The sequence below is a fragment of the Coturnix japonica genome, chromosome 29, assembly GCF_054131305.1.
Source record: "Coturnix japonica strain WE chromosome 29, WE-NBRP24, whole genome shotgun sequence".
Lineage (NCBI taxonomy): Eukaryota > Metazoa > Chordata > Aves > Galliformes > Phasianidae > Coturnix > Coturnix japonica.
Genome location: NC_140691.1, coordinates 1,219,545 through 1,291,633, shown reverse-complemented (window position 1 = coordinate 1,291,633; position 72,089 = coordinate 1,219,545). Strand labels below are relative to the sequence as shown.

Sequence of the window (72,089 nt, the reverse complement as noted above, 5' to 3'; positions counted from 1 at the left end):
AGGAAGGATCCCGCTCCGGGCTGCTGTTGTGCCTGGTGGCTCAGGGGAAGCACAGCAAGCTCTGGAATGCAGGGTCTGTGCACAGGAGGTACTATGGAGGGTCCTGTTTCCTCTTCTTATCTGCTGAATGTGGTTCTGGTGGCCTAGTTCCCAAAAGGACAAAGTTCCTAAGTCCCTGGGAACTGGCTGCAGTGGGAGGGGAGCAACCTCTAACCACGGCCACGGAGCTCTATGAGCGGCCCTTACCTGGAGTGACAGTTGTTGTGTGCATGGCCTCTATTACTCTCAGGGGGACAGTCAGTGTGCGAACTCTGCCGTTCCAAAATGCAAGCCAGCGCATAGGTGCTCCGCCTGTCTCTTTAGAAAGGAGGTAAGGGAGTGGGACTGTAAGTAACTGCTTCTCATCAGGAAGATGGTGCAGTTTCTCCACATGTATTTCTAGAAATTCAGTTTCACAAGCCTTTCAGGGAACAGACGGAAATACACCTACCACGTGCTTTGTCCTTCATGATTTTCATTAGCAGAGGGGGCAGTGTCTGCAGATATTTTCCTGTTTCCAGGGCCTCTTTCTGTTTCTCAGGACCTAAACAGAAAGCATTAAGATAACTTTCAGACAAACAAGGTATTAAACTGAACGGTCTTTTCAGTGAAGTCAGTAACGACAACAGCCACCCCTGGGATGCCTGTGGGGTTCCAGCACAACTAAGGATTTAGCACGGCCTTCCCTGGAGGCACTTCTGCAACCAAAGAATGAGAACTTTTCACCACACACTGCAGCTTACCTAAACGCATAACGGCATCACTGAATGGGACCAGGGCATTGTGCGAGGGCAGGGCACACACACACAGGTGTGCATTCTCACTCACACCTGCAGACGCGCCTGGCTGACATTAGGACTGTGAGCTGGCATCTCTCAAAGGAAGTAAAATCTCATGACATGGTATGCTGTAATTTCTCTCTTCCTTAGGGACCTGCAGTGACTGGAAGGGGCTCAGGTGATGACATGGCACTCAGACCTGGGTCAAAAGTTGCAAAGCTGCAGAGAAGCCAGGTGGGCAGTTGGCTGGCACTCAGCAGCTTTCCAGATACTCTCTCCAGGCCATGTAAAACAATCTTCAGAGAAGGCATAGAAGAACATTTGGCCCCTCAAGGTTTTTTTAGTGGGGAGATCTCTGATGTATGGAGACAAAGTCAACGGGATGCTGGGAGCATGCAGCACCCAAGAAACAGTGACTACCCAAGCTTCTCATGGAGAAGAAATCACCAGGCAGTGAAAAGATGAACCCCTCCTGAACTTCCACAACCAAATATGAGCAAAGATCATGAGATGAAGACTGGTGACTTACGTCTGGCATCCACCCCAGGCTCAGGGACGCGACTTTGCTTTCGAAATGCACCAAAGGGGCCTGCAGGCACAAGAGTGATCAGACACAGGTGAGGAGAGCTTCCGCTGTGCACTGGGGTCTGCCTTGTTTTTTTTCCTGCAGTGACCTGTGAGGACTGGCTGCAGGTCAGGGAATGACATGGCCCAAACAGCAAAGGAATAGGAGCAAAGACTGGCAAGGGCCGCCTTCCCACTGAAATGTGACAATTCTCCAAGTAAAGAAATACTAATGACTGATCTGTGTACGACCTTCAAAGCACAAAGAGACTTGAAAGACCTTTGGAGAGCCTTACGTACCCAAATAAGCTATTATAGCACTAATTTTTCGACTTCCAAGGAAACAGACACTCACAACTTACCTCGGAGTTTCCCCTGAGGCACAAAAGCAGTCTCCTTCCAGTCATCTGAGGAAGGAGTACCAATGTCATCATCTAGAAGAAAGAACAGAAGAGGGTTGTTCCCATTGCATGCTGTGATCTTCCTCTCCCTTAGTGACAGGGAAGGGGACAGGGAAGGGGACAGGTAACAGGATGGGAGACTCAGGCCTTGATCGCCAAAGCTATAGAGGGGCCAGGGTGACCTGGAGCCTAGCACTCGGCAGCTTTACAAATGCTCCCTCCTGGCCACATGCAGCACCCCTCTGGGACCGCGTGGAAGAGCATACAAAGAAAAGGTGTCTGAAACACACTGGGCTACAGCTGGGGGTCTCTGTTGGGAACCAGGATTTTTCTATGGGGAGCATCAGGCAGCTGGAGCAGAAATGCTCATGCTTTTCCCAGCACACACCTTCCACGTTCTCCCCTGGGACACCCCCAGGATGAAGAGCATGCTCCACCCAGCCAGCGGCAGAGCCGTGGGAGCACAGGGCTTCCTCATGCCCTTGCCCAGCTCCTGTGGTGCTGCCTGTCCCCCTTTTCCAATACCCCCCCGCCCCCATCGAAGGCAGCCTTAGGGCTATAAGGCACAGAGCCACTGGAACCAGAATCTGGGCTTCTCACTCTCATTTCCGCTTATTTTTTACCCCATCTCTGCCCACCCACCTGCTCCTGCTGCTCGCCCTGGAGCAGCACAAGTCTCCTGACAACACATGGCTATCAGTAGGAGGACGGCAAGGCAGGTGGGGGCCGTGGCCCCTAGTACTCGTGCCATGCTGCTACCACCACTGCTACAGCCACAACGAGTGCTGCTATTGGGGCACAGAACACCTACAGCATGCAGCTGGGCATTGTGATCTTGTGGCACAAGGCAGCAATGTGGCAGGGCATAGTGACCTCACATCCCCAGGCTGCTGGCTGGGCCTCCCCACGGGCTGCTCCTCCTGTGCAGCAGGGCTGCATAGAGTGGGTGCTTGTGGCACCCCTTAGTGGGTGAGTGCCAGGCTGCTGGGGAAGAATTACTGGGAGCGTGTCCCACTGGGTAGATCTGTTCCACCGCAAGGACCAGGCTCCCCCTGGGCTTGTTATGGACGCTGAGGATTCCCAGTCATCTAGAGCAGCAGGAGACCATGGCAGATATTTTCACATTTACACTGTGGAAATATATTATTGTGGAATGGTTTGGGTGGGAAGGGACATTAAAGACCCAGAGACTCTGTCAAAGGATAAAGAAAATCGCTCCAGTGTTGTTTTTACTGCTTTGTGCAAATCAAAAGATTGCATTTTGTCTTTTAATGGCCAAAAAAGCCATTTCTTCAGGGACATTGTATTTGTTGTCACAGACTCTAACAAAAATGCAAACTGAGCTTTATCTGTAGCATCAATACTTTAGTATTTCGTATCTTGTATTTGACAGTTCCCTCCCAGCCAGTTGCCCGTGCCTTTCTCTCAGCCCATGAGAGCACCACTTACTGCCTCTGGGAACTTGGAAACTGGCAGCATGATGGCCAGCACACACACAAGGTGCTCGTGACGCAGCTCCAGACGGCTCTCCTGAGGCCCAGCTTCATTTCACGGCCACTCACGCTCTGCTGCTGGACATTCTGCAACGGAAAAGCCACCGGATGCAAATCCCATCCCTCACAGATGGTATCAGACCCCTGCTCTCATGGCAGTCACCACCGCCCGGCATTGGACAGCGCTTCCACTGCCCTTGCTCCTGCCACAAGACACCAACGTCTGCTTCTAGTTCGGCTCCACCATGGGATCCTGTTTGCAACAGAAAAACACACGGAGGCTGCCAGCCACTGCAACACGCGCTGTGAAACCCCTGGCACTGCTGAGTCCCATGAGCAGAGGAGAGAAGCGTCTGCCTGCCATGGACGGGCTGCGGCGGGATTGAATCCTGCCTTCCAATCGGGACACCCCCAGGGAGAGCCTCCCTGGGGACCCAAAGACTTACGGCAGCGCCAACACAGCAGGCAGAAACGCGACGTGCTCCTGACTGCCCGCACTGTTCAAAGCTCCCTGACTTGCGGAATCAAACTCTATAATCCAGAGATGGGTTATAAAGCAGGTATGTTTTATTCCAGCGCTGGGTGCAAGGGGGATAGCTCCTCCAAACTTGCACACCAACTTGTAAAACCGTGATACAGATATAGGTACACCTCATGCATAGTCAATGATTTCCCGTAATTCTAACATGCATCCCTTAATTCTAATACACATTCTTTATCATGCAGACCCCCTCTTGTTATCGCCCATCTTGTCAGGGAGATGCAAATATCAAAAGAGGAGTTGCAACACCTAATCCCCTTCTCGCCAGGTGTCTCAGGGAGTTCTCACTCCTTAATCTTCATCCTTCCTGCTCTTCCAGACCCACTGTCTCCATTCCTTGTTATTCTAACTAAATCATTTTCTGTAAACTACCTTTAACTATCCCCCTTTTAGCCCCCCTTTATTCTGAATTCCAGCAGAGCATCTGTTTTCTGCTTCCCTGTTCATCCCTCCCTCTCCCTCTCCCTCCCTCCGCCCTATGATGGCAGCCCTTCAAAGCAACCAACACAACCACGCCAAACCGCAGCCCGGACTCGTCCCGCTCACTGCAATTCAGACCCACTCCATCCGTACAAACCTTCATCCACGCCGTTTCTTAACCGGGCCTCGGCGCCACCCAGATCTTACAGCCAGCGAGCGGCCGGCAAACGAATGGCCGTCTTCCTCTTGGTGCCGCACAGCCCAGCACGGCCGGAGCCGCACCACACGATCCGGGCCGGGGCCGGCTCAGGCTCTGCCTCCAGGCTTTTGGGGCCGGCCGGGTGACTCCGCAGCACAGCGAGACCGTGGAGCCACCCGGGAGCCGCCTCTGGGTGCCGGCAGCGCTGCGAGCTCCTCCCCCGACAGCCCCTCCGTGCCCCCGCACCGAGGCCCGACCCCGTTCGCAGCACAAAGCCCGCTCCTCCCGGCCCTGCTCATGGCCACCATGGCCCGGAAGTGCTCTCCGCCGCCTGCAGGAAGCACTTCCTGTCACTGTCACGTGGCTCAGGCCAGGCTGGGGCCTGTTGGGGGGGGGGGCAGCTTCCAGATCTTCTGCCAGTAAACACTTCTGAGCACCCTCTTCTGGAGGAAGATGCTTTCAAATGTCCACAAAGTGATGTTGATTGTCACACAGTAGCACCCATCACTTGCCTCCTCCATAAATCAGTTACAGTCTTGTTGGTGAACCTGAAGACAAAAGGTCAGCGCGCTGGGACAAACAGCCACACACCAGTATCACAGAATCACAGAATGACCCAGGTTGGAAGGGACCTCATGGATCATGAAGAACAAACCCCCCTGCCTGGCAGGGCTACCAAACATACACCTTTACTAGATCAGGTTGCCCAGGGCCCTGTCCAACCTGGCCCTGAACACCCCCAAGGACGGGGCATCCACAACCTCCCTGGGCAGCCCGTTCCAGGGCCTAACCACTCTCCTAGTAAACAACTTTTCCCCTAACATCCAACCTAAATCTTCCCTCTTTCAACTTAAATCAGTTTCCCCTAGTCCTGCTATTATCAGCCCTTTCCAAGAGTTTACTCCCCTCCTGGGAGTAAGTTCCCTTCAGGTACTGAAAGGCTGCAATGAGGTCACCCCGCAACCTTCTCTTCTCCAGGCTGAACAAACCCAACTCCCTCAGCCTGTCCTCATAGGGGAGGTGCTCCAGCCCCCTGATCATCTTTGTGGCCCTCCTCTGGACCCTTTCCAAAATCTCCATGTCTTTTTTGTACTGAGGGCTCCACACCTGGACACGGTACAACAGATGGGGCCTCACAAGAGCAGAGTAGAGAGGGATGATCACCTCCCTATCCCTGCTGACCACCCCTCTCCTGATGGAGCCCAGGATCCCATTTGCTTTCCGGGCTGCCAGAGCGCACTGCTGGCTCATGTTGAGTTTCTCATCCATCAGGACCCCCAGGTCCTTCTCTGCTGAGCTGCTCTCAAGGACCACTCCTCCCAGCCTGTACAGGTGCCTGGGGTTCTTCCAACCTAAGTGCAAAACCTTGCACTTTGCCGTGTTGAACCTCATTAGGTTCACTCAGGCCCACCTTTCAAGCCTGTCAAGGTCCCTCTGAATGGCATTCCTTCAACTGCACCACTCAGCTTAGTGTCATCATGCACACACACCCATGTGGACAAATTCTGTATAATCATCTCCTCACTTTGGTGATAAAATCTCCCCGAAGAAGGATCCTGCAGCTCCACCATGGAACCTTCTAACTGAGGAAGAGGACCTTTGGTGAAGAAAAGAGCACTTGGGCAGTATGAGTCTCCAAGCACATGTGCTTCGTGTCTCCAGGCTGCTGCTGAGACCCAAAGGTGCTGTAAATCCATATAACTACCTTCGCTTTTGCAGTATGACTGAATTAGGCACAGAAATATGGATAAAAGAGGCATTAAAATCAGAGCAGTTGGCCTTCAAGGCACACAGCTTTCAAAATGGCTTGGAGAGCAGAGCAAACTCTTTGCAAGTAACTATTACCACACAGTTCCATTTGGCTAAGTCAAAACATGTGCATTCTATTTGAGTATGATGATCTTTACATGCAGTTTATAACTGTAAAAAGGTATGTTTCAACTTGGGGAGAGGGGAGCTGTGGTGAGAGCCATGGTTTGGAATCCTTCAGGGTCAGCATGCTTATCTGTGAGTCTGAGGGAGACGCCTCCAGGCCAAAGCAGGTGCTACAGAGAGAAAGGTTTGACACAAATGGTTTTATTTGACTGCTAGAGACAAATGAGTAGGAAGAAGCTATGATTTCTTTGCTGACTGCTGGTAAATCAGAACTGCAGACTGTAGGAGAGCTTAAAGGAGCAGTAGTAGGAGTGTGAATGAATGCTCTCTGTTCTGCACTAGGATGGATGTGTGACCAGCATGACATACCAATCTTCCACTCCCAAATCATGCTTTCCTGGAGGGCCTTCAAAACACTCTCACTGAGCCAAAAAAGACACTTTCTGGGCAGGGAAGGTCCCCAGAATGCCCATAGCCCCACCTGAGCACCTGACACTGGCACTCTGTGCCTGCCTCACTGAGCCTCTTTGTATTTTCACCTCTGCCCAGCATCATGTAGAAGGGCTGCCAAGGGCTGTGTGCCTGCATGCTCCCCTTGTGACAGCATTGTGTTGTAGGTGCCAACAAAGGGAAAGCACGGACAGTGCAAAGTAGCTGATAATTGCATTAAATGGGACTGTTTTGGCAGCACTTTGATTGTGTGCTGAACATACTTACACGGATCTTCATTAATTTAGGGGCTGAAGAGAGGCTGCAGCTCATTGCACAACATTCAGAGGTTCCCTCCCACATGCAAACGCATCTTTTGAAAAGCCAAGCCTTGATCTCGTTTGAGGTACCTTAGAAAATGTAACTGCAGTGGATCTGCTGAAGCTGAATTACTTGTGGAGAGAACATATTACATGTCTTCCCTTAGATCTAGTCACTAGTTATCTCACATGTGCTGTTGTATTAGACAGAAAAAGCACAAAATGGTGTACTTCCTCTTGTTCCAAAGGAAGTGACAGTCGTTATTCTTTCCAGCAAATCTAATTGCATCAATTGTTTCTCACACAATACTCACAATTAAGGTTTCCAAAAGAACAGCTAAACTATAAAGCAGAGGGGAGCTGTTATTCACAGGTGTTGGATTAGATCTAATTTATGAGTGTAGCAGAAGCTACTTAGATGCGGGTGCTTAAAGCACATTCCTTCCCCCTATATTCTGAAAGAGTACTTAGACCACTCAAGGATATTTCAATACCCTGAGCTTTTCCTGGAAATGCTTGAATATGGCGTAGGCAAACGAGAGATAAAGGAGAATCTTATAGCACAGGCAGATGACTAATGATGGTGCAAGCCATAAAAAAACACAGGACTACTAACAAGGGAATGGAGATCAGCTGAGTAACCAAAAGAACAGGGTTTCAAATATTCATTTTTACACAAATGCAATTGTGATAGAGTAGGTGCCTTATTCCGAGGGAAGGCAGAAAGTGAGATAGAGTAAAAGCTCTGCACTGTGCTGGTCACAGCACATTCAGCATTTTGCAAGCAGCTCCCAGCTGCATAGAATTGAGCAACACACCCATGAGCAGCCCACAGCACTGGAGGTGCTGCTGCCCTGCTGTCACCTACAGGTTGTGCTTAACAGTACTACTATATGTGAATACTTATGCTGCAGCTCTCTCCAGCTCCTCCAGATCTGAGCAAGACTGGATCAAAGAAGGGTAAGGTGCCCTGTTTTTTGAGGCAGCAAGGTTTTTTATTCATAGGGGAAAAGAGGTGTAGTCCAACATGAACATGTGCCTCTAAAATCTTTGTCAGTCTTCAAGGGAGGGAGCTGGAATTTCATCTGATTAATTTTTCCCCACTCTCAGTTCTCAGGAGGGTCACCGGCTGAGGAACTGGCAAAACTCTTTTCCCATTTTGTTTTCAACCTTTACCTTTTGTCAGCTCACTCTGCATCTTCTAGATCCCAGCCACCCCCAGTTTCCAAACACACCACCTTCTCACCCATCCTCTGCTCATACATGAGGTACCGCCAGCTGATGTTTATTCAGCTCAGAGAACAGCAGCGTATCTAACGGTCTTTAGTTATTAACACAAAAATCTTACCATGTGCTCACACCAAGACAATCTGGTACCATCACCCTTTCAGGTCATGCAGCAAAGCACTTGTTTGACTGCTTTTGAAAGATTCTTTTTCTTGCACTATCCCCTCAATACTCTTCATCTTATCTAGATGAGAACAAGCCACATCTGCTTACATCTCCTTCCAGATGTAACAGCCCTGGCAATCCTAAGGCATACTTCCTGATTGCACTGCTGCAACCAGCATTACACATACAGTATTGCATAATGTAGCCAAGTGTGGGAACAACCACACAGCCACAGGCAAGCTGTCACCTCAAAAGGAAAGTTCCTTCATGTTTTTCATGGCGCTGGGACTGCAGAGTGCATAAGTGAATTCAACATTCTCTGTATTATTACCAGAATTCAACAGGGATGGAACCTTTACAGCACAAATAATTTTGTTTGAGCACAGGCTTTGAAGACTATAAACTATTTGACCATTGCACGAGTTAGAAAATAAATTCTAAGTCTTGAAATATTCTCTACATACTTAGGAGTAAAATGCCCTACATTTTGAGCAGTTCTGTTGGCAACACTGTGAGGTTGCTACCTCTGGCTTTGCACGTGCTCTTGAACCAGGAGGAGGATCTGTGCTCTTGTCCACTTAGAGAGCATTTGTGCTTTTTCTCATGAGTTTCCATTCTTTCCATGCTAAAGAGGGAAGGTGATGTGCCTGTAAACATGTTGTAGTTTAAACCTTCTGGTGCTGCACGCAGGTGCTGTGGGAGGGATTACCTTGTTTGTGGCAGTCTGGGCTGGGGGTGTGTTTGTGTGAAGATCTGCAAGGTGATATTTGATCCTCCCAGACTTCTTATGGGACATGCACGCATGCAAGCAAATATGTAAAAGAAAACCCACTTCAGGTGTGTTGCATTGCTCCAAAGGAGTGTAAGAAAGGAAAACACCAGTTACATAATAGAAGTATTCTCAAGAAGGAATTGTTTAATCACAAACACCTTTCAGTCTTAATAAAACTAAATTAGATCTTCTCTAACAGATCAGCATTTTATCCACAGTTGTTATACACACAAAAAAAGAGAAAAAAGTAGATTATCGTTTTAAAATGTAGCATTGCTATTATAAAAGAAAGGCTGGATGTTCTGCTGGTACAGCTTCTCCCTCACAGTTTAGCATTAAACTGTGTCAGCATCTTCTCTAGCTTCAATGCTAGTGCCATGTTACCTTTAATCCTTAATTTTCCTGACATGAAGGCCATGGTTGGCTTTAGTTTACCTAAAAAGAAGACACAGAATCGTCAGGAAAAGGAAAGGAACTGGAGATTGCGATATCATATAGTAGTTACTTTGCTACCAAGTTCTACTGTAAAAGCATCAGAAAAGAGGTTCAACAGATTGACTGGATGCTTTCTGAAGCTACGCTCTGAAAAGTTCAATAGCTACTGAACAAAGCAGTAGATATTTTTATTATAAAATCATGGACTCACAGAGTGACTTACGTTGGAAGGGAATTTAAAGGCCATGCACTTCCAGCTACAGCTCATCCAATTCCAAGACCACAAAGAGAGGTGAGCCTGTCAGCTCATCCATCAGCAAGATGTTTCCTGCCACCAGTAGCTGCCTCAGTTCTGCCAAACCCGTTTGTTACTCACCAGTGAACATCTTCACAAAGTCGCCACTCGACATGCTCATCACAACATCAGCTGCTGCAGGAGGCTTCCCAAACCCAGCACTCCCACTGCTGGTTTTCAGGTCAAGGTACCAAGTGCCTCCTTCATCACCTGAGTGGAACAGGGAGAACCTGTGGCAGCACCACAAGGACTGATGTGCCCTGCCCTTTGCTACCCCCGCCTGCTTTTCTCTCCCATCTTCGTGCTAGACATGCTGGAGGTGCTGTGCCAGAAGCTGCCCCGCGCTCTCTGTGCAGACAAGGTCAGCCCCAGCAGATGCCCCACAGTGCCACAGTGTCAGGGGACAAGGCAGTGGCTGCTGGTGGAGCTGGAGGCAGCAGGGGTTTGGAACAGAACTACCATGCTGACCCTGTGCAGCACGGCCAGCAGGGTGACACAGCAGAAATGAAACACCAGGAAAACACACCACAGTCCCCAAAAGAGCAGCACATGCTGCTGATGCAGAAAGCATCTCCCTGTGACAACAGCAGCAGGGTAAATCCCACATGTGCTGAAGTTGGCTCTGAAAGGCAGCATCTTATAGAGCACACTCAAAGATGTCCCTGTTCCTAGACCAGTTATAAAAGACAAGTATTTACATGTGAAAATACAGACTGACTCTTGCTAGAAAAGTGAGCATTTGAGAATTTTACAAGTGATGGTCTTACCTGACAATTCAAACTGAAAGACGCCCTGCGTGGATTTCACTATTTCTTTATTGAGTTCTCCCTGAATAACTCTGAATGTTTCTGCAACAGGCCCCGCTGAAGCTGATTCTTTATTAAGCTTGGCTCCACCTGATGCCTGTGAAGCACCTAAAAGAAACAGATGGATTCTCTGTAAAATGCTGGAACGCTCTATCTCACTTATCTTTCTAAGAATATATATGTTTTCAGCAGTTCTTCTGCAAAAGCTTCTCAGGTGTGAATCAATTCACTACTTTAATCAGCAACTTTCTACACTGCAGTGAATGTGCTCATTTAACATTAAGAAAGAGCATTTGCAATTTATAAGGCATGTAATGCTTAGCAGCCTCTAAAAGCCATGCAGAAGGTCAGTGTATCAGGAAATAATTATTCTACTCAGTGAATTGCTACTGTGTTGGAGATCTGGGCAGTTGGCAGTATCAGTTCCTGGCAGAAAAGTCTAAGTGCGCACTCACAAATAGTATTTTCAAGGGAACTGGGCTCTTTTCAAACTTAGCCTCTTTCTTTCCTATATTTGTTTTGGCACTCCTATAAAACATATCCAGAATTCCTATTTGCCCTCCAATAGAAACATCACTATTCTGAAAAAGTGAACCTGATGCTTTTGTAAAAAAACAACTTCTCTATTTCATCTTGTAGACATTCACATCATGTACGACTGTGAGAACTTCATGTAGGAATAGAAGCTTCTCAAGTTCTCACACTGCAAGAAAGATGTAACACTCCTGCAAAATATGCTGATTGCTTGTGATTTTTTTACAGCAATATTTACTCATAATCTTCATACCACTTAACTCTGGTGGTAAAAAGCAAAAAGGTTGTTCAAAACAAGGTGCTGATTATGAACTGGGAAAGTTGCAGACACTAAAGTCACTTCCATAAATCAAACAGCCCAAATACAAGAGATTTTGCCACATAGATTGAATGTAGTCCAAAAGTAACTTGAAATAGAGGAGGCATTCATTATCATCACAAATAATCGACATGTACATGCAGAGGTTGCCCTTCCACGGCCTTCTGATTATGTGGCTGTCATGTCAGTTTCAGCATCCAAGAAGAAGTCAGGCATCAGGGGGTGACCTAAAGGGGAGTTGAACAATAACAGTAAGCCCAAGTAAGGGTGAACAGCACAAACAGGAATCCATTCTGAAGGCAACAGCACCTCAATTTACCAGTAAATGAACTACAGGTTGAAAGAAGACGAGGTGACATGTTTAGGTTCTGGTACATTTAAAATCAGACCCAGAAGCCTCTTACAAATTCAGTCAGAAACATCTGAAGATGAAGAAACACTATCTCACTATTTGGTAAATAGTAATACATGCGCTTGTGGTGCAGGTCTATTTTCTTTTTGCTAATGGGTTTAAAATATATATATATATATATATATATATATATTTATATAGGCATTGATTATTAGAGCCTCAGTGGACTATTATGTGCTTTCCCAGAATCCACATTCTCAAACGTGAGGCAAAGCATCTTTTGACTGAGTCAAAGGAATATATCCATATTCCCCATATGGCCTTCCTTCCTTCGCAAACTTCTCATTTTAAAGATCTCTTTTACCTGGTGCAATTGCATAGACATCAAAATCCTTAACGCCTTCTTCTCTCAGTAGAACTTCATCAATAATGAAGTTTCCAGTGAAAGTTTTCGGCTTTGTTAAAATGCAATATGCAGCATCTGCAATTATGTCAGTTTTTCTGCACTGCTTCTCTATTCCGGATCCTCCCAGCATATCCATAGCAGCTGTATGTATGGCTGGAAAATTCAGAGGACAGGAAATTACAAGTTTAACACTAATGACATCACATACTCATCTCTTTGGCAAATGCATAAACTTTATTCTCCTCTCACATGAAAGTAATCATGAGAAGACTAAACTGTGAAATACCATCAACCAGCGAAGAATGGTCAACCAGCAAACAATCTTCAAAGTGTAAAGATTCCCTTACTTGAAAAGTATTAAAGGAACCAAAAGAGGAATAAAGGGAAGAACTCCTTGTAATATTCATATTATTCAATGCTTCTATCAATACTTTCCACACAAAGACTTCCTCTGGCTTTATTCAGGACATGAAAAACTAACAGGACAACTATCTTTCTCAAAGTGAATGTGCATCAGCAATTAACATTTTCTGCAGCCATTACCATACTGAAAATCTCAATTTTAGCCCCACAATAACTTGTGAGATAACAAAGTGACTCTAAGTTAAAGATGAGAAACCCAATAGCACAAACTCAAACTTTTCCTGGCTTATGCTCCTCTACTTTCACATTACAGCCGATTATTATTGTTCTAAATATAGCAAAACTATGGGCAAAGACTGATATGAAAAACCATCTACTGTCCTGCAATCTGCACATCCTTCCATCTATTTCATACAAAGTGCTGCTGGTTTTCCATTAATTCATACATACAGCATCTTCCACTTTGACCCTGCAGTACCTCTACTACTCATTCACACTCTTACATCCTTTTGGCAGGCTACCTCTTTCACTTTTAGTTAAATCGAGAGCTCATAACATCTCACTATCAGCATATTTTCTTGTTTCAAGGAGCTGGATGAACCAATAGAACCATACTAGCACAGTGTCAATCTCCAGCACTGAAGCTGATCACATATATATGATGTTCTTTAAATTAAAAACTTTGTAATTGTAATGTAGATACTACAGAAGTCACCACTCTCACTCTCTAAAGTAGTTAACTTTTGTTTTGGCAGATAAACCTTTCAAAACAACATTTTTCTTCCTAGACTGAACATTACAAACTTTTATACTTCAGAACATGAACAGTTTTCATCAAGGAAACACCGATACATACAAATTTTGAAAGCTCACTTGCTGCTTCTAATGCTTTCAAGACACTGGTCTCTTTGTTCAGCAGCTACCAAACCTTCAACAGCAGCCCTGGTCCTCACTGACCCATGGACAATAAACTGGAGCTAGTATAAGATGGGCACACCAAGTTATTTTTCTGCTATGCGGCCCTTCAGTGTGCTGTGACTTGCAAGAAGTGTTGGATGGTTGTGTGAAGAAGCAATTGATTTCCCACTCAGCCAAAACTTTTTTTTTTTTTACATCTACAGAGGTACATATCTTGTCAGCTTCATCTATTTCCTGGCAATCTAACTAGCTGGGGATTCTAAATATTGACATAAATGTCCAATACTACTCAGGGATGGTGTGCAAACCAAAGTTTGAGTCATGTTGAAATGACAAAGACAAGACAGGAGAAAAAGCAGAATGTGCTCAGGCTGAAGGCAAGTTTAAGTGAAAACAGGAAGGCAACAGTGAGAACTAGGAAAGAAAGCCAATACCCACACAACATCTTTGATCACAAAAAAATACACAGAAGTGCTCGGTGTTCTGAATCAGTCCTAAATAAGACCACCTGTATAGGACAAAACACAACAATTCAAAATAATCACCTGTTTTAGGCCATAAAGCATTGACAGCAACTTCTCCTTTAAATTCTTCTGCCATTCCCAAGACACACATGGACATGCCATATTTACAAATTGTGTAGGCTACAAAAAGCACACAAAAATCCCATATTTAGTAGGATACATATTTAGTCTACACATAGAATTTTACTTTTGAAGGATGTAAGTCACGGAAAAATCAACTTTCTGGGGTCAAAGCATCATCTTCCTAGAGTACAGAAACTCTCCCAGCTCCTACCACCCCCTTCAGATACAAACTGACCCTTTTACATGAGTATTGAATTGGGGAGGGAAAAAAAAAAGGAAAAAAGCACGTTGTAAATCCTTTTTGTATACTCTGAGAAGGGGATGTTGCAGAGAAGGAACATGGACCTGCAAGAGGAGTTTAACCATGTTCCAAGTGTTGAAGTTTAAAAGATAATCCACAGGTTTAAGATGAGCAACATATGTTCTAGCCCAAAGACGCAACTGGGGCCTCCTTCACTCCTCAAAGATAATTTCTATTTAAAAAGACAGCAATGAGCTTTATCGCTATCAAATCAAATGTGGAAGCATAGAGAAAAAAAGATTTTGCCTTCCTATCTCTATTGGGAATAGAAAACATGGTGTAGTATTAAGAAATCCTATGAAAAACTCTTAACTCTTACCTGCAGAACCTTCTTGGAAATATAAGCCTTTCACCACCACTGAAGACTTTTTGTACAATAATCCAAGGCTGCCCACAACAGAACTGCTGCATTCTCCAAAAGCAGAAAAGGAGTGACTTCTAAAAACAACAAAACCAACCAATTCTAACGTTTTGATACTCAGTGCAGCTCTCTGTAATTTAATTCTTTTGGCCCTCTGAACACAGAGGACCAGTAGCTCAACACGCTGTAAAGGCAAAGTCCAGGATCACAATCCCAATGCAGGGTGCCAAAGACAAGAGCCAAAAATCAGATTTTCAAAAATGACCATGATTTTCCTTAAGGCTTTCACAGTAAAACTCAGTTTGCAAGTAACTGCATTTAACCCAATAAATCCCCACAAGTCTGTCCAACCAACCAGCAGGCTGACACAGCTGTGCAAACGACTTGTGACTGAGCCCCTGTGTACAAAGGTGTCACACAGAGTGGAAGCACCAGTGAGATAAAAAGGAACTGGGAATATTGCATGAGCATATCAGCACAGTGTGAGGAGAACCAAAGTTCACCTGCAGCTGAGACTTGCAAGGGAAGCCAGTGGCAACTTGTTTATCTGCTATAATGTGGGTAGGAAGAGCATGAACAAGGGAAAGGCGTTGCTGAGTGGCATGGGTGATTCAGTGAGAGCAGACACTGGTAGTGCCTTGCTTAGGAACATGGTTTACCAGGACATGAGAAACTAGCCATAGATGAGAGGTAATCTTAGAACTTGGAAGGTTGGAAAAGACAATATAGTCCAACCTTCAACCCATCCCCACTATGGCCACTAAACCATGTCCTTCAGTGCCACATCTAAACCCTTCCTGAACATCACCAGGGATGGTGACTTCACCACTTCCCTGGGCAGCATGTTCCAATGCATCATCAATCTCAGTAGGTAAAATCAAGCCTGGTGAACCTGATTGACTTCTGTGATAGAATGAAAGGATTTGAGGCCAAAGTGATAACAGCTGACACCATTCACATTAGCAAGGCTTTCATTACCATCTCTCAAAATACTTTTGTATCCAAGTAAATACATAATAGTCTGGATGGTTGAACAGCCTAAGGGGTAAGAGAAATGTTAACTGGACAGGTTCAGGGAGTTAGAATCATGCAGGTGGGCTCCTTTTGCAGCAGGCACGGCCGCAACCAGGGCAGCCCACAGGCTGCACCGTGGGCGCTTTCTGCACTCGTACAGGATCTCATGACTACTGCTTGCAACACACGGGAACGAATAAGGTCAACGTATGTCCCCGTTCATTAGCAGCGCAGAAATAACGCCGCAGCAGTCACTCAATTCAGATTCCACAGCACACCCACAGCCGCACTTTGCCCTCCGGACGTGCACACAGCTCGGCCCGTGAGCAAACAGCACCGAACGGGACTCCGGGTCTGACCCAGCCGCTCCGGGGCCACCGTGCCCGGCCGCGGCCTCCACCCCGCATCCCATCGCCCTCAAGGGGCTGCGGAGCACGCGTCTGTCCCTCCGCCCGGCCCCGGCCCCAGCCCCGGCCCCAGCTCTGCCCCGGCAGCTCCTGTGGCTCAGAGCTCGCGGCCCCGCTGAAGGAAGGAGGAAAGCCCAGGTCGCCTTACCCAGTGTTGGGCAGCATGGCGGCACGGCCATGGGGTGGCTGTCGGCTCGGCACGGGACGCGCTCCCCGCTCACACCGCCCTCTGCGCAGCCGCGGCCCGGGGAGCCGGGCGGAGCCAGGGCCGAGCGGGGCGGGATGAGGGGCGGGTGATGGAAGTATCGGGATGAGTTCCCTGCGGGAGTACACCTCGTTCAACCAAGCCAAAGCCTTGCACGTTTTCACTGACAAAATTAAAATCGCATCTGAGATCTCGCCCTCAAGGAAAGGACTGAATGACCAAACTGAAGTGACAACTGAAACGATTTATTATTGAAACAACCTGTCCTTATAACTATCGGTCTATCCACTACCACCTCGGGCCACTATGCGGGCGCCGACATGACCCCACTGCAGGGCGCTCACTCGTCATCTTCATCACTGTCATCTTCATCGGTGCACAGCCAGCAGCCTTCCTCTACCCAGACAGAGCTGGTGAAAGATGGGCGCTGCGGGTCCTCCCAAGGCTCCCACTCCTCTGGCATCACCGTGACTTCATGCTGAATGTTCACCGTGAGCGATAAGGAGTGGAAAAGCAGGCCGGCCTCAGGAGCACGCTGCTCTTGCTCTCTTGGGCGCCAGGGAAGTTCCTGCAGTGCTGGGTTGCGTGGCAAGCTGTCTCCCATGTAAGATGAAGCGGTGAACGACAAGGAAGTAGAAATGTCTCCAGGGCTCCAGCCGCTGTTTGGTGGCAGCAGGGACGGGTCCAGAGGCTGGTTCATTCCCCAAGCTGCTGCAGCACGCATTGGCCGGCTGTGAGAGGCTCGAGCTCGGCGTCGGCTGCGGTTTCTCCTTCGGCGCTTGGGAGGCCGGGGTCCCCTGGCTGCAACCGCCTGGGTGCCGGCTGCCGGACCCGCTGCCTGCAGGCAGCCCCTGCGGGAACAGGAGCAGCAGCAGCAGCAGGAGCAGCAGCAGGGGCCCATCTCGGCTCTCCTTCTCCGGGCAGATCTCGGCCTGCGCTGCTCGAGGAGCCGAGAGCTCTCTCCTCTGAAGTCTGGGTTCCAGTTGACGAGAGGCTGCAAAAGGCAAAGGAGAAGAGTCAGTTGTTATCACCTTGCGCTTGAAAGACAGCAAGGTACAGGAGATTTTCAATTGCTAAAGACGGACATGGGAGTGAGCAGCATCACGAGCCGATCCTTGACCACCTCTTGCAGGGTGGGAGCGTCTTTGCTCAGTCCAATTGAAGTTTGTCCTTGCAGACATTTCTGTGACAAAGCGGTTTTCGCTGTGCCACTCGGCAAGTGAAATCCTTCTGAACACCGTGGGGGTTCTGATGGGGTGTCATTGTGATGGCACGTGTTTGTGATGGGGGCTTCGGCCACTCCCAACATGGAGTCACAATGATCACCCCAAGGTGATGCCCAGCCCTTTTCACCAGAGCTGTGCTCTGTCCTTTCATCCCCATCTTGTCTCAATGCAGTGCTGCTTATAAATCAGATTATAAATCAGATATAATTCCATGGGCTTTTCTGAACTCTCATGATCTGCAAACAAGAAGAGAGCAAGAGTTTCTACTGCTTTGTCCAGTATTTAATGAAATGTTCATCTCTGATCTGTGGTTTCATCTCAGTTTAAAGCTGGTTCTTTTTTTGCCTGTTTAAATGTACAAAGTATTTGTTGAGCGAGGGTCAAATCGCAGCTTTTACAATGTTGAGTTCTGGCCATGTTTTGGATCTGTGATATCCACATTTACTGCCATTCAAAACATTCCTCAGTTCCCTTCAGCAAAACTTTGGAACAGAGCAATTAAACATGAGGCAAAGTGACAAAAAGCAAAACATAAAACACATACATAAAAATGTTATTCAACAAGTAAAGTAACTGTTATGGGTAAGCCCTCAGCTGTACCTTCAGAAATGGCCTGGAAAAGCACATTCTTTTTCAGTCAGTCAGCCTCCTTGATGATGATTCTCTTTCTTCTTATTTAGAGACTTAAAGCCATCCCTGTCTTTCCTCACATGGCTTCCTAACATTGCATCTGTGTTAGGAAAGCTGGGATTTAAATGTGATGCAGTATTTGAAATGAGGCTGGAAAAGGTGCTGCCTTCAAACCTTGGGAGGAAAGCATTACTAACAGAATATTGGCCTCTCATACCACGCATCTACAAAATGCCCGTCCTCATTTTGACTTGACATGGTGTAAGCATGAATAAGATGTGGATCTCTAAGAGAAGATGTAACTAAATCCTGCTGCAATGCCCAGCAAGGAGAACATTTTTTCTGTAATGACTGTGTATAATGACTCAAAGAGAAGACATATAACAGTATTTCTTTATGTTTTGTGAATAATACTTCTTTTGGTTTTCACCTTTTCTGCAGATAGCAAACTGCCCTCTGTTCCTGTGAGATGTATGCCACCTAACTGAACGTGATTTTGCTGGAGATGCATCCAGAGCAGAACAAAGCTGTCTCTGGCTGCCCCCTGTGTTTTCCCCTCTCCATTAAAGCAGTAGTTCATCCTGTGGGATGAAAGCTTACTGTGCTGCCCTGGGGGATAGTGATTGTGAATGGCAACTGTGTCAGGGCTGTGTCTGGCTGCTTGTGTGGTTGTACACATGTTTAGAGGGGAGAGAGGACAGGACTGTCATATCCATATATAAGCCATTATGGATTCGAGCCCAATGGAACAAGAAATTCAGTAGCAATAGACAAGGAAAAACAGAAAGATGGTATCTTTGTTTTCTGATGATGTGTTTTTGCTATACTGCTTATCCCGGGATGAGCATGTGTCCTAGAGGCAGCATCATGGGAACATAGACAGGTATCCCACCACCTTCCACTCAGGTCCTCAGTGCTGTGCTGTGGGATATTGTGGGAGCTGATGGTGCTGACTATGAGGGGTACTTGATCCTTGCATTACAAACTTTCATGTGGTGCCATTCTTGGACTTTATGCTCTAAACAGACAAGGCTGAACAATGTGCCAGTCTGCTCTGCACTGGAAGGACAAACCCCACAGTGGGTCCTAAAATTCTTCTGGACATTTGCATTCCACAGGATTTTTACATGAGTGTAGAAATGCTCTGCTTATAAATCCGTTCCTCAGGTCACAGCTTTTGTAAAAAAGAAGTGACTAAACAAACTTGTTGCCCTGTTATCAGAAACTGAAGAAAAACTTCAGATTCTTTTACTGGCCGTTCCAGTTAATAAGAAAACCAGCTCTAAGGCCTGTGTAAAATACAGGCGCTATCTGCATGGTGCTGAAGGTAATGAACGACGCTGATCGCTAACTGTACCAAGAAGAAAAGGTAAGCTCAGCCTTCAAGTCCCCACGGGCTCTGTTTCGATGACCTCTTTCATTTCATCAGCTCCACTGGCACGTTTCTTTCCCAGCCTGAGTAGGGAAAAATCCAGCTATGTGTGTGTGCCAGCAGAGGGAGCGCTCAGCACACGAGATTGAATCACGGAATATCCCGATTTGGAAGGGGCTCTCAAGGATCATAGAACCACAGAATAGTTGGGTTGGAAGGGACCTCAGGGCCCACCCAACCCCTGCCATGGGAGCGCTGCTACCCAGCAGGTCAGGTTAGAACAGGGCCATCCAACCTGGCTGACCCCTTTACTTTAACCCTTTGAGGCTGATCTGTCAGCCCATGGTTCACCCATATTTTGCCTGGATTTTATTTATTGTGGTGGTGGCCCAAATGTGGTTTGACTCCCCGCCCCCAGTTTCTTTTAAGGCTAGGGCCCCTACTTGTTCTTAGGCTTGTGGCTGGATTCTCTGACACACACTGAGAGAGCTTTACATGCATTTACTACATATTTCCTACATTTAAAGTCAATGATTGACGGGATTAACAGACTACAAGCTGTGAAAGCTGAAAGGAATGAGGGTTTATTTAAAGCAATCAGTAGATAAAGCTTATCTTTGTTATAGGTAACATTCCTTTTCCATCAGTAACTCAGTGGTGCAAATGTAAGCTGAAAAGTAGAGAAACAAAATCTGTCCCTCTCAAAGAACTAGCATAGATTTCTCACAACTTATAAGCCAATATGATAAACTGAAAAGGCTAGATTTTTTATTTCTCTACTCATTGGTGTTTCTGCACATCTCATTATTTAAAGGGACTCTTCCTTGCTCAAGTATGATGGTCTTCTGAGTTCCCAACCTGAAGTCATGGCTGTGTGGTACCCTCCTGCACCAGCTCTGCTTTGGGGTCTGGCAGTTCCTTCTGTAACTGCCTCCTGCCATTCCCACCTGGAGATTATGCTAAAGAATGGAGAGGGAACTTTGCAAATGAGTGAGGACAGTAGCACAGCACCTCCTGAGAAAGGCTTACTTCCACAGACTTTTATTGGTGGGCTGCACACATCAGCTTGATGTTACCTTAAGGAAATGAGAAAGTGAAGAGAAGGGACAACTGCACAGTAGACAGCCAAGAAACAAAGCCATGTAGTCCCCAGAGGATTTTCTTCTCCAGTGTCAGCAAGTAGTAAGGATGAGGAAGGTGACAATAACTCTTCTTGTCAGACTTTTCCCTCTGTTAGCAAGGGAAAATGAGGAAGAAAAGTGTATGCATTTCCTCCATAGCAGAATAAAGCTTAAGCAAGGCAACCTCTGTGCAGGAAAACAAAAAAAATCTTCTCTTGTATTTCCTTAATGTGAACAGTACCTTCTAGCTTTCCCCCTTACTTTCTCCCACTGATAGGAACCACATGGCATGAGCACTAGGTTGTGGAACACACCTTTTTCATCAATGGATGAAGTTTCATCAGGGTGGAGGATAACTGCCACATCATTATTTCCAGTTGTAATCTTTGTCCTAAGGGTGTGTTAGCATGTGTGGGATATGGTACTGGGAGACTACAGAGCACAAAGTTCTGGATCTTTTTTCCCTATAAATATGAACTGTACTCCATAAAAACGCTTTGTCCAGAAGGTTGTTGTCAGCTATTTCTTCATAAGCTGAGAGCTTGCTTTTTTATTATTATTAATTTTTGTTTTTATTTATTTATTTATTTATTTGGGGGGGCGGGGGGGGGGAGGGGGAAAGAAAGCATTAATGTGATATGGGGGAATGCAGAGATTCAGACTTTGGAGTAAAAGGAGAATACTGAAGGCCACATCTATTCACCAAAAACCACATCTCTCAGAACTCCAAGATTACCAGGCCCAAAATGGAGGGAATAAAAGATTAATGCTGTTGCCTCATTCAAAACTGGGAAGAGACAAGCCCAGATGGCTCGTTTTCTTATTTTCTTTGCCTGAGGAATAAGTGTTACACTGCTGTTGACTGTTAAACACATCCTAACTAAGCAATGTCCTATGTTTGTGTTTATCATTTTGATTGCTGTCATTTTCCTTTCTTTGTAGAAAGGGAGAGACCCAAACAGAGTGAGGTTTTCTCCATAGGAAATGAACCCTGCTCCAAGAATTCTGCAGCCTGAACAGATGTGACGCACAAGACAAGTTTGTCAGCCTATTACAAATGGGCAGTTGCCTGAAGGACTGCAAATGGCCCTGGGATTTCTGTGACAGAACTGAAAATCAGCCCCTCAGCAGCCCAGCTTTGTCACCACAGACTTTCAGCCCTTCCCTCTGCCTTTCTGTGGGTGCAGCAACTGGCTAAGCCTGAGCTCTCTAAAGCATCTTATAGAACAGTACATCTGCGCTCACAGGTCAGCAGTAGGAGGGCAGAAGTGGAAGGACTGTGGGTCTGCCATAGCATCTGTGCATCACTCATTGATAGCTAATCCAATTCTGAACAGAGGATCTCACACTTAGCAACGCAAGAGGGCTAAGAGAATGATCCAGTTCCACATTCTTAGTGTTGTGAAGCACACTAGGGAATAACTTGGGGAGACAGCCTGGAGACCCAAGTGTCAGGGTTTCTTAAACATAGAAAACAGCCTATTGTACTTATCTGACACATAAAAATTACACATTGCACATTCTTACTAACGTCAGCCAAATATCCATTCTATAATTAGCATATATGCACACTGCCAGATCCCCTGCTTTCTTTCAAGTGGTTTTCTTGTTGAGCTGTTATTACACAGTTTTTAATCATATTCATTGTACAGGCTCTCGTTTAATTTACCCTGCATTACCTGTGTATGTCTGCCTTGTGACAGCTGACACATACCTGCTGTGACCACAGATATTTCATGTCCCACCAAAACCCAGGGGTCTCTCCCATCATTATTTACCTTCCCAGCACAAAGAGGGAGCTGCCATCAATCTAAGAAGGGAATGATGAACCATACTCCTGCCCTTGTTACTCATTCCTGTAGGGTAATAAAGAAGATGTTTCTTCTATTTTCTATTCTATTCTATTCTATTTCTATTCTATTTCTATTTCTATTTTTTATTCTACTCTGTTTCTTCAAGGAAACTCTGCCATACTCTTCATGTGCAGCTCCTCAGGAACTTTTCTGACTCCTATTTCATATTTTCCAGATTAGTATTTTTTGCCTGTAAGACATTCATGTTATTCATCTAAAGCAGAAGTCATTTTCAGTCCTGAAAGGGGCTCGTTCTTCACACTTTAGAACATTTTTCTATGAGCTTTGTCTTCCAGACAAATACTGAAGAAATCAGAAATATTTTCTGTATAGCAGCAGTTTATATTCTGACTTATGGTGCACTGTCAATCTCCTTTGTCCTTCCACAAGAGAAAGCAACTGGAACAGGTTACTTTGTGTGGTAAAAGCGTAAGGAGAGCTGAAAATGAGACTTCTTGGACTTTAAGGAGCCACAAGAAGAGCCTAGAAAGTGAATGACACTCATGTCTCTGAACATTTAGGTGGACACCAGGGGAGCAAAATCCTTCCTACTGTAAGAGACGAGCAAGTCCAAGACCTCCTCATAAGACTGGATATGTCCAAGTCCATGGGGCAGGATGACGTGCTTCCCAGAGTCATGAGGGAGCTGGTTGATACGCTCACCCAGCCATTCTCCACCGTATTTGAAAAGTCATGGCTGTCAGAAGAAGGCAGGAGAAGTCCCTGGGGTCTGGAAAAGGGAAACATCACTCCCAGTTTTTAGAAAGGCAGGAAGGAAATCACATGGGAAACTACAGGCCAGTGAGCCTTACCTCTGTGCCTGGGAAGATCATGGAGCTGTTCCTCATGGAAGAAATGTGGAGAACGATTTGGAGGTTCTGGTGGACAAAAAGATGGACATGAACCAGCAGTGTGTGCTTGCAGTCTGGAAGACCAACTGTATCCACAGAGAAGTGGCAGCATGGAGAAGTAGGCTCTTGCTCCCCTCCACTCTGCCTTCATGAGTCCCCATCTGCAGTACTGTGTCCAGATCTGGAGCCCACAGCACAAGAAAAGTGCAGAGCTTCTGGATTAGCTCCAGAGGAAGGTCAGAATGATAATTAGAGGTCTAGAGCACATCTCCTGTGAATAAAGAGAGGAGAATTAGGCTACATGTTAGGTTAGATACTAGGGGGAAACTTCTTCAGACAGAGTGTGGTGAGGCAATGGCACAGGCTGCCCAGAGAGGCTGTAGATGTGAGTTACCAACAGTGGAGTCTGGGAAGGACAAGAATCTTCCATTAATCGGTGTCTGCTGGAAGGCGACAAAAATAGTGCTCTGCATTACAGTAGTTGAATTCCTGTTCCTCAAATTGTCCCACACTGCCTTCTATTTAGGAAACAAGCTCAGGGCACTCCTTGCCTCATTGCTCCTTTTAATTCAGACCTGCTGCTTCCTACAGGACCAGAAAGACGTCTGCTTAAACACTTGCGTAAGCCTGCCCTGCCCCAGTCAGGCAGAGTAGTATTCGCAACGCCAAACTGTTGGAAGTAACCGCGGGAGACAAGTCTCATGCTATCATGGTCAACAAGCCTCGTTTATTAGGTGTTACAGCATCTCATTTATAGAATCAGTAATAAGTTCATGCATATTGCAAAAGTTAAGCTCAGGATTGGTGAATTAGACATTACTTCATCTGACCTTTGTGGTTAGTCTTATGGATACTTTTTCTTTGCAGCTCTGTCTACACCTTGCTACACATCTTGCTTTTCCCTCAGGCCGTCCTTGCTCCTAGATACATATTTCATCTTTAGCTACATACCCTGTCTTTTCACATCCTGATTTCTTCTCAGCTGCCTAGCCCATGATCGGCCCTAGAATAGACCGTCTTTGTCTTTAATCACGTTCATTCTTTTACAATTTAACTAGTGGAATCTCTTCATGTCCTTTCTCATGAAGCCATTCTGCATAAACACTCTCCACACCAAACCATAGCAACCTTAATGCAGATGGCTGCACCCTCAAGCTTCTCTGCCTGAATCTGGCTTCTTGTGGTCTTGTGTCCTCCATTGCTGTTCCAGCAGGGAAGACGCCCCAGACCCTTGTGGATCCCTTATACTTTCTGTGCCTTGGTTTCTGGCCTGTGTAGGAGGGATGTAGGACAGAGTGTTGAGCAGGAGACAACCAGATGCTGCGTCGATCGACTGGCAGAGAAGGACCAAAGTACTTCAAAGGTGGGTAGATGTGGATCAGATCTATGGGGCAGGAGGTGCTGTGGTGCTGAGGGGGGTCAGATCTATGGGGCAGGAGCTTCTGTGGGGCAGCTGTGGGTCAGATCTATGGTGCTGGAGCTGCTGTGGGGCTGATGGGGGATAGATCAATTGGGCAGGATCTGCTGTGGGGCAGATGTCGGTCTGATCTATGGGGCAGGATCTGTTGTGGGTCAGATGTATGGAGCAGGAGATGCAGTGGGGCACATGTGGATCAGATCTTTGGGGCAGGAGCTGCTCTGGTGCATATGTGAGTCAGATCTATGGGGCAGGAGCTTCTGTGGGGCACATGTGGATCAGATCTATGGGGCATGAGCAGCTGTGGGGCACATGTGGATCAGATCTATGGGGCAGGAGTTGCTGTGGGAGCTGCTGTGGGTAAGTTGCTGTGGAGCTGCTGTAGGGCTGATTGGGGTCAGATCTATTGTGCAGGACCAGCTCTGGGGTATATGTGAATCAGATCTATGGGGCAGGAGCTGCTGTGGGGCACATGTGGGTCAGATCTATGGGGCCAGAGTTGCTGTGGGGTAGATGTGGGTCAGATCTATGGGGCAGGAAATGCTGTGGGGCTGATTGCGGTAAGATCTATAGGGCAGGAGCTGCTGTGAGGCAGATGTGGGTCAGATCTATTGGGAAGGATCTGCTGTGGGGTAGAGGTGGGACTGATCTATTGGGCAGGAGCTGCTGTGGGGCTGATGAGGGTCAGATCTATGGAGCAGGAGCAGCTGTGGGGCACATGTGGGTCAGGTCTATGGGACAGGTTCTGCTGTGGGGCTAATTGGGGTATGATCTATTGAGGCAGGAGCTGCTGTGGGTCAGATCTACGGGGCCGGAGCTGCTGTGGGGTTGCTGTGGGTCAGATCTATGGGGCAGGAGCTGCTATGGGGCACATGTGTATGAGATCTACGGGGCAGGAGCTGTTGTGGGGCACATGTGGGTCAGATCGATGGGGCAGGAGCTGCTGTGGTGCACATGTGGGTCAGATCTATGGGGCAGGAGCTGCTGTGGGGCAGATATGGTTCATATCTATGGGGCGGGAGCTGCTGTGGCTCAGATCTATGTGGCAGGAGCTGCTGTGGGGCTGATGTGGATCAGATCTGTGGGGCAGGAGCTGCTGTGGGGCAGATCTATGGGACAGGAGATGCTCTGGGGCACATGTGGGTCAGATTAATGGGGAGACGCTGCTGTGGGGATGATGTTGCTCAGATCTATGGGGCAGGAGCTGCTCTGGGTCAGATGTGGGTCAGATATATGGGGCAGGAGCTGCTGTGGGGCTCATGTATGGGACAGGAGCTGCTCTGGGGCACATGTGGGTCAGATCTGTAGGGCAGGATCTGCTGTGAAGCAGATGTGGGTCTGATCTATAGGGCAGGAGCTGCAGTTGGGCAGATGTGGTTCAGATCTATGGGGCAGGAGCTGCTCTAGGGCTGATTGGGGTCAGATCTATTGGGCAGAAGGTGCTCTGGGGATGATGTGGTTCAGATCTATGGGGCAGGATCTGCTATGGGGCAGATGTTGGTCATATATATGGGGCAGGAGATGCTGTGTGTCTGATGAGGGTCATATCAATGGGGCAGGAGATGCTGTGGGTTAGATCTTTGGGTCAAGATCAGCTGTAAGGCTGTGGGGGGTCAGATCTATGGGGCAGTAGCTTCTCTGGGGCTGATGTGGGTCAGATCTAAGAGGCAAATCAGCTGTGGGGCAGGCGTGAGTCAGATCTATGGGGCAGGAGCTTCTTTGGGGCTCTTGTGGGTCAGATCTATGGGGCAGGAGTTGCTGTGGGGCAGATGTGGGTCTGATCTATGGGGCAGGAGCTGCTGTGGGTCAGATCTATGGGGCAGGAGTTGCTGTGGGGCACATGTGGGTCAGATCTATGGGGCATAACCTGCTGAGGGGTATATGTGGGTCATATCTATTGGGCTGGAGCAGCTGTGGGTCTGATGAGGGTCATATCAATGGGGAAGGAGATGCTGTGGGTTAGATCTATGGGGCAGAAGCTGCTGTCGGGCATATGTGAGTCAGATCTATGGGGCAGGAGCTGCTGTTGGTCAGATGTGGTTCAGATCTATGGGGCAGGAGCTGCTGTGGGGCTGATGTTGGTCAGATCTATGGGGCAGGAGCTGCTGTGAGGCTGATGAGGGTCACATCTATGGGCCAGGTATTGCTATACATCTGACTCACATATGCCCGAAAGCAGCTTCTGCCCCATAGATCTAACCCACAGCAACAGCTACCCCATTGATATGACCCACATCTGCCCCACAGCAGCTCCTTCCCAATAGATATGAACCACATGTGCCCCACAGCAGCTCCTGCCCCATAGATCTGACCCACAGCTTCTCCTGCCCCATAGATCTGACCCACAGCTTCTCCTGCCCCATATATCTGACACACAGCAGCTCCTGCCCCATAGATCAGACCCACGTCTGCCCCACAGAAGCTCCTGCCCATAGATCTGACCCACATCAGCCCGACAGCAGCTCCTGCCCCATAGATCTTACCCACGTCTACCCCACAGCAGCTCCTTACCCACAGATCTGACCCACATCAGCCCCACAGCAGCTCCTGCCACATAGATCTGACCCTCATCTGCAACACAACAGCTTCTGCCCCATAGATCTGACCCACATCAGCTCCTGACACATAGATCTGACCCAGATCAGCTCCAGCCTTAGAGGTCTGACCCTCATCAGTCCCACAAGAGCTCCTGCCCCATAGATCTGACCTACATCTGCCCCACAGCAGCTCCTGCCCCATAGATCTGACCCACATCTACCCCACAGCAGCTCCTGCCCCATAGATCTTACCCAGATGTGCCCCAGAGCAGAGCCTGTCCCATAGATCTGCCCCACACCAGCTCCTGCCCCATTGATCTGAACCATATCAGCCACACAGCAGCTCCTGCCCCATAGATCTGACCCACATCAGCCCCACACCAGCTCCTGCCCCATTGATCTGAACCATATCAGCCACACAGCAGCTCCTGCCCCATAGATCTGACCCACATGAGCCCCACAGCAGCACCTACCCATAAGTCTGAACCACATGTGTCCCACAGCAGCTCGTGCCCCATAGATCTGACCCACCTCTGCCTCACAGCAGCTCCTGCCCCATAGTTCTGACCGACAGCAGCTCCTGCTCAATTGATCTAAACCCCATCAGTCCCACAGCTGCTCCCTCCCCATAGATCTGACCCACATGTGCCACAGAGAAGCTCCTGACAAACAGATCTGACCCACATCAGTCCCACAGCAGCTCCTGCCCCATAGATCTTACACCAATGAGACCAACAGCACCACCTGCCCCATAGATCTGACCCACATCAGCCCCAAAGCAGCACCTTTCCCAAAAAACTGACCCAAATCATCCCCAGAGCAGCTTCAGCCCCATAGATCTGACCCACAACATCTCCTGCCCCATAGATCAGACCCACATCTGCCCCACAGCAGCTCCTGCCCCATATATCTGACCCACATCTACCCCACAGCAGATCCTTCCCAATAGATCTGACCCACTACTGCCCCACCGCATCTCCTGCCCCATATATCTGACCCACAGCAGCTCCTACGGAAATGATCTAACCCTCATAAGCCCCAAAGCGGCTCCTGCCCCATAGATCTGACCCACATCTACCCCACAGCAGCTCCTGCCCCATAGATGTGACCCACATCAGCCCCAGAGACTCTCCTGTCCCATAGATCTGTCCCACAGCAGCTCCTTCCCCATAGATCTGACACACAGCAGCACCTGCCCCATAGATCTGACCCACATCAGCCACACAGCAGCTCCTGTCCCATAGATCTGCCCCACAGCAGCTCCTGTCCCATAGATCTGACTCATATTTGCCTGACAGCAGCATCTTCCCCATAGATCTTACCCACATAATCTCCACAGTAGTTCCTGCCCCATTGTTCGGACCCACATCTGCCCCACATCAGCTCCTGCCCCATTGTTCGGACCCACGTCAGCCCCACAGCAGCTCCTGCCCCATAGATCTGACCCACATCAGCCCCACGGAAGTCCCTGCCACATAGATCTGAATCACATCTGCCCCACAGCAGCTCCTGCCCCATAGATCTTACCCACATCAGCCCCACAGCAGCTCCTGCCACATAGATCTGAACCACAGCATCTCCTGCCCTAAATATCTGACCCACATCATCTCCACATCATCTCCTGCCCCATAGACTTGAACCACAGCATCTCCTGCCCCAAATATCTGACCCACATCTGCCCCACAGCAGCTCCTGCCCCATAGATCTGACCTACATCAGCCCCACAGCAGCTCCTGCCCCATAGATCTGACCCACATCATCTCCACAGCATCTCGTGCCCCATAGTTCTGACCCACATCTGACCCACAGCAGCTCCTGCCCCATAGATCTGACCCTCATCAGTCACACAGCAGCTCCTGACCAATAGATCTGACCCAATTCAGCCCCACAGCAGCTCCTGCCCTATATATCTGACCAAAACATCTCCACAGCATCTCCTGCCCCATAGATTTGAACCACAGCATCTCCTGCCCCAAATATCTGACCCACATCATCTCCACAGCATCTCGTGCCCCATAGTTCTGACCCACATCTAACCCACAGCAGCTCCTGCCCCATAGATCTGACCCTCATCAGTCACACAGCAGCTCCTGCCCCATAGATCTGACCCACATCATCCCCACAGCAGATCCTTCCCCATTGATCAGACCCACATCTTCCCCACAGCAACTCCTGCCCCAGAGATCTGACTCACATGTGCCCCACAGCAGCTCCTGCCCATAGATCTGACCCACATTGTCTCACATAATCTCCTACCACATAGTTATGACCCACATCATATCCACAGTAGCTCCTGCCCCATAGATCTGACCCACAGCAGCTACTGCCCCATAGATCAGACCCACATCTGCCCCACATCAGCTCCTTCCCCATAGACCTGAACAACATCAGCCACACAGCAGCTCCTGCTCCATAGATCGGATCCACATGAGCCGCACTGCATCTCTTGCCCCATAGATCTGAGCCACAGCAGCTCGTGCCCCATAGATCTGACGCCAATCAGCCCCACAGCAGCTCCTGCTCCATAGATCTTACCCACATCAACTTCACAGCACCTCCTGACCCATAGATCTGACCCACATGTGCCCCACAACAGCTTCTGCCCCATAGATCTGATACATATGTGCCCCATAGCAGCACATGGCCCATAGATCCGACCCACATCAGCCCCACAGCAGCACCTGCCCCATAGACCCGACCCACATGTGCCTCACAGCAGCTCCTGCTCCGTAGATGTGACCCACATCAGCCCCACAGCAGCACCTTCCCTATAGATCTGACCCACATTAGCCCCACAGCAGCTCCTGCCCAATAGATCAGTCCCACCTCTGCCCCACCTCAGCTCCTGCCCCAAAGATCTGACCCACATCTGACCCACAGCAGCTCCTGCCCCATAGATCTGGCTCACATATGCCCGACAGCAGCTTCTGCCCCATAGACCTACACCCACAGCATCTCCTGCCCCATTGATAAGACCAACATCAGCCCCACAGCAGCTCCTGCCCCATAGATCTGACACACATATACCCCACAACAGCTCCTGCCCCATAGATCCGACCCCCCTCAGCCCCACAGCAGCTCCTTCCCCATAATTCTGACCTTCATCTGCCCCACAGCTACTCCTGCCCCATAGATCAGACCCACATCTTTCCCAAAGCAGCCCCTGCCTCATAGATCTGACCCACATCAGCCCCACAGCAGCTCGTCCCCCATAGATCTGACCCACATGTGCCCCACAGCAGCTCCTGCCCCATAGATCTGAACAACATGAGACCCACTGCAGCTCCTGCCCCATAGATCTGAACAACATGAGACCCACTGCAGCTCCTGCCCAATAGATCTGCCCCATGGCAGCTCCTGCCCCATATATCTGACCCATATCAGACACACAGCAGCTCCTGCCCCATAGATCTGACCCACATCTGCCCCACAGCAGCTCCTGCCCCATAGATCTGACCCACATAATCTCCACAGTAGCTCCTGCCCCATAGAACTTACCCACATCAGTTCCACAGCAGCTCCTGCCCTATATATCTGACCCACATGTGCCCCAGAGCAGCTCCTGACCAATAGATCTGACGCACATATGCCCCACAGAAGTTCCTGCCCCATAGTTCTGTCCCTCATCAGCCCCACAGCAACTCCTGCCCCATAGATCTGACCCGATTCAGCCCCACAGCAGCTCCTGCCCCATAGATCTGACCCATATCAGTCCCACAGCAGCTATTGCCACATAGATCTGACCCACAGCAACTCCTGTCCCAAAGATATGACCCACATCTACCCCACAGAAGCTCCTACCCCATAGATCTGACCCACATATGCCCCAGAGCAGCTCCTGCCCAATAGAAGTTACCCCCATCAGCCCCACAGCATCTTCTGCCCCATAGATCTGACCCACATGTGCCCCACAGCAGCTCCTGCCCCATTGACCTGAAACACATGTGCCCCATAGCAGCACCTGCACCATAGATCTGACCCACCTCTACCCCACAGCAGCTCCTGCCCCATAGATCTGACCCACAGCAGATCCTGTCCCAGAGATCTGCCCCACAGAATTTCCTGCCCCTATGATCTGACCCACATCTGACCCACAGAATTTCCTGCCCCTAAGATTTGACCCACAAGTGCCCCACAGCAGTTCCACCCCCAAAGATCTGACACACATACACCCCACAGCAGCTCCTGCCCAACAGATCAGAAGCACATCAGCCCCACAGCACCTCCTGCCCCATAGATCTGACCCCCATCAGCCCCACAGCACCTCGTGCCTCATAGATCTGACCCACATCTGCCCCACAGGAGCTACTCCCCATAGATCTGACCCACATCACCCCAACAGCTACTCCTGCCCGTTAAATCTGACCCACTTCTGCCCCACAGCAGCGCCTGCCCCATAGATCTGACCCACATCTACCCCACAGCAGCTTCTGCCACATAGATCTGACCCACCTCTACCCCACAGCAGATCCTTCCCAATAGATCTGACACACATCTGCCTCACAGCAGCTCCTGCCCTATAGATCTTACCGCAATCAGACCCACAGCAGCGCCTGCCCCATAGATCTGACCCACATCTACCCCACAGCAGCTTCTGCCACATAGATCTGACCCACCTCTACCCCACAGCAGATCCTTCCCAATAGATCTGACCCACATCTGCCTCACAGCAGCTCCTGCCCTATATATCTTACCGCAATCAGCCCCACAGCAGCTCCTGCCCCATAGATCTGACCCACATATACCCCACAGCAGCGCCTCCCCCTTGGATCTGACCCACATGTGCCCCACAGCAACTCCTGCCCCATAGATCTGACACAAATGTGCCCCACATCATCTCCTGCCCCATAGATCTGACCCACATCAGCTCCACAGCAGCTCCTGCCCCATAGATCTGACCCACATTGTCCCACATCATCTCCTACCACATAGTTCTGACCCACATCATCTCCACAGCAGCTCCTGCCCCATAGATCTGACCCACAGCAGCTCCTGCCCCATAGATCTGACCCAAATCAGCCCCACAGCAGCTCCTGCCCCATAGATCTGACCCACATATACCACAGAGCAGCTCCTGCCCCATAAATCTGACCCACATGTGCACCACAGCAGCTCCTGTCCCATAGATCTGATGCCAATCAGCCCCACAGCAGATCCTGCCCCATAGATCTGACCCACAGCAGCTCCACAGCAGCTCCTGCCCCATAGATCTGACCCACAGCAGCTCCAAAGCAGCTCCTGACCCATTGATCTGACCTACATCTGCCCCACAGCAACTCCAGGCCCATAGATCTTACCCACATGTGCCCCACAACAGCTACTGCCCCATAGTTCTGATAAACATGTGCCCCATAGCAGCTTCTACCCCATAGATCTGACCCACATCAGCCCCGCAGCAGCTCCTGCCCCATAGATCTGACCCACATCAGCTCCTGCCCCATAGATCTTACCCCAATTAGCCCCACAGCAGCACCTGCCTTATAGACCTGACCCACATGTTCCCCACAGCAGCTCCTGCCCAATAGATAAGAACCCCCTCTGCCCCACATAGGTCCTGCCCCATAGAGCTGACCCACATATACCACACAGCAATTCCTGCCCCATAGATCTGACCCACATCTACCCCACAGCAGCGCGTGCCACATAGATCTGACCCATATCAGCCACACAGCAGCTCCTGCCCCATAGATCTGACCCACATGTGCACCAAAGCAGCTCATGTCCATAGATCTGACGCCAAGCAGCACCACAGCAGCTCCTGCCCCATAGATCTGACCCACATCAGCTCCATAGCAGTTCCTGACCCATTGATCTGACCTACATCTGCCCCACAGCAGCTCCTGCCCCATAGACCTGAACCACATGTGCCCCAGAGCAGCTCCTTCTCCGTAGATCTAACCCACATCAGCCCCACAGCAGCTCCTGCCCAATAGATCAGACCCACCTCTGCCCCACAGCAGCTTCTGCCCCATTGATCTGACCCACCTCTACCCCACAGCAGATCCTTCCCAATAAATCTGACCCACATCTGCCTCACAGCAGCTCCTGCCCTATTGATCTTAGCGCAATCATCCCCGTAGCAGCTCCTGCCCCATATATCTCACCCATATATGCCCCACAGCATCTCCTGCCCCATAGATCTGAGCCACAACATCCCCACAGCAGCACCTTCCCCATTGATCTGACCCACCTCTACCCCACAGCAACTCCTGCCCCGTATATATGACCCACATGTGCCCCACAGCAGCTCCTGCCCCATAGATCTGACCACAATCAGCCCTACAGCAGCTGCTGCCCCATAGATCTGACCCATATCAGTCCCACAGCAGCTATTGCCACATAGATCTGACCCACAGCAACTTCTGTCCCAAAGATATGACCCACATCTACCCCACAGAAGCTCCTGCCCCATAGATCTGACCCACATATGCCCCAGAGCAGCTCCTGCCCAATAGAAGTTACCCCCATCAGCCCCACAGCATCTTCTGCCCCATAGATCTGACCACCATCTTCACCACAGCAGCCTTCTGCCCCATAGATCTGACCCACATGTGCCCCACAGCAGCTCCTGCCCCATTGACCTGAAACACATGTGCCCCATAGCAGCACCTGCACCATAGATCTGACCCACCTCTACCCCACAGCAGCTCCTGCCCCATAGATCTGACCCACAGCAGATCCTGTCCCAGAGATCTGCCCCACAGAATTTCCTGCCCCTATGATCTGACCCACATCTGACCCACAGAATTTCCTGCCCCTAAGATTTGACCCACAAGTGCCCCACAGCAGTTCCACCCCCAAAGATCTGACACACATACACCCCACAGCAGCTCCTGCCCAACAGATCAGAAGCACATCAGCCCCACAGCACCTCCTGCCCCATAGATCTGACCCCCATCAGCCCCACAGCACCTCGTGCCTCATAGATCTGACCCACATCTGCCCCACAGGAGCTACTCCCCATAGATCTGACCCACATCACCCCAACAGCTACTCCTGCCCGTTAAATCTGACCCACTTCTGCCCCACAGCAGCGCCTGCCCCATAGATCTGACCCACATCTACCCCACAGCAGCTTCTGCCACATAGATCTGACCCACCTCTACCCCACAGCAGATCCTTCCCAATAGATCTGACACACATCTGCCTCACAGCAGCTCCTGCCCTATAGATCTTACCGCAATCAGACCCACAGCAGCGCCTGCCCCATAGATCTGACCCACATCTACCCCACAGCAGCTTCTGCCACATAGATCTGACCCACCTCTACCCCACAGCAGATCCTTCCCAATAGATCTGACCCACATCTGCCTCACAGCAGCTCCTGCCCTATATATCTTACCGCAATCATCCCCACAGCAGCTCCTGCCCCATAGATCTGACCCACATATACCCCACAGCAGCGCCTCCCCCTTGGATCTGACCCACATGTGCCCCACAGCAACTCCTGCCCCATAGATCTGACACAAATGTGCCCCACATCATCTCCTGCCCCATAGATCTGACCCACATCAGCTCCACAGCAGCTCCTGCCCCATAGATCTGACCCACATTGTCCCACATCATCTCCTACCACATAGTTCTGACCCACATCATCTCCACAGCAGCTCCTGCCCCATAGATCTGACCCACAGCAGCTCCTGCCCCATAGATCTGACCCAAATCAGCCCCACAGCAGCTCCTGCCCCATAGATCTGACCCACATATACCACAGAGCAGCTCCTGCCCCATAAATCTGACCCACATGTGCACCACAGCAGCTCCTGTCCCATAGATCTGATGCCAATCAGCCCCACAGCAGATCCTGCCCCATAGATCTGACCCACAGCAGCTCCACAGCAGCTCCTGCCCCATAGATCTGACCCACAGCAGCTCCATAGCAGTTCCTGACCCATTGATCTGACCTACATCTGCCCCACAGCAGCTCCTGCCCCATAGACCTGAACCACATGTGCCCCAGAGCAGCTCCTGCTCCGTAGATCTAACCCACATCAGCCCCACAGCAGCTCCTGCCCAATAGATCTGACCCACCTCTGCCCCACAGCAGCTTCTGCCCCATTGATCTGACCCACCTCTACCCCACAGCAGATCCTTCCCAATAAATCTGACCCACATCTGCCTCACAGCAGCTCCTGCCCTATTGATCTTAGCGCAATCATCCCCGTAGCAGCTCCTGCCCCATATATCTCACCCATATATGCCCCACAGCATCTCCTGCCCCATAGATCTGAGCCACAACATCCCCACAGCAGCACCTTCCCCATAGATCTGACCCACCTCTACCCCACAGCAACTCCTGCCCCGTATATATGACCCACATGTGCCCCACAGCAGCTCCTGCCCCATAGATCTGACCACAATCAGCCCTACAGCAGCTGCTGCCCCATAGATCGGACCCGCATCAGCTCCACAGCAGCTCCTGCCACATAGATCTGACCCACATTGTCTCACATCATCTCCTACCACATAGTTCTGACCCACATCATCACCACAGTTTCTCCTGCCCCATAGATCTGACCCACAGCAGCTACTGCCCCATAGATCTGACTCTCATCTGCACCAAAGCTGCTCCTGCTCCGTAGATCTGACCCATATCAGCCCCACATGAGCTCCTGCCCCATAGATCTGAACCACATCAGCCACACAGCAGCTCCTGCCCCATAGATCTGATGCACATCTGCCCCACTGCATCTTCTGCCCCATAGATCTGTGCCACAGCAGCTCCTTGCCCATAGATATGAACCATATCTGCCCCACAGCAGCTCCTGCCCCATAGATCTAACCCACATATGCCGCAGAGCAGCTCCTGCCCCATAGATCTGACGCCAATCAGCCCCACAGCAGCTCCTGACCCATAGATCTGACCTACATCTGTCCCACTGCAGCTCCTGCCCCATAGATCTGACCCACATGTGCACCACAACAGCTCCTGCCCCATAAATCTGATACACATGTGCCCCACAGGAGCTCCTGCCCCATTGATCTGACCAACATCAGCCCCAAAGCAGCTCCTCCTCCGTAGATCTGACCCACAAGAGCTCCTGCCCCATAGATCTTACCCCAATTAGCCCCACAGCAGCAACTGCCCCATAGATCTGACCCACATTGTCCCACATCATCTCCTACCACATAGTTCTGACCCTCATCATCTCCACAGCTGCACCTGCTCCATAGATCTGACCCATATCATCCCCACAGCATCTCCTGCCCCATAGATCTGATGGACATCTGCCCCACAGTAGCTCCTGCCCCATAGATCTGACAGGTCTCCCTGGCCATTACACACATGCAAAACACGTATGGCGTGTAGTATTCAATAAAAGTTCATGTTTGTCTCTGATAGATGGACGTGATGATCTTAGTGGCGATTTAACACGTCATGGACTTTGAGTGTCCTCTGTTTTCACGCACGTCAAGTTCTTTTGTGATTATTAATTTCTGTCTTTTGTCGCATCCATTTCATTTGTCAAAAGAGTTATTAATCCCATCGGTTCTTCCAGTGGTTATCTTTGATGTCTATGGCGCTCCTTGTGTCATTAGCCCCGTTCTCTCATGAAATTCTTTCATTCCTACGAGCCAACTTCTAATGTTTTGCATGCCATCTGACACTCCAGTTCTTCAGGCATTGTTGCCTGTAGGTAATATGAGAAGTAGTGGTTGATGGTTGTTGAATTGTTTCATTTTTGAATGAATTCTGATGGCAAACAAGCAGCATTCCCTTTGATGAGACTGTACACCAGGCTGTGACAGCTTGTGTTGTGATGTGAGGTGGAATTAGATGGAAGAACATTAGCAGGGGGAAGATTGAGTGAGGGACTGAGTGAGTGTTGGAGCTCAGTATGCTTCATAGGGAGCATGGGAATGATGGTGGAGTTCTTTATTCCGTAGTGAGGCTGGAGAACTTTCTGTTCACCAGATGTGCAGTAAACCAAGGGTACGTACTACCGTGTTTAAGAACCAGCTGTGTTGTCTTAGGAACGTGGTGTGAATAGGCACGGAAAGATTTTTGTCTGGTTTTGTCTTCTGTAGAGACATTTCAAATGCCTGCAAAGAAGGAAGTGTATAGGTCCCTACTTAAGAGCGGTTGTACAGGGATGGGCTGCGGATCTGGAGTGGTAGAAGCGAATGGTCCACTCGTAATGGGAAGAAGTGTGTTGTTATCCCCTGTGCTGGGTAGCCCAGCTGCGGTCCCAGCGCTCCAGCTGTGACCTCCTCAGGGCTGAGCAGAGGGCGGGATAACCGCCCTTCACCCACGGGTGGCACCTGGCCTCACGCAGCCCAGCGTTCGGCAAGGCAGCCCGGGTGGTTTCCTTGCAGGTTCAGCCTGGTGTCCAGCAGGACTGGTGGTTCTGCTCCATCTGGCTGACCCCAGCTGTAGCACGGCCTGTGGATGTTGGTCCCCAGGAGCAGAGATTTGCCATTGCCCTCTCTGAAGCCCGTGGGGTTCGTGTCTGGAATGCAACAGTGGCAGCAGTTGCACGGCAGTAGGAAAAAGGGGAGAGAGCGTCAAGGATGGGGAAGCGTCAACAGCTGTGCCGTTATCAATACCAACACTCAATACCAACACTTTGTTTTTCAGTTGTTTTCAATGTTAATTTATTGTTTGCAGTCTTTCTGTTTTCTATTTGAGGTTGAATTGGACGGTGATGACAATGGTCCGTTGGGCCAGTGTGTGTCCCAGGTGCTGCCTGGCCCCAGCCTCCTCAGCTGCCCCATGGGCTCTTCTATTGCTGCCGGCGGGGTGGCCTCTTCTTTGATGGTGCTGAGGCCTGTGAGTCGCCGGCCTTCCTCTTCGGGGCTCGCCGGGTCCCCTCAGGTGGGCTGGTGCCGGAGGGCCCTGCCACAGGCTCTCCTGGCTCCTCCTGAGGCGCTGCCAGCTCTGTGGTGACAGTTGCAGGGTTGCCGTGTGGGCGGCTGGGATGCCCACGAACCTCTTGTGTTGCCCTGCCCAGCATTTCGTCCCTGCTGGAGCTGGCAGGGCTGCTGGAGGGTGCTGAGCCAGGGACAGGTGGCTCCTCTGGTGTGGCAGATCTGGGCTCTGCTGCTGTGGCCTCCTGTGCCCCAAGAGCAGGGGGGATGTTGAGGCCCAGGAAGCGGCCTGCCACCCGGCTGCACCTCCGCACCGCAAAGGCGATGAAGTGCCTCACAAAGGTCACCGTGTGGCCGTGCAGGTCAGGATCCAGCATTTCTATCAGGATCCCCTCTGCCAAGCCTACGAGGAGCAGGGCCCAGATGACACTTTCAACCAGGATATTTGCCTGTGGCCCCTCGGTGCCCAGGATGCGGTGCAGGTTCTGGCGCAGCCAGGACCGCAGGGGCCGCAGCAGGGCCGGCTGCTCCCTGAAGAGGGAAGCCCAGGTGGCAGGGGAGAGGCCGCCCAGAGGATGCGTGGGCACTGCAGGCCATGGTCGGGCTGCGTGGTGGAGTGCGGGTCTCCGTGTAGCAACGGATGCCTGTGCAGCTGGTCTGACCTCCACCTCCTTGTACTTGTCGTCCGCTTGCACGGAGTGAATGATGGTCTTCACATCCCGTTTGCACAGCGGACACTGGGGCCTGGTGCTTGTCCACCGCTGGATGCAGCGGAAGCAGAACTGGTGGCAGCAAGGCATGGCGTATGCTGCGCTGTCCCAGTTCTCCAGGCACACGGGGCAGCGGGTCTCAAACTCTGCCTCCATCCTTCCACCAGTTGCGGTGGGCCAGTGGGAGCGGGAGATGGTAACGTGCTCCCCAGCACTAACGCTGCAGCAGCAGCAGCAGGTGACACGCTGGAAGAGGACAAGAGACATTAGTCAGACTCCGGCCTGGGAAGGGTCCCTCAAGTTGTGCCCCCCCGCTGCCAGTCTCTGTGCCGCCTACCTGTGCTGCTGCACACGCTTTTTTCTCTAGGATGTCCCGTCTGCCTGCTCCCGGCAGGCTCGGGGAAAGAACAAATGGCTCTGAGAAGGCCGCTGGGAGCTGTGCTAACAGCACCCAGAGCACTTTCCAGCACCAAAGCTCGCCCTGTCCACACTCCAGTCCTCGCACACACGCTCGGTCGGAGGCCAGGCACGAACTGCTGGGCTGAGCTGCTGTGCCCGCGTCAAAGCCGGCGTGGCCTATGGGGTCACAATCCGTTGTTGCCTGGTGATGTCTCCAACCATGGCTTGGCCAAGCTGCTGGACGTCACCTTCGCTTGACCTTCGCTTGGGTACATCACTGCCCGTCTCACAGCGATGCCGCAGTCCACTGCTGGCTCATCACAGTGAGCCGTCCTCACCCGCAGCACGTGCTCCAGCCCCAGCTCAAGTTTATGGGCTTTTCCCAGTGCCGCTGCCCTCTCCCTTCCCCACATCTCCTGTGCTTGGCATGGGTGTTTCCTACCAGAGCGGGGCCTCATCCATGTGATCCCATGATCCCCCTCAGGTCTCCCTGGCCATTACACACATGCAAAACACGTATGGCGTGTAGTATTCAATAAAAGTTCATGTTTGTCTCTGATAGATGGACGTGATGATCTTAGTGGCGATTTAACACGTCATGGACTTTGAGTGTCCTCTGTTTTCACGCACGTAATGTTCTTGTGTGATCAGTACTTTCTGTCTTTTGTCGCATCCATTTCATTTGTCAAAAGAATTATTAATCCCTCTGAGCAATCTAAATGATGCATGGATATGCTATTTGAAGTTTTAGGGTGTAATCATTATATTCCTTGTAGAAGGACCATGTATTGAAAAATTTAACTTGAAATCCGTTTTTGCAATTACTGTTAATATACACTGTACCAAGTTCTGATTAGATTTAAATGGAACCAATAGTATATGTGGATATTATTTATGAATATTTTAGATATCACATCAATTGACACTGTGAAGTAGAGCTCATGTATTTGTTGCCCAAGGCATGCATTTGCTGGGTAGTGTTAATATCCATCTTGTACTCCTGAAGAGCTCACTGTTTACAAATGGCACCTGTTCTACTGCTCTTCTGATGGTCTAGAAATGGAATTCAGCTAACTGTAAAGACTGCAAGTACTGCAGTGTTGCAAGGATCGAGTTGCAATGCTTTAATGTAGTAGGTGCCTTCTCTCTGACAGCCTTAAAGTATTTTCTTGTATGTATGTGTCATCTTCTTTCCTGAGAGTTTAAGCTCTAGGGTACAATGTTTTGGAGGTCTTGATGCTCTTTGATACAGATTTGAGAGGGTTTTTGACATTTATTGTTTCTGAAATGGTTTGATCTTGTCTTAGAGAGTCGAATGCCACAAATAGGTAAATACTATCTCCTGTTGCTGAATCAGTGCAACATTTATGGCATCCTGCTGGTTTTTTGTTTTTTAATTTCCTGATTGATCTATACATTATTGCTGCATATGAGCTCGCAGATGAGTTAACAGGTGATGAGAACTCTAATGCCGGGCAGGGCATGACTGCTCTTCATCTTGTGTAACAAAACAGGGGCTGCTACTGTGACCTGATTTTTAAAGGATATGTTGAGTGAATAAAAAGATGCCTGAAGTTGAACCCAATAATTGTGAGGAAATAGAATGTATTTTTTTGTTAATCATCTCTTCCTCTTTTTATGAAGGGTATTGGTTTGCCAGATATTTTCAGATTCATTTCAGATAAATGATTTTGTGCTTCTGTCATTTGGTGGGTTGATCGCACAGTTTGTTTTGGGGCAGTGCCTTTGCTGAGGGATGGTGAGAGAAAGCACCTCTGGTACTATGTGTTCGTGCCACCTGGTGGCTTTGCTGGGCAGCCTGGGCTTCAGATACACAGTTAAAAACACAGGTGTAAAGTGTCTGTAAAATCCTCTACATTCCAGTACTGTAGTTTTTTTCTACTAACCCAGTGAGAGTTAAACTTTTAGTATATGCAGATCGACTTAAGCTGGTTCTTATCTTTGTTAGCAGTTTTTAGCTTGTGGTTCTTTTGATCTGATATCAATGACATAAGTCAGAGCATTTGTAAATACAGATTCTGAGTGGAATGCACAGATGGTTTGTCTCCAGAACAAAACAAGCCTTCAGTAAAAGGATTTTGTAGGTATTTATAGATAACTATTATCCTGTTGCTAATTACATACTGTGAATTTAAAGTGGAAAATATTCTTTCTTGTCTCACTTAGAATACAAAGAGGTGCCTAATGTTGTGCTGTTTCCCAGCTTCATTAATTGACTTTTTTTTTTTTTTTTTCCCCCAGGCGTCAGTATAGGGGTAGGTCCTGTTTAATATCTTTATTGATGATCTGGATGGGGGGATTGAGTGTATCCCCAGTGAGTTTGCAGATGACTCCTCGCTGGAAGGAAGTGTTGATTTGCCTGAGAGTAGGAAGGCCTTACAGAGGGATCTGAATTGGCTGGATCAGTGAGCTGAAGGCAATTGTATAAGCTTCAACAAAGTCAAGTGCCAGCTACTGCACTTTGATCACAATATCATGCCACTCCATTTTGCAGGCTTGTGGCTAGAATCTAGATTCTGGTGGTGTTCGTTGACAGCCAGATGAATGTGAGCCAGCAGTGTGCCTGGTAGCCTAGAAGGCCTGGCTTGTATCAGAAATAGTGTTGCCAGCAGGACCAGGGAGGTGATAATCTCTCAGTACTTGGCACTGGTGAAGCTGTGACTTGAGTACTGTGTTCATTTTTGGGCCCCCTCACTACAAGAAAGACCCTGGCACATGTTCATAGAATGGTAATGAGGCTGGTGCGGGGTCTGGAGCATAAGTCTTGTGAGGAGCAGCTGAGGAAGCTGGGGGTATTTAGTCCGGCGAAGAGGAGGCTTGGGGGGAGACCTCATTGCTCTCTACAACTTCCTGAAGGGGAGTTGTGGTGAGGTGAGGTTCAACCTCTTTTTGTGTGTAACTAGTGACAGGACAAGAGGGAGTGGCTTAGAGTTGTGCCAGGAGAGGTTCTACTGGATGTTCGGAGAAACAACTTCTCAAAAATAGTCATTAGGTATTGGAAAGGTTTGCCCAGGGTGACGGTGGAATCACCATCCCTGCAGACATCCAAGAAACGTGTAGATGTGGCTCTGAGGGACATAGTGGGCATGCTGGGAGTGGGTTGATGGTTGAACTAGATGACCTTCAGTGGTCTTTTCCAACCTTAAGTCACAGAATCATAGAACCATAGAGTCATTCGTTCCTCTAAGAACCAGCTACACTCTGAAATGCTATACAGCTTCGTTGGTCCTTCTGATCCTTCTCATTTATGGCTCTGTATTATCTTATCCTCAGTGATCCTGCCGTCCTTCAAGAAAGGTGCTTTAGATATACTTCTGTTATACTTCAGCTTGATTGCTTTAAGTGTATCTCTCAATACCACAGTCCAAGGAAATGTGTGTGTACATTCTTCCGGCTAGATAAATAAATAAAAACACAAAGCATCTCTGAAGCTCGGACTCACTGTGTTTATTAAATGTTTTATTAACTTCATAATGACTCACAAAGAAACATTTTAATTTTGTTTGTGTGTTTCTGTCTATGCTCCGATTTCTGTTAAAATCAGCTTTTGGATATGTAGAGGGAGAATTTTTTCGGTGAATAAGTGTGTGTTTAGGGCAGGAATGGATGATCCTTGATTTCACATGATAGATGTTCTTTACCTGCTCTGTACTCATTTTACAAATCATTTCATGCTGTAACAGTAAACAAATGGTGAATTCTTCATCAGATACGTCTGCTACTGTAAGGTCTTTGTCTGATTTCAAAGTTAAAGTCAGGAGTCAAACTAAAAGAAGAAAAAACTAGTTTGATAAGGACGTATAGAAATTCTGCCTTTCTGTAACACAGCTTTGTTGGAAGTAACCGCGGGAGACAAGTCTCATGCTATCATGGTCAACAAGTCTCGTTTATTAGGTGTTACAGCATCTCATTTATACAATCAGTAATAAGTTCATGCATATTGCAGAAGTAAAGCTCAGGATTGGTGGGTTACACATTACTTCATCTGAGCTTTGTGGTTAGTCTTATGGATACTTTTTCTTTGCAGCTCTGTCTACACCTTGCTACACATCTTGCTTTTCCCTCAGGCCGTCCTTGCCTCTAGATACATATTTCGTCTTTAGCTACATACCCTGTCTTTTCATATCCTGATTTCTCCATAGCTGCTTAGCCCGTGATCGGCCCTAGGATAGACCGTCTTTGTCTTTAATCACGTTCATTCTTTTACAATTTAACTAGTGGAATCTCTTCATGTCCTTTCTCATGAAGCCATTCTGCATAAACATTCTCCACATAGATCTGACCCACATCAGACGCACAGCAGCTCCCGCCCCATAGATCTGACCCACATCAGCCCCAAAGAAGCTCCTGCCCCATAGATCAGACCCACATCAGCCAAACAGCAGCTTCTGCCCCATAGATCGGACCCACATCACCCCCACAGCAGCTCCAGCCCCATAGATCTAGCCCCATCAGACCCACAGCAGCTCCAGTCCCATAGATCTGACCCACATCTACACCACAGCAGCTCCTGCCCCATAGATCTGACCAAAATGTGCCCCAGAGCAGCTCCTGTCCAAGAGATCAGCCCCACAGCAGCTCCTGCCACATAGATCTGACCCACATCTGCCCCACAGCAGCTCCTGCCCCATAGATCTGACCAACATGTGCCCCACAGCAGCTCCTGCCTTATAGATCTGACCCACATTAGCCCCACAGCATCTTCTGCCCCATCGATCTGACCCACATCTTCCCCACAGAGCCTTCTGTCCTAAAAATCTGACCCACATCTGCCCCACAGCAGCTCCTGTCTCATAGATCAGAACAACATCAGCACCACAGCAGCTCCTGCCCCATAGATCTGACCCACATCAGCCACACAGCAGCTCCTGCCCCATACACCTGACCCACATGTGCCCCACAGCAGCTCCAGCCCCATACATCTGACCCAAATGCGCCCCACAGAAGCTCCTGCCTTATAGATCAGACCATCATCAGCCTCACAACAGCTCCTGCCCCATAGATCTGACCCTCATCATCCCCACAGCAGCTCCTGCCCCATTGATCTGACTCACATCTGCCCCACTGCAGCTCCTGCCCCATAGATCTGACGCCCATCAACCCCACAGCATCTTCTGCCCCATTGATCTGACCCACATCTGCCCCACAGAGCCTTCGGCCCTAAAAATCTGACCCAAATCAGCCACAGAACAGCTCCTGCCCCATAGATCTGACACACATCTGCCCCACAGCAGCTCCTGCCCCATAGATCTGACACACACCTGCCCCACAGCAGCTCCTGCCCCATAGATATGACACACACCTGCCCCACAGCAGCTCCTTCCCTATCGATCTGACCCACATAAGCCCCACAGCAGCACCTGTTCCCTAGATCTGACACACATCAGCCCCACATGAGCTCCTGCCCCATAGATATGACCCACCTCAGCCCTTGCCTCATAGATCTGACCAACATGTGCCCCTTAGCAGCTCCTTCCCCAAAGATCTGACCCACAGCAGCTCCTAACTCATAGATCTGACCCTCATATGACCCACAGCAGATCCTGCCCCATAGATCTGACCCACAGCAGCTCCTGCCCCATAGATCAGACCCACATCAGCCCCACCGCAGATCCTGCCCCATAGATCTGACCCTCATCAGCCCCACAGCAGCTCCTGCCCTATAGATCTGACCCGCATCAGCCCCACAGCAGCTCCTGCCCCATACATCTGACCCACATGCGCCCCACAGCAGCTCCTGCCTTATATATCAGACCATCATCAGCCTCACAACAGCTCCTGCCCCATAGATCTTCCCCACAGCAGCTCCTGCCCCATAGATCTGACCCTCATCATCCCCACAGCAGCTCCTGCCCCATTGATCTGACTCACATCTGCCCCACTGCAGCTCCTGCCCCGTAGATCAGACCCACATCTGCCCCACAGCAGCTTCTGCCCCATATATCTGACCCACATCAGCACCACAGCAGTTCCTGCCCCATATATCTGACCCACATCAGCACCACAGCAACGCCTGCCCCATAGATCTCAACCACATGAGCCCCACAGCAGCTCCTGTCCCACAGATCTGACCCACATAGCCCCCACAGCAGCTCCTGCCCCATAGATCTGACCCACATCTGCCCCACTGCAGCTCCTGCCCCATAGATCAGACCCACATCTGCCCCACAGCAGCTCCTGCCCCATAGATCTGACCCACATCAGCCCCTCACCAGCTCCTGCCGCATAGATCTGACCCACACCAGCCCCACAGCAGATCCTGCCCCATAGATCTGACACACACCTGCCCCACAGCAGCTCCTGCCCCATTGATATGACACACACCTGCCCCACAGCAGCTCCTGCCCCATAGATCTGACACACATCTGCCCCACAGCAGCTCCTGCCCCATAGATCTGACACACACCTGCCCCACAGCAGCTCCTGCCCCATAGATATGACACACACCTGCCCCACAGCAGCTCCTTCCCTATCAATCTGACCCACATAAGCCCCACAGCAGCACCTGTTCCGTACATCTGACACACGTCAGCCCCACAGCAGATCCTGCCCCATAGATCTGACCCACAGCAGCTCCTGCCCTATAGATCAGACCCACATCAGCCCCACTGCAGATCCTGCCCCATAGATCTGACCCACAGCAGCTCCTGCCCCATAGATCAGACCCACATCAGCCCCACCGCAGATTCCTCCCCATAGATCTGACCCTCATCAGCCCCACAGCAGCTCCTGACCCATAGATCAGACCCACAGCAGCTCCTGCCTCATAGATCTGTCCCCCCTGAGCCCCACAACAGCTCCTGTCCCGTAGATCAGCCACACAGCGGCTCCTGCCCCATTGATCTGACCCACATAAACCCACAGCAGCACCTGTTCCATAGATCTGACACACATCATCCCCACAACTGCTCCTGCCCCAAAGATTTGATATACATGTGCCCCACAGGAGCTCCTGCCCCATAGATCTGACCCACATCTGCCCCACAGCAACTCCTGCCCAGTAGATCTGACCCACAGCAGCTCCTGCCCCATAGATCTGACCAACATGTGCCCCAGAGCAGCTCCTGCCCCATTGATCTGACCCACACCAGCCCCACAGCAGCTCCTGCCCCATAGATCTGACCCGCATCAGCCTCACAACAGCTCCTGCCCCATAGATCTACCCCAGAGCAGCTCCTGCCCCATAGATCTGACCCACATGTGCCCCACAGCAGCTCCTGCCCCATAGATCTGACCCACATCAGCCACACAGCAGCTCCTGCCCCATACATCTGACCCACATGCGCCCCACAGCAGCTCCTGCCTTATAGATCAGACCATCATCAGCCTCACAACAGCTCCTGCCCCATAGATCTACCCCACAGCAGCTCCTGCACCATAGATCTGACTCACATCTGCCCCACTGCAGCTCCTGCCCCATAGATCTGACTCACATCTGCCCCAAAGCTGCTCCTGCCCCATATATCTGACCCATATCAGATCCACAGCAACGCCTGCCCCATAAATCTCAACAACATGAGCTCCACAGCAGCTCCTGTCCCACAGATCTGACCCACATAGGCCCCACAGCAGCTCCTGCCCCATAGATCTGACTCTCAGCAGCAAAACAGAAGCTCCCGCCCCACAGATCTGACCAACACCAGCCCCACAGCAGCTCCTGCCCCATAGATCCGACCCACATCTGCCCCTTAGGAGCTCCAACCCCATAGATCTTACTGACAGCTGCTCCTGCCACATAGATCTCACCCACATCTGCCCCAGAACAGCTCCCGCCCCATAGATCTGACCCACATCAGCCCCAAAGAAGCTCCTGCTCCATAGATCAGACTCACATCAGCCACACAGCAGCTCCCGCCCCATAGATCTGACCCTCATCGGACCCACAACAGCTCCTGCCCCATAGATCAGACCCACATCTACCCCACAGCAGCTCCCGCCCCATATATCTTACCAACATCAGCGCCATAGCATCTCCTGCCCCATAGATCTGACACACATCACCCCCACAGCAGCTCCTGCCCCATAGATCTAGCCCCCATCAGACCCACAGCAGCTCCAGTCCCATAGATCTGACCCACATCTACCCCACAGAAGCTCCTGCCCCATAGATCTGACACACAGCACCCCCACAGCAGCTCCTGCCCCATAGATCTGACCCACGTCTTCCCCACAGCAGCTCCTGCCCCATAGATCTCAACCACATGAGCCACACAGCAGCTCCTGTCCCACAGATCTGACCCACAGCACCCCCACAGCTACTCCTGCCCCATAGATCTGACCAACATCTACCCCACAGCAGCTCCTGCCCCATAGATCTCACCCACATGTGCCCCAGAGCAGATCCTGCCCTATAGATCTGACCCACAACTACCCCACAGCAGCTGCTGCCCCATAGATCTGACCCACCTCAGCCCCTGCCTCATAGATCTGACCCACATGTGCCCCTTTGCAGGGGGGCTCCTCTGCCTGGTGGTCATGGCGGGCCCCATCCTCCTTCTCACTCCTAGGGCCCCCAGCTCCATCCTCCCGCCTGAAACAGGGAAAACTTCTACCCTAGCCCTCTTAGCTGCCGACATGGCTGCTAACTGCCACAGCTGTCAGAGGCGAGTGCATTGCGCGCGGCAGCGGTGACCAAGGTGACGTGGAGAGGGTTCTAAAATGGCGGCCACACTGCTGGCACTGGTGTTCCACATAGGATGAGGAGGGGGCTGGTAATAGCAGGACAAGGGGAAACTGATTTAAGTTGAAAGAGGGAAGATTTAGGTTGGATGTTAGAGGGAAAGTTGTTTACTAGGAGAGTGGTTAGGCCCTGGAACAGGCTGCCGAGGGAGGTTGTGGATGCCCCGTCCTTGGAGGTGTTCAGGGCCAGGTTGGACAGGGCCCTGGGCAACCTGATCTAGTAAAGGTGTATGTTTGGTGGCCCTGCCAGGCAGGGGGGTTTGTTCTTCATGATCCATGAGGTCCCTTCCAACCTGGGTCATTCTGTGATTCTGTGATACTGGTGTGTGGCTGTTTGTCCCAGCGCGCTGACCTTTTGTCTTCAGGTTCACCAACAAGACTGTAACTGATTTATGGAGGAGGCAAGTGATGGGTGCTACTGTGTGACAATCAACATCACTTTGTGGACATTTGAAAGCACCTTCCTCCAGAGCTGTTCACCTCCAGAAGAGGGTGCTCAGAAGTGTTTACTGGCTGAAGATCTGGCTCCAGCTTGGTATGGGAAAACTGGGGAATGATACCATCGTGTCCTGTGAAGAACAAGAAGCAGGTGGGCATCCCTGCTCCCTCTTGTCTGCTGGCAAGGTCCAGATGAGTTCCCAGAGCCAGAAGCTGCCATTCCAAGGGGAGCTGACTCAACCATTTTGGATTTGAGCTGTCACACCAAGGAGAGCTGACTGAACCACGTTGGACTTATTAGTAAGTTTATACAATCATTGGAAACTGTTGCCGTGGTCACAGTCATCGTCAGCGGAACAACTCCTGATGACCCACCACTACTGAAGATCAATGACTGAACTACTAAACACGTCAGATCCATGGTGGTGACTCTCTCTCCCTCTTGCTTCCTATAAAGACTCCTTGATTCTTTTTCCTTTCTTTTCTATTGCCCGCCTTCCCTTCCTAATCACCCTAAATCGTAATAACGTCCGTCCTCCAACATTTGAACCATGCTCAGGCATACACGTATGGACCTCCTCTCCTTCCTATAAATTGGAGCAGGACAGAGAACCACAAGGATTGTCAGCTCCCAAGTCATACAAGTATTGCACACAACACAGATAACTTCATCTGTTGGCCCCGCTGTCTCTGCATACCACCAAGCGAGGACCTGCAGTGCCCAGGCGAGACGATGTGCCTGGCAGTGCAAAGCCAGCCCACGTGTGTGCAGATGGCAAGGAGCGTGTGGCACTGTGCACCGACAGCCCTTGCCTGCCCAGGACTGCGTGTGGAGGGCGTTCTCCACTGCAGCCCTGCCCAACAGTCAGTAGGGGTGTGCGGCCATGATGGCAGTAATGAACAAACTGCTGCTTCACAAAGATCTTGGCCTGATTAGAAATCTTTGAGTAGTGCTGTTACAGCAGACAGAATGTGATAAGCGCAAGTAGTCTCCTACACTTCACATCCTTGCTACTTCATTCTGGGTGTTGTCACTGAGCAGCATCTAACACAAGTTCTGCCCTGGTCAGCTGGCTGCCTTAGCTTGAGCCCTGATGGCAACGCTGTGACGTGATGTTAGTATTGCTGTTTTCTCCTCGTCAGAATACTCTGCCTTTTGAAGGAAGCAGCTTCTTGGTTATTTTGTTTTGTTGTTGAATTTTATTGAATTAATTTACAATATCTATATTCCATATAGTTATAGATGTTTTGAATATGATCATCTGTGGTGCTGAGAATTTTTGTAGAAAAGGTATACTCAGTTCGGAAGGTGTAATAAGGATGTTAAAGAAAGAAGCCCCTGTTGTGTTGACCAGTGATGATGCTCCCACCCCCTGACCAATGGTGGAGAGGAGCATGAAGAGAGAGGTGGTGCTGGGGGGATCTTGGGGCTGCTGGGCCTGTCATACTTTTTCCAGGCAGAGGTTTTACAGGTGTTGCCCCCATGCCGACCCTGTGGGGGGGGGCCACTCCCACATCCTGAAGGATGGAGGAGAGGAGCGGGAGGGCAGAGTTGGTGCTGTGGGGGGCTGGGAGCTGTGGGGCCTGGTATGCTTTCCCCTGGCTGTGGTTTTCTGGGTGTCGGATGATGCCCTCAAACTGCCACCCTGTGGGGGCTGCTCCAACCTCCTGAAGGATGGTGAAGGAAAGTTGGTGACAGTTCCTGGGGGGGACAGGGGGCTGCTGGGCCAGTTGGCTTCCCCCAGGCAATGGTCGTCCGTCTGTTGGATGATGTCCCCAGGTCTATACTCTGCTGGGGTCGCTTCCATCCCCTGATGGATGGTGGAGGGGAGGGTGAGGGCAGAGATGGTGCTGGAGGCTGACAGGCCTCTCAGGCTTCCCTGAGGCAGTGGCTGCCTGCGGGTGACACTTTGAGGGAGCCACTGCCAACCCCTGAAGGATGGTGGTGGCGGACGGGAGGGTGGTGTTGATGCCAGGGTGCTGCTGTTTGGGTGCCAGCCGATGACTGCAAGCTTCCAAACCAGGTGGGTCCCTCCTGTCCCCTGAAAGAGGTGTTGATGCCCAAGGTGGATAGGGGCCACTGGGCCTGATGTACTTCCCAGGGGCCACGGAGCCTGGGCTGGTGGGCTACGGGGGCTGCACTGGGAGCAGCTGAGCCCGACAGCCATCAGGCCTGGCAGGGGCCGCTCTGGTGGTGCTCTGCGGCTGGTGGGCAGATTGTCACTGCACAGGCACCGGTTGTTTGTGCCACGTCTTTTCTGTGCGGCGCACTGAGGCGAGCAAGCTGTTTGTCCAAGCGTGAGGTTGCTGCGGGCAATATGCTGGACTGCAGCATCTTCAGCAAGGCGCCTGCAGGGAGAGAAACGTGCTGAGGGCACAGGAGAACCCCCTGCTCTCCTTCCTCACAGTGCATGATAGAGTCACTCTCAGCTCCGGGCCTGTCTCAGGCCCAGCAGTAAGAACATGCAGCAGGAATGGCGAGGCCAGTTAAATGTCTGACAGTGTCAATCTCAGACAGTGTTAGGCAACAACTAACTGGCTTCTCTATGCTGCTTTAACTAGAAATGCCTCCTTGCTCACAGGATCCCTATAGTAAAGAGAGGGGGCAGGATGGGGTTGGGGGTGAACAAGAACTCACTGGTTTATCTGCCTCCGTTGTCGGACAAGACGATAGCACGAAAACATTGCAATCAGCATGGTAACGAAGATAGCTGCACCGAATCCCAGGCAGTACTTCTCGATAAAATTATTGTCTGCGGCATTTGCGTGTTCCTCACCATCCGCACCTGGAAAAACAATGTGGATCTGTTTCACCAGCTGCTGTTTTGAGTGACATGGACAAGAGCAACCACAGGAAGGATCCTGCTCCGGGCTGCTGTTGTGCCTGGTGGCTCAGGGGAAGCACAGCAAGCTCTGGAATGCAGGGTCTGTGCACAGGAGGTACTATGGAGGGTCCTGTTTCCTCTTCTTATCTGCTGAATGTGGTTCTGGTGGCCTAGTTCCCAAAAGGACAAAGTTCCTAAGTCCCTGGGAACTGGCTGCAGTGGGAGGGGAGCAACCTCTAACCACGGCCACGGAGCTCTATGAGCGGCCCTTACCTGGAGTGACAGTTGTTGTGTGCATGGCCTCTATTACTCTCAGGGGGACAGTCAGTGTGCGAACTCTGCCGTTCCAAAATGCAAGCCAGCGCATAGGTGCTCCGCCTGTCTCTTTAGAAAGGAGGTAAGGGAGTGGGACTGTAAGTAACTGCTTCTCATCAGGAAGATGGTGCAGTTTCTCCACATGTATTTCTAGAAATTCAGTTTCACAAGCCTTTCAGGGAACAGACGGAAATACACCTACCACGTGCTTTGTCCTTCATGATTTTCATTAGCAGAGGGGGCAGTGTCTGCAGATATTTTCCTGTTTCCAGGGCCTCTTTCTGTTTCTCAGGACCTAAACAGAAAGCATTAAGATAACTTTCAGACAAACAAGGTATTAAACTGAACGGTCTTTTCAGTGAAGTCAGTAACGACAACAGCCACCCCTGGGATGCCTGTGGGGTTCCAGCACAACTAAGGATTTAGCACGGCCTTCCCTGGAGGCACTTCTGCAACCAAAGAATGAGAACTTTTCACCACACACTGCAGCTTACCTAAACGCATAACGGCATCACTGAATGGGACCAGGGCATTGTGCGAGGGCAGGGCACACACACACAGGTGTGCATTCTCACTCACACCTGCAGACGCGCCTGGCTGACATTAGGACTGTGAGCTGGCATCTCTCAAAGGAAGTAAAATCTCATGACATGGTATGCTGTAATTTCTCTCTTCCTTAGGGACCTGCAGTGACTGGAAGGGGCTCAGGTGATGACATGGCACTCAGACCTGGGTCAAAAGTTGCAAAGCTGCAGAGAAGCCAGGTGGGCAGTTGGCTGGCACTCAGCAGCTTTCCAGATACTCTCTCCAGGCCATGTAAAACAATCTTCAGAGAAGGCATAGAAGAACATTTGGCCCCTCAAGGTTTTTTTAGTGGGGAGATCTCTGATGTATGGAGACAAAGTCAACGGGATGCTGGGAGCATGCAGCACCCAAGAAACAGTGACTACCCAAGCTTCTCATGGAGAAGAAATCACCAGGCAGTGAAAAGATGAACCCCTCCTGAACTTCCACAACCAAATATGAGCAAAGATCATGAGATGAAGACTGGTGACTTACGTCTGGCATCCACCCCAGGCTCAGGGACGCGACTTTGCTTTCGAAATGCACCAAAGGGGCCTGCAGGCACAAGAGTGATCAGACACAGGTGAGGAGAGCTTCCGCTGTGCACTGGGGTCTGCCTTGTTTTTTTTCCTGCAGTGACCTGTGAGGACTGGCTGCAGGTCAGGGAATGACATGGCCCAAACAGCAAAGGAATAGGAGCAAAGACTGGCAAGGGCCGCCTTCCCACTGAAATGTGACAATTCTCCAAGTAAAGAAATACTAATGACTGATCTGTGTACGACCTTCAAAGCACAAAGAGACTTGAAAGACCTTTGGAGAGCCTTACGTACCCAAATAAGCTATTATAGCACTAATTTTTCGACTTCCAAGGAAACAGACACTCACAACTTACCTCGGAGTTTCCCCTGAGGCACAAAAGCAGTCTCCTTCCAGTCATCTGAGGAAGGAGTACCAATGTCATCATCTAGAAGAAAGAACAGAAGAGGGTTGTTCCCATTGCATGCTGTGATCTTCCTCTCCCTTAGTGACAGGGAAGGGGACAGGGAAGGGGACAGGTAACAGGATGGGAGACTCAGGCCTTGATCGCCAAAGCTATAGAGGGGCCAGGGTGACCTGGAGCCTAGCACTCGGCAGCTTTACAAATGCTCCCTCCTGGCCACATGCAGCACCCCTCTGGGACCGCGTGGAAGAGCATACAAAGAAAAGGTGTCTGAAACACACTGGGCTACAGCTGGGGGTCTCTGTTGGGAACCAGGATTTTTCTATGGGGAGCATCAGGCAGCTGGAGCAGAAATGCTCATGCTTTTCCCAGCACACACCTTCCACGTTCTCCCCTGGGACACCCCCAGGATGAAGAGCATGCTCCACCCAGCCAGCGGCAGAGCCGTGGGAGCACAGGGCTTCCTCATGCCCTTGCCCAGCTCCTGTGGTGCTGCCTGTCCCCCTTTTCCAATACCCCCCCGCCCCCATCGAAGGCAGCCTTAGGGCTATAAGGCACAGAGCCACTGGAACCAGAATCTGGGCTTCTCACTCTCATTTCCGCTTATTTTTTACCCCATCTCTGCCCACCCACCTGCTCCTGCTGCTCGCCCTGGAGCAGCACAAGTCTCCTGACAACACATGGCTATCAGTAGGAGGACGGCAAGGCAGGTGGGGGCCGTGGCCCCTAGTACTCGTGCCATGCTGCTACCACCACTGCTACAGCCACAACGAGTGCTGCTATTGGGGCACAGAACACCTACAGCATGCAGCTGGGCATTGTGATCTTGTGGCACAAGGCAGCAATGTGGCAGGGCATAGTGACCTCACATCCCCAGGCTGCTGGCTGGGCCTCCCCACGGGCTGCTCCTCCTGTGCAGCAGGGCTGCATAGAGTGGGTGCTTGTGGCACCCCTTAGTGGGTGAGTGCCAGGCTGCTGGGGAAGAATTACTGGGAGCGTGTCCCACTGGGTAGATCTGTTCCACCGCAAGGACCAGGCTCCCCCTGGGCTTGTTATGGACGCTGAGGATTCCCAGTCATCTAGAGCAGCAGGAGACCATGGCAGATATTTTCACATTTACACTGTGGAAATATATTATTGTGGAATGGTTTGGGTGGGAAGGGACATTAAAGACCCAGAGACTCTGTCAAAGGATAAAGAAAATCGCTCCAGTGTTGTTTTTACTGCTTTGTGCAAATCAAAAGATTGCATTTTGTCTTTTAATGGCCAAAAAAGCCATTTCTTCAGGGACATTGTATTTGTTGTCACAGACTCTAACAAAAATGCAAACTGAGCTTTATCTGTAGCATCAATACTTTAGTATTTCGTATCTTGTATTTGACAGTTCCCTCCCAGCCAGTTGCCCGTGCCTTTCTCTCAGCCCATGAGAGCACCACTTACTGCCTCTGGGAACTTGGAAACTGGCAGCATGATGGCCAGCACACACACAAGGTGCTCGTGACGCAGCTCCAGACGGCTCTCCTGAGGCCCAGCTTCATTTCACGGCCACTCACGCTCTGCTGCTGGACATTCTGCAACGGAAAAGCCACCGGATGCAAATCCCATCCCTCACAGATGGTATCAGACCCCTGCTCTCATGGCAGTCACCACCGCCCGGCATTGGACAGCGCTTCCACTGCCCTTGCTCCTGCCACAAGACACCAACGTCTGCTTCTAGTTCGGCTCCACCATGGGATCCTGTTTGCAACAGAAAAACACACGGAGGCTGCCAGCCACTGCAACACGCGCTGTGAAACCCCTGGCACTGCTGAGTCCCATGAGCAGAGGAGAGAAGCGTCTGCCTGCCATGGACGGGCTGCGGCGGGATTGAATCCTGCCTTCCAATCGGGACACCCCCAGGGAGAGCCTCCCTGGGGACCCAAAGACTTACGGCAGCGCCAACACAGCAGGCAGAAACGCGACGTGCTCCTGACTGCCCGCACTGTTCAAAGCTCCCTGACTTGCGGAATCAAACTCTATAATCCAGAGATGGGTTATAAAGCAGGTATGTTTTATTCCAGCACTGGGTGCAAGGGGGATAGCTCCTCCAAACTTGCACACCAACTTGTAAAACCGTGATACAGATATAGGTACACCTCATGCATAGTCAATGATTTCCCGTAATTCTAACATGCATCCCTTAATTCTAATACACATTCTTTATCATGCAGACCCCCTCTTGTTATCGCCCATCTTGTCAGGGAGATGCAAATATCAAAAGAGGAGTTGCAACACCTAATCCCCTTCTCGCCAGGTGTCTCAGGGAGTTCTCACTCCTTAATCTTCATCCTTCCTGCTCTTCCAGACCCACTGTCTCCATTCCTTGTTATTCTAACTAAATCATTTTCTGTAAACTACCTTTAACTATCCCCCTTTTAGCCCCCCTTTATTCTGAATTCCAGCAGAGCATCTGTTTTCTGCTTCCCTGTTCATCCCTCCCTCTCCCTCTCCCTCCCTCCGCCCTATGATGGCAGCCCTTCAAAGCAACCAACACAACCACGCCAAACCGCAGCCCGGACTCGTCCCGCTCACTGCAATTCAGACCCACTCCATCCGTACAAACCTTCATCCACGCCGTTTCTTAACCGGGCCTCGGCGCCACCCAGATCTTACAGCCAGCGAGCGGCCGGCAAACGAATGGCCGTCTTCCTCTTGGTGCCGCACAGCCCAGCACGGCCGGAGCCGCACCACACGATCCGCGCCGGGGCCGGCTCAGGCTCTGCCTCCAGGCTTTTGGGGCCGGCCGGGTGACTCCGCAGCACAGCGAGACCGTGGAGCCACCCGGGAGCCGCCTCTGGGTGCCGGCAGCGCTGCGAGCTCCTCCCCCGACAGCCCCTCCGTGCCCCCGCACCGAGGCCCGACCCCGTTCGCAGCACAAAGCCCGCTCCTCCCGGCCCTGCTCATGGCCACCATGGCCCGGAAGTGCTCTCCGCCGCCTGCAGGAAGCACTTCCTGTCACTGTCACGTGGCTCAGGCCAGGCTGGGGCCTGTTGGGGGGGGGGGCAGCTTCCAGATCTTCTGCCAGTAAACACTTCTGAGCACCCTCTTCTGGAGGAAGATGCTTTCAAATGTCCACAAAGTGATGTTGATTGTCACACAGTAGCACCCATCACTTGCCTCCTCCATAAATCAGTTACAGTCTTGTTGGTGAACCTGAAGACAAAAGGTCAGCGCGCTGGGACAAACAGCCACACACCAGTATCACAGAATCACAGAATGACCCAGGTTGGAAGGGACCTCATGGATCATGAAGAACAAACCCCCCTGCCTGGCAGGGCTACCAAACATACACCTTTACTAGATCAGGTTGCCCAGGGCCCTGTCCAACCTGGCCCTGAACACCCCCAAGGACGGGGCATCCACAACCTCCCTGGGCAGCCCGTTCCAGGGCCTAACCACTCTCCTAGTAAACAACTTTTCCCCTAACATCCAACCTAAATCTTCCCTCTTTCAACTTAAATCAGTTTCCCCTAGTCCTGCTATTATCAGCCCTTTCCAAGAGTTTACTCCCCTCCTGGGAGTAAGTTCCCTTCAGGTACTGAAAGGCTGCAATGAGGTCACCCCGCAACCTTCTCTTCTCCAGGCTGAACAAACCCAACTCCCTCAGCCTGTCCTCATAGGGGAGGTGCTCCAGCCCCCTGATCATCTTTGTGGCCCTCCTCTGGACCCTTTCCAAAATCTCCATGTCTTTTTTGTACTGAGGGCTCCACACCTGGACACGGTACAACAGATGGGGCCTCACAAGAGCAGAGTAGAGAGGGATGATCACCTCCCTATCCCTGCTGACCACCCCTCTCCTGATGGAGCCCAGGATCCCATTTGCTTTCCGGGCTGCCAGAGCGCACTGCTGGCTCATGTTGAGTTTCTCATCCATCAGGACCCCCAGGTCCTTCTCTGCTGAGCTGCTCTCAAGGACCACTCCTCCCAGCCTGTACAGGTGCCTGGGGTTCTTCCAACCTAAGTGCAAAACCTTGCACTTTGCCGTGTTGAACCTCATTAGGTTCACTCAGGCCCACCTTTCAAGCCTGTCAAGGTCCCTCTGAATGGCATTCCTTCAACTGCACCACTCAGCTTAGTGTCATCATGCACACACACCCATGTGGACAAATTCTGTATAATCATCTCCTCACTTTGGTGATAAAATCTCCCCGAAGAAGGATCCTGCAGCTCCACCATGGAACCTTCTAACTGAGGAAGAGGACCTTTGGTGAAGAAAAGAGCACTTGGGCAGTATGAGTCTCCAAGCACATGTGCTTCGTGTCTCCAGGCTGCTGCTGAGACCCAAAGGTGCTGTAAATCCATATAACTACCTTCGCTTTTGCAGTATGACTGAATTAGGCACAGAAATATGGATAAAAGAGGCATTAAAATCAGAGCAGTTGGCCTTCAAGGCACACAGCTTTCAAAATGGCTTGGAGAGCAGAGCAAACTCTTTGCAAGTAACTATTACCACACAGTTCCATTTGGCTAAGTCAAAACATGTGCATTCTATTTGAGTATGATGATCTTTACATGCAGTTTATAACTGTAAAAAGGTATGTTTCAACTTGGGGAGAGGGGAGCTGTGGTGAGAGCCATGGTTTGGAATCCTTCAGGGTCAGCATGCTTATCTGTGAGTCTGAGGGAGACGCCTCCAGGCCAAAGCAGGTGCTACAGAGAGAAAGGTTTGACACAAATGGTTTTATTTGACTGCTAGAGACAAATGAGTAGGAAGAAGCTATGATTTCTTTGCTGACTGCTGGTAAATCAGAACTGCAGACTGTAGGAGAGCTTAAAGGAGCAGTAGTAGGAGTGTGAATGAATGCTCTCTGTTCTGCACTAGGATGGATGTGTGACCAGCATGACATACCAATCTTCCACTCCCAAATCATGCTTTCCTGGAGGGCCTTCAAAACACTCTCACTGAGCCAAAAAAGACACTTTCTGGGCAGGGAAGGTCCCCAGAATGCCCATAGCCCCACCTGAGCACCTGACACTGGCACTCTGTGCCTGCCTCACTGAGCCTCTTTGTATTTTCACCTCTGCCCAGCATCATGTAGAAGGGCTGCCAAGGGCTGTGTGCCTGCATGCTCCCCTTGTGACAGCATTGTGTTGTAGGTGCCAACAAAGGGAAAGCACGGACAGTGCAAAGTAGCTGATAATTGCATTAAATGGGACTGTTTTGGCAGCACTTTGATTGTGTGCTGAACATACTTACACGGATCTTCATTAATTTAGGGGCTGAAGAGAGGCTGCAGCTCATTGCACAACATTCAGAGGTTCCCTCCCACATGCAAACGCATCTTTTGAAAAGCCAAGCCTTGATCTCGTTTGAGGTACCTTAGAAAATGTAACTGCAGTGGATCTGCTGAAGCTGAATTACTTGTGGAGAGAACATATTACATGTCTTCCCTTAGATCTAGTCACTAGTTATCTCACATGTGCTGTTGTATTAGACAGAAAAAGCACAAAATGGTGTACTTCCTCTTGTTCCAAAGGAAGTGACAGTCGTTATTCTTTCCAGCAAATCTAATTGCATCAATTGTTTCTCACACAATACTCACAATTAAGGTTTCCAAAAGAACAGCTAAACTATAAAGCAGAGGGGAGCTGTTATTCACAGGTGTTGGATTAGATCTAATTTATGAGTGTAGCAGAAGCTACTTAGATGCGGGTGCTTAAAGCACATTCCTTCCCCCTATATTCTGAAAGAGTACTTAGACCACTCAAGGATATTTCAATACCCTGAGCTTTTCCTGGAAATGCTTGAATATGGCGTAGGCAAACGAGAGATAAAGGAGAATCTTATAGCACAGGCAGATGACTAATGATGGTGCAAGCCATAAAAAAACACAGGACTACTAACAAGGGAATGGAGATCAGCTGAGTAACCAAAAGAACAGGGTTTCAAATATTCATTTTTACACAAATGCAATTGTGATAGAGTAGGTGCCTTATTCCGAGGGAAGGCAGAAAGTGAGATAGAGTAAAAGCTCTGCACTGTGCTGGTCACAGCACATTCAGCATTTTGCAAGCAGCTCCCAGCTGCATAGAATTGAGCAACACACCCATGAGCAGCCCACAGCACTGGAGGTGCTGCTGCCCTGCTGTCACCTACAGGTTGTGCTTAACAGTACTACTATATGTGAATACTTATGCTGCAGCTCTCTCCAGCTCCTCCAGATCTGAGCAAGACTGGATCAAAGAAGGGTAAGGTGCCCTGTTTTTTGAGGCAGCAAGGTTTTTTATTCATAGGGGAAAAGAGGTGTAGTCCAACATGAACATGTGCCTCTAAAATCTTTGTCAGTCTTCAAGGGAGGGAGCTGGAATTTCATCTGATTAATTTTTCCCCACTCTCAGTTCTCAGGAGGGTCACCGGCTGAGGAACTGGCAAAACTCTTTTCCCATTTTGTTTTCAACCTTTACCTTTTGTCAGCTCACTCTGCATCTTCTAGATCCCAGCCACCCCCAGTTTCCAAACACACCACCTTCTCACCCATCCTCTGCTCATACATGAGGTACCGCCAGCTGATGTTTATTCAGCTCAGAGAACAGCAGCGTATCTAACGGTCTTTAGTTATTAACACAAAAATCTTACCATGTGCTCACACCAAGACAATCTGGTACCATCACCCTTTCAGGTCATGCAGCAAAGCACTTGTTTGACTGCTTTTGAAAGATTCTTTTTCTTGCACTATCCCCTCAATACTCTTCATCTTATCTAGATGAGAACAAGCCACATCTGCTTACATCTCCTTCCAGATGTAACAGCCCTGGCAATCCTAAGGCATACTTCCTGATTGCACTGCTGCAACCAGCATTACACATACAGTATTGCATAATGTAGCCAAGTGTGGGAACAACCACACAGCCACAGGCAAGCTGTCACCTCAAAAGGAAAGTTCCTTCATGTTTTTCATGGCGCTGGGACTGCAGAGTGCATAAGTGAATTCAACATTCTCTGTATTATTACCAGAATTCAACAGGGATGGAACCTTTACAGCACAAATAATTTTGTTTGAGCACAGGCTTTGAAGACTATAAACTATTTGACCATTGCACGAGTTAGAAAATAAATTCTAAGTCTTGAAATATTCTCTACATACTTAGGAGTAAAATGCCCTACATTTTGAGCAGTTCTGTTGGCAACACTGTGAGGTTGCTACCTCTGGCTTTGCACGTGCTCTTGAACCAGGAGGAGGATCTGTGCTCTTGTCCACTTAGAGAGCATTTGTGCTTTTTCTCATGAGTTTCCATTCTTTCCATGCTAAAGAGGGAAGGTGATGTGCCTGTAAACATGTTGTAGTTTAAACCTTCTGGTGCTGCACGCAGGTGCTGTGGGAGGGATTACCTTGTTTGTGGCAGTCTGGGCTGGGGGTGTGTTTGTGTGAAGATCTGCAAGGTGATATTTGATCCTCCCAGACTTCTTATGGGACATGCACGCATGCAAGCAAATATGTAAAAGAAAACCCACTTCAGGTGTGTTGCATTGCTCCAAAGGAGTGTAAGAAAGGAAAACACCAGTTACATAATAGAAGTATTCTCAAGAAGGAATTGTTTAATCACAAACACCTTTCAGTCTTAATAAAACTAAATTAGATCTTCTCTAACAGATCAGCATTTTATCCACAGTTGTTATACACACAAAAAAAGAGAAAAAAGTAGATTATCGTTTTAAAATGTAGCATTGCTATTATAAAAGAAAGGCTGGATGTTCTGCTGGTACAGCTTCTCCCTCACAGTTTAGCATTAAACTGTGTCAGCATCTTCTCTAGCTTCAATGCTAGTGCCATGTTACCTTTAATCCTTAATTTTCCTGACATGAAGGCCATGGTTGGCTTTAGTTTACCTAAAAAGAAGACACAGAATCGTCAGGAAAAGGAAAGGAACTGGAGATTGCGATATCATATAGTAGTTACTTTGCTACCAAGTTCTACTGTAAAAGCATCAGAAAAGAGGTTCAACAGATTGACTGGATGCTTTCTGAAGCTACGCTCTGAAAAGTTCAATAGCTACTGAACAAAGCAGTAGATATTTTTATTATAAAATCATGGACTCACAGAGTGACTTACGTTGGAAGGGAATTTAAAGGCCATGCACTTCCAGCTACAGCTCATCCAATTCCAAGACCACAAAGAGAGGTGAGCCTGTCAGCTCATCCATCAGCAAGATGTTTCCTGCCACCAGTAGCTGCCTCAGTTCTGCCAAACCCGTTTGTTACTCACCAGTGAACATCTTCACAAAGTCGCCACTCGACATGCTCATCACAACATCAGCTGCTGCAGGAGGCTTCCCAAACCCAGCACTCCCACTGCTGGTTTTCAGGTCAAGGTACCAAGTGCCTCCTTCATCACCTGAGTGGAACAGGGAGAACCTGTGGCAGCACCACAAGGACTGATGTGCCCTGCCCTTTGCTACCCCCGCCTGCTTTTCTCTCCCATCTTCGTGCTAGACATGCTGGAGGTGCTGTGCCAGAAGCTGCCCCGCGCTCTCTGTGCAGACAAGGTCAGCCCCAGCAGATGCCCCACAGTGCCACAGTGTCAGGGGACAAGGCAGTGGCTGCTGGTGGAGCTGGAGGCAGCAGGGGTTTGGAACAGAACTACCATGCTGACCCTGTGCAGCACGGCCAGCAGGGTGACACAGCAGAAATGAAACACCAGGAAAACACACCACAGTCCCCAAAAGAGCAGCACATGCTGCTGATGCAGAAAGCATCTCCCTGTGACAACAGCAGCAGGGTAAATCCCACATGTGCTGAAGTTGGCTCTGAAAGGCAGCATCTTATAGAGCACACTCAAAGATGTCCCTGTTCCTAGACCAGTTATAAAAGACAAGTATTTACATGTGAAAATACAGACTGACTCTTGCTAGAAAAGTGAGCATTTGAGAATTTTACAAGTGATGGTCTTACCTGACAATTCAAACTGAAAGACGCCCTGCGTGGATTTCACTATTTCTTTATTGAGTTCTCCCTGAATAACTCTGAATGTTTCTGCAACAGGCCCCGCTGAAGCTGATTCTTTATTAAGCTTGGCTCCACCTGATGCCTGTGAAGCACCTAAAAGAAACAGATGGATTCTCTGTAAAATGCTGGAACGCTCTATCTCACTTATCTTTCTAAGAATATATATGTTTTCAGCAGTTCTTCTGCAAAAGCTTCTCAGGTGTGAATCAATTCACTACTTTAATCAGCAACTTTCTACACTGCAGTGAATGTGCTCATTTAACATTAAGAAAGAGCATTTGCAATTTATAAGGCATGTAATGCTTAGCAGCCTCTAAAAGCCATGCAGAAGGTCAGTGTATCAGGAAATAATTATTCTACTCAGTGAATTGCTACTGTGTTGGAGATCTGGGCAGTTGGCAGTATCAGTTCCTGGCAGAAAAGTCTAAGTGCGCACTCACAAATAGTATTTTCAAGGGAACTGGGCTCTTTTCAAACTTAGCCTCTTTCTTTCCTATATTTGTTTTGGCACTCCTATAAAACATATCCAGAATTCCTATTTGCCCTCCAATAGAAACATCACTATTCTGAAAAAGTGAACCTGATGCTTTTGTAAAAAAACAACTTCTCTATTTCATCTTGTAGACATTCACATCATGTACGACTGTGAGAACTTCATGTAGGAATAGAAGCTTCTCAAGTTCTCACACTGCAAGAAAGATGTAACACTCCTGCAAAATATGCTGATTGCTTGTGATTTTTTTACAGCAATATTTACTCATAATCTTCATACCACTTAACTCTGGTGGTAAAAAGCAAAAAGGTTGTTCAAAACAAGGTGCTGATTATGAACTGGGAAAGTTGCAGACACTAAAGTCACTTCCATAAATCAAACAGCCCAAATACAAGAGATTTTGCCACATAGATTGAATGTAGTCCAAAAGTAACTTGAAATAGAGGAGGCATTCATTATCATCACAAATAATCGACATGTACATGCAGAGGTTGCCCTTCCACGGCCTTCTGATTATGTGGCTGTCATGTCAGTTTCAGCATCCAAGAAGAAGTCAGGCATCAGGGGGTGACCTAAAGGGGAGTTGAACAATAACAGTAAGCCCAAGTAAGGGTGAACAGCACAAACAGGAATCCATTCTGAAGGCAACAGCACCTCAATTTACCAGTAAATGAACTACAGGTTGAAAGAAGACGAGGTGACATGTTTAGGTTCTGGTACATTTAAAATCAGACCCAGAAGCCTCTTACAAATTCAGTCAGAAACATCTGAAGATGAAGAAACACTATCTCACTATTTGGTAAATAGTAATACATGCGCTTGTGGTGCAGGTCTATTTTCTTTTTGCTAATGGGTTTAAAATATATATATATATATATATATATATATATATATATATATTTATATAGGCATTGATTATTAGAGCCTCAGTGGACTATTATGTGCTTTCCCAGAATCCACATTCTCAAACGTGAGGCAAAGCATCTTTTGACTGAGTCAAAGGAATATATCCATATTCCCCATATGGCCTTCCTTCCTTCGCAAACTTCTCATTTTAAAGATCTCTTTTACCTGGTGCAATTGCATAGACATCAAAATCCTTAACGCCTTCTTCTCTCAGTAGAACTTCATCAATAATGAAGTTTCCAGTGAAAGTTTTCGGCTTTGTTAAAATGCAATATGCAGCATCTGCAATTATGTCAGTTTTTCTGCACTGCTTCTCTATTCCGGATCCTCCCAGCATATCCATAGCAGCTGTATGTATGGCTGGAAAATTCAGAGGACAGGAAATTACAAGTTTAACACTAATGACATCACATACTCATCTCTTTGGCAAATGCATAAACTTTATTCTCCTCTCACATGAAAGTAATCATGAGAAGACTAAACTGTGAAATACCATCAACCAGCGAAGAATGGTCAACCAGCAAACAATCTTCAAAGTGTAAAGATTCCCTTACTTGAAAAGTATTAAAGGAACCAAAAGAGGAATAAAGGGAAGAACTCCTTGTAATATTCATATTATTCAATGCTTCTATCAATACTTTCCACACAAAGACTTCCTCTGGCTTTATTCAGGACATGAAAAACTAACAGGACAACTATCTTTCTCAAAGTGAATGTGCATCAGCAATTAACATTTTCTGCAGCCATTACCATACTGAAAATCTCAATTTTAGCCCCACAATAACTTGTGAGATAACAAAGTGACTCTAAGTTAAAGATGAGAAACCCAATAGCACAAACTCAAACTTTTCCTGGCTTATGCTCCTCTACTTTCACATTACAGCCGATTATTATTGTTCTAAATATAGCAAAACTATGGGCAAAGACTGATATGAAAAACCATCTACTGTCCTGCAATCTGCACATCCTTCCATCTATTTCATACAAAGTGCTGCTGGTTTTCCATTAATTCATACATACAGCATCTTCCACTTTGACCCTGCAGTACCTCTACTACTCATTCACACTCTTACATCCTTTTGGCAGGCTACCTCTTTCACTTTTAGTTAAATCGAGAGCTCATAACATCTCACTATCAGCATATTTTCTTGTTTCAAGGAGCTGGATGAACCAATAGAACCATACTAGCACAGTGTCAATCTCCAGCACTGAAGCTGATCACATATATATGATGTTCTTTAAATTAAAAACTTTGTAATTGTAATGTAGATACTACAGAAGTCACCACTCTCACTCTCTAAAGTAGTTAACTTTTGTTTTGGCAGATAAACCTTTCAAAACAACATTTTTCTTCCTAGACTGAACATTACAAACTTTTATACTTCAGAACATGAACAGTTTTCATCAAGGAAACACCGATACATACAAATTTTGAAAGCTCACTTGCTGCTTCTAATGCTTTCAAGACACTGGTCTCTTTGTTCAGCAGCTACCAAACCTTCAACAGCAGCCCTGGTCCTCACTGACCCATGGACAATAAACTGGAGCTAGTATAAGATGGGCACACCAAGTTATTTTTCTGCTATGCGGCCCTTCAGTGTGCTGTGACTTGCAAGAAGTGTTGGATGGTTGTGTGAAGAAGCAATTGATTTCCTACTCAGCCAAAACTTTTTTTTTTTTTACATCTACAGAGGTACATATCTTGTCAGCTTCATCTATTTCCTGGCAATCTAACTAGCTGGGGATTCTAAATATTGACATAAATGTCCAATACTACTCAGGGATGGTGTGCAAACCAAAGTTTGAGTCATGTTGAAATGACAAAGACAAGACAGGAGAAAAAGCAGAATGTGCTCAGGCTGAAGGCAAGTTTAAGTGAAAACAGGAAGGCAACAGTGAGAACTAGGAAAGAAAGCCAATACCCACACAACATCTTTGATCACAAAAAAATACACAGAAGTGCTCGGTGTTCTGAATCAGTCCTAAATAAGACCACCTGTATAGGACAAAACACAACAATTCAAAATAATCACCTGTTTTAGGCCATAAAGCATTGACAGCAACTTCTCCTTTAAATTCTTCTGCCATTCCCAAGACACACATGGACATGCCATATTTACAAATTGTGTAGGCTACAAAAAGCACACAAAAATCCCATATTTAGTAGGATACATATTTAGTCTACACATAGAATTTTACTTTTGAAGGATGTAAGTCGCGGAAAAATCAACTTTCTGGGGTCAAAGCATCATCTTCCTAGAGTACAGAAACTCTCCCAGCTCCTACCACCCCCTTCAGATACAAACTGACCCTTTTACATGAGTATTGAATTGGGGAGGGAAAAAAAAAAGGAAAAAAGCACGTTGTAAATCCTTTTTGTATACTCTGAGAAGGGGATGTTGCAGAGAAGGAACATGGACCTGCAAGAGGAGTTTAACCATGTTCCAAGTGTTGAAGTTTAAAAGATAATCCACAGGTTTAAGATGAGCAACATATGTTCTAGCCCAAAGACGCAACTGGGGCCTCCTTCACTCCTCAAAGATAATTTCTATTTAAAAAGACAGCAATGAGCTTTATCGCTATCAAATCAAATGTGGAAGCATAGAGAAAAAAAGATTTTGCCTTCCTATCTCTATTGGGAATAGAAAACATGGTGTAGTATTAAGAAATCCTATGAAAAACTCTTAACTCTTACCTGCAGAACCTTCTTGGAAATATAAGCCTTTCACCACCACTGAAGACTTTTTGTACAATAATCCAAGGCTGCCCACAACAGAACTGCTGCATTCTCCAAAAGCAGAAAAGGAGTGACTTCTAAAAACAACAAAACCAACCAATTCTAACGTTTTGATACTCAGTGCAGCTCTCTGTAATTTAATTCTTTTGGCCCTCTGAACACAGAGGACCAGTAGCTCAACACGCTGTAAAGGCAAAGTCCAGGATCACAATCCCAATGCAGGGTGCCAAAGACAAGAGCCAAAAATCAGATTTTCAAAAATGACCATGATTTTCCTTAAGGCTTTCACAGTAAAACTCAGTTTGCAAGTAACTGCATTTAACCCAATAAATCCCCACAAGTCTGTCCAACCAACCAGCAGGCTGACACAGCTGTGCAAACGACTTGTGACTGAGCCCCTGTGTACAAAGGTGTCACACAGAGTGGAAGCACCAGTGAGATAAAAAGGAACTGGGAATATTGCATGAGCATATCAGCACAGTGTGAGGAGAACCAAAGTTCACCTGCAGCTGAGACTTGCAAGGGAAGCCAGTGGCAACTTGTTTATCTGCTATAATGTGGGTAGGAAGAGCATGAACAAGGGAAAGGCGTTGCTGAGTGGCATGGGTGATTCAGTGAGAGCAGACACTGGTAGTGCCTTGCTTAGGAACATGGTTTACCAGGACATGAGAAACTAGCCATAGATGAGAGGTAATCTTAGAACTTGGAAGGTTGGAAAAGACAATATAGTCCAACCTTCAACCCATCCCCACTATGGCCACTAAACCATGTCCTTCAGTGCCACATCTAAACCCTTCCTGAACATCACCAGGGATGGTGACTTCACCACTTCCCTGGGCAGCATGTTCCAATGCATCATCAATCTCAGTAGGTAAAATCAAGCCTGGTGAACCTGATTGACTTCTGTGATAGAATGAAAGGATTTGAGGCCAAAGTGATAACAGCTGACACCATTCACATTAGCAAGGCTTTCATTACCATCTCTCAAAATACTTTTGTATCCAAGTAAATACATAATAGTCTGGATGGTTGAACAGCCTAAGGGGTAAGAGAAATGTTAACTGGACAGGTTCAGGGAGTTAGAATCATGCAGGTGGGCTCCTTTTGCAGCAGGCACGGCCGCAACCAGGGCAGCCCACAGGCTGCACCGTGGGCGCTTTCTGCACTCGTACAGGATCTCATGACTACTGCTTGCAACACACGGGAACGAATAAGGTCAACGTATGTCCCCGTTCATTAGCAGCGCAGAAATAACGCCGCAGCAGTCACTCAATTCAGATTCCACAGCACACCCACAGCCGCACTTTGCCCTCCGGACGTGCACACAGCTCGGCCCGTGAGCAAACAGCACCGAACGGGACTCCGGGTCTGACCCAGCCGCTCCGGGGCCACCGTGCCCGGCCGCGGCCTCCACCCCGCATCCCATCGCCCTCAAGGGGCTGCGGAGCACGCGTCTGTCCCTCCGCCCGGCCCCGGCCCCAGCCCCGGCCCCAGCTCTGCCCCGGCAGCTCCTGTGGCTCAGAGCTCGCGGCCCCGCCGAAGGAAGGAGGAAAGCCCAGGTCGCCTTACCCAGTGTTGGGCAGCATGGCGGCACGGCCATGGGGTGGCTGTCGGCTCGGCACGGGACGCGCTCCCCGCTCACACCGCCCTCTGCGCAGCCGCGGCCCGGGGAGCCGGGCGGAGCCAGGGCCGAGCGGGGCGGGATGAGGGGCGGGTGATGGAAGTATCGGGATGAGTTCCCTGCGGGAGTACACCTCGTTCAACCAAGCCAAAGCCTTGCACGTTTTCACTGACAAAATTAAAATCGCATCTGAGATCTCGCCCTCAAGGAAAGGACTGAATGACCAAACTGAAGTGACAACTGAAACGATTTATTATTGAAACAACCTGTCCTTATAACTATCGGTCTATCCACTACCACCTCGGGCCACTATGCGGGCGCCGACATGACCCCACTGCAGGGCGCTCACTCGTCATCTTCATCACTGTCATCTTCATCGGTGCACAGCCAGCAGCCTTCCTCTACCCAGACAGAGCTGGTGAAAGATGGGCGCTGCGGGTCCTCCCAAGGCTCCCACTCCTCTGGCATCACCGTGACTTCATGCTGAATGTTCACCGTGAGCGATAAGGAGTGGAAAAGCAGGCCGGCCTCAGGAGCACGCTGCTCTTGCTCTCTTGGGCGCCAGGGAAGTTCCTGCAGTGCTGGGTTGCGTGGCAAGCTGTCTCCCATGTAAGATGAAGCGGTGAACGACAAGGAAGTAGAAATGTCTCCAGGGCTCCAGCCGCTGTTTGGTGGCAGCAGGGACGGGTCCAGAGGCTGGTTCATTCCCCAAGCTGCTGCAGCACGCATTGGCCGGCTGTGAGAGGCTCGAGCTCGGCGTCGGCTGCGGTTTCTCCTTCGGCGCTTGGGAGGCCGGGGTCCCCTGGCTGCAACCGCCTGGGTGCCGGCTGCCGGACCCGCTGCCTGCAGGCAGCCCCTGCGGGAACAGGAGCAGCAGCAGCAGCAGGAGCAGCAGCAGGGGCCCATCTCGGCTCTCCTTCTCCGGGCAGATCTCGGCCTGCGCTGCTCGAGGAGCCGAGAGCTCTCTCCTCTGAAGTCTGGGTTCCAGTTGACGAGAGGCTGCAAAAGGCAAAGGAGAAGAGTCAGTTGTTATCACCTTGCGCTTGAAAGACAGCAAGGTACAGGAGATTTTCAATTGCTAAAGACGGACATGGGAGTGAGCAGCATCACGAGCCGATCCTTGACCACCTCTTGCAGGGTGGGAGCGTCTTTGCTCAGTCCAATTGAAGTTTGTCCTTGCAGACATTTCTGTGACAAAGCGGTTTTCGCTGTGCCACTCGGCAAGTGAAATCCTTCTGAACACCGTGGGGGTTCTGATGGGGTGTCATTGTGATGGCACGTGTTTGTGATGGGGGCTTCGGCCACTCCCAACATGGAGTCACAATGATCACCCCAAGGTGATGCCCAGCCCTTTTCACCAGAGCTGTGCTCTGTCCTTTCATCCCCATCTTGTCTCAATGCAGTGCTGCTTATAAATCAGATTATAAATCAGATATAATTCCATGGGCTTTTCTGAACTCTCATGATCTGCAAACAAGAAGAGAGCAAGAGTTTCTACTGCTTTGTCCAGTATTTAATGAAATGTTCATCTCTGATCTGTGGTTTCATCTCAGTTTAAAGCTGGTTCTTTTTTTGCCTGTTTAAATGTACAAAGTATTTGTTGAGCGAGGGTCAAATCGCAGCTTTTACAATGTTGAGTTCTGGCCATGTTTTGGATCTGTGATATCCACATTTACTGCCATTCAAAACATTCCTCAGTTCCCTTCAGCAAAACTTTGGAACAGAGCAATTAAACATGAGGCAAAGTGACAAAAAGCAAAACATAAAACACATACATAAAAATGTTATTCAACAAGTAAAGTAACTGTTATGGGTAAGCCCTCAGCTGTACCTTCAGAAATGGCCTGGAAAAGCACATTCTTTTTCAGTCAGTCAGCCTCCTTGATGATGATTCTCTTTCTTCTTATTTAGAGACTTAAAGCCATCCCTGTCTTTCCTCACATGGCTTCCTAACATTGCATCTGTGTTAGGAAAGCTGGGATTTAAATGTGATGCAGTATTTGAAATGAGGCTGGAAAAGGTGCTGCCTTCAAACCTTGGGAGGAAAGCATTACTAACAGAATATTGGCCTCTCATACCACGCATCTACAAAATGCCCGTCCTCATTTTGACTTGACATGGTGTAAGCATGAATAAGATGTGGATCTCTAAGAGAAGACGTAACTAAATCCTGCTGCAATGCCCAGCAAGGAGAACATTTTTTCTGTAATGACTGTGTATAATGACTCAAAGAGAAGACATATAACAGTATTTCTTTATGTTTTGTGAATAATACTTCTTTTGGTTTTCACCTTTTCTGCAGATAGCAAACTGCCCTCTGTTCCTGTGAGATGTATGCCACCTAACTGAACGTGATTTTGCTGGAGATGCATCCAGAGCAGAACAAAGCTGTCTCTGGCTGCCCCCTGTGTTTTCCCCTCTCCATTAAAGCAGTAGTTCATCCTGTGGGATGAAAGCTTACTGTGCTGCCCTGGGGGATAGTGATTGTGAATGGCAACTGTGTCAGGGCTGTGTCTGGCTGCTTGTGTGGTTGTACACATGTTTAGAGGGGAGAGAGGACAGGACTGTCATATCCATATATAAGCCATTATGGATTCGAGCCCAATGGAACAAGAAATTCAGTAGCAATAGACAAGGAAAAACAGAAAGATGGTATCTTTGTTTTCTGATGATGTGTTTTTGCTATACTGCTTATCCCGGGATGAGCATGTGTCCTAGAGGCAGCATCATGGGAACATAGACAGGTATCCCACCACCTTCCACTCAGGTCCTCAGTGCTGTGCTGTGGGATATTGTGGGAGCTGATGGTGCTGACTATGAGGGGTACTTGATCCTTGCATTACAAACTTTCATGTGGTGCCATTCTTGGACTTTATGCTCTAAACAGACAAGGCTGAACAATGTGCCAGTCTGCTCTGCACTGGAAGGACAAACCCCACAGTGGGTCCTAAAATTCTTCTGGACATTTGCATTCCACAGGATTTTTACATGAGTGTAGAAATGCTCTGCTTATAAATCCGTTCCTCAGGTCACAGCTTTTGTAAAAAAGAAGTGACTAAACAAACTTGTTGCCCTGTTATCAGAAACTGAAGAAAAACTTCAGATTCTTTTACTGGCCGTTCCAGTTAATAAGAAAACCAGCTCTAAGGCCTGTGTAAAATACAGGCGCTATCTGCATGGTGCTGAAGGTAATGAACGACGCTGATCGCTAACTGTACCAAGAAGAAAAGGTAAGCTCAGCCTTCAAGTCCCCACGGGCTCTGTTTCGATGACCTCTTTCATTTCATCAGCTCCACTGGCACGTTTCTTTCCCAGCCTGAGTAGGGAAAAATCCAGCTATGTGTGTGTGCCAGCAGAGGGAGCGCTCAGCACACGAGATTGAATCACGGAATATCCCGATTTGGAAGGGGCTCTCAAGGATCATAGAACCACAGAATAGTTGGGTTGGAAGGGACCTCAGGGCCCACCCAACCCCTGCCATGGGAGCGCTGCTACCCAGCAGGTCAGGTTAGAACAGGGCCATCCAACCTGGCTGACCCCTTTACTTTAACCCTTTGAGGCTGATCTGTCAGCCCATGGTTCACCCATATTTTGCCTGGATTTTATTTATTGTGGTGGTGGCCCAAATGTGGTTTGACTCCCCGCCCCCAGTTTCTTTTAAGGCTAGGGCCCCTACTTGTTCTTAGGCTTGTGGCTGGATTCTCTGACACACACTGAGAGAGCTTTACATGCATTTACTACATATTTCCTACATTTAAAGTCAATGATTGACGGGATTAACAGACTACAAGCTGTGAAAGCTGAAAGGAATGAGGGTTTATTTAAAGCAATCAGTAGATAAAGCTTATCTTTGTTATAGGTAACATTCCTTTTCCATCAGTAACTCAGTGGTGCAAATGTAAGCTGAAAAGTAGAGAAACAAAATCTGTCCCTCTCAAAGAACTAGCATAGATTTCTCACAACTTATAAGCCAATATGATAAACTGAAAAGGCTAGATTTTTTATTTCTCTACTCATTGGTGTTTCTGCACATCTCATTATTTAAAGGGACTCTTCCTTGCTCAAGTATGATGGTCTTCTGAGTTCCCAACCTGAAGTCATGGCTGTGTGGTACC

At 49.2% G+C, this 72,089-nt stretch overlaps 2 protein-coding genes across 2 annotated transcripts in view; both read right to left on the bottom strand.

Moving 5' to 3' along the window:
* Positions 1-16,327, bottom strand: part of LOC146755860 (uncharacterized) — a 16,545-nt gene extending 218 nt beyond the window's left edge. Inside the window, exons 1-6 of the mRNA XM_085525081.1 lie at positions 16,206-16,327; positions 16,041-16,091; positions 1,745-1,944; positions 1,348-1,407; positions 491-583; positions 247-357 (exon numbers count right to left, since the gene is read on the bottom strand). Of these exons, the coding sequence (XP_085381207.1) occupies positions 247-357; positions 491-583; positions 1,348-1,407; positions 1,745-1,944; positions 16,041-16,091; positions 16,206-16,327 (637 nt within the window). The remainder of the gene's footprint in view (positions 1-246; positions 358-490; positions 584-1,347; positions 1,408-1,744; positions 1,945-16,040; positions 16,092-16,205) is intronic.
* Positions 16,328-51,224: 34,897 nt separating this feature from the next.
* On the bottom strand, positions 51,225-67,779 carry LOC146755859 (uncharacterized). The gene is made up of 7 exons (XM_085525080.1): positions 67,658-67,779; positions 67,493-67,543; positions 53,187-53,386; positions 52,790-52,849; positions 51,933-52,025; positions 51,689-51,799; positions 51,225-51,376 (listed from the first exon to the last, which is right to left on the bottom strand). Exons 1-7 carry the CDS (start codon positions 67,777-67,779, stop codon positions 51,225-51,227), a joined length of 789 nt encoding a protein of 262 aa, XP_085381206.1.
* Positions 67,780-72,089: the final 4,310 nt, after the last annotated feature.

Excerpts from the sequence above, each read along its gene's own strand:
- LOC146755859 (XM_085525080.1), bottom strand. The coding sequence starts at position 67,779 with ATGGGATGCGGGGTGGAGGCCGCGGCCGGGCACGGTGGCCCCGGAGCG. Across the intron at positions 53,387-67,492 it reads AAGCGCCCACGGTGCAGCCT|CTTTGGCGATCAAGGCCTGA; the intron begins GTGGGCTGCCCT and ends GCCCCTCTATAG. Across the intron at positions 51,800-51,932 it reads CATGAAGGACAAAGCACGTG|AGACAGGCGGAGCACCTATG; the intron begins GTAGGTGTATTT and ends TCCTTTCTAAAG.